The following is a 72,089-nucleotide window of genomic DNA, read 5'->3' as shown; positions in this document are numbered from 1 at the left end:
TGCCCAGGCCACTCTCTGCTCAAAAGCTCTGTCACAGCCCATCTCGGCATCCTGGAAATACTGGAGCAGTTTGATTTCTGGCTAAGTAATAACCTCCCTCAGTCAAAAGCTTTCCAGGGTGCTTTGTGTGCTGTCCATTTATTTTCTATAAGGCAGACGACTCCCCTCAACCTGAGATTGCTTTATCTCCCACTTTGCTCTCTCTCTGAAATAAATTGCAGGAAAAATCCATATACTCCTAGGAGAATCCAGGGGAGTGGATGTACAAAGGGTGCCTGGGGAAAATGAATATTGTGCTGATTCTATCTGAAAAATCATTACAAAGCTGCAGTCACAGAAAACCAGCTCCACCCCCCTCCTTTCATTTTAAGAAAACTGGAGCAGGAATGTTTCAGGCCATGTTTTATCTGGGAGTCTCCCTTCCCAGCTTGGGAACACAATGAGGATTGTGTCCCAGGTATGTCGGAGCTATTTTGCTACTGTTGGTGAATTTAGATGGGAAAAGTCAGGCACAAAAGGCTTAAGTGATTTGGTTCAATTAACTATAATTTATGAACCCTAATTCCCAGTTTACTAATCAGACTATCACACAATGGCCCTGATTTCAGAAATTGCTTAAATATGTGCCTCTGCTCTGCTCGATGTTAAACATGTGCATAAAAATAGGCAGATGGGCCATTTTGGAAGGAGAAATGTTTTCCAAATGAGATTTTGTATCAGTCAGATTTAGCCCTTGCGTTTCATTTACCTGCTTTTGGAGAAAGGAGGCAGAGCTGAAGACTGAAGGGCTCTGATGTTTTCAAAACTCTCTGCACAAAGTTTTCTATGACATGAGGGGCTGGAGGAGCTGCCAGTGGAGGTTCTCAGGGACAATGGGTCTCAATGAAGTGCTCAGGGTCAGAAAGGGAGAAAAAATCATCATTTCTGCAGGGTGAGAGGAGAAGAGACCATGGAAAGAACAGGAAAACCCTTAGCATCCCAAGTGGTCCTGAGGGATGGATGGAAAGGGAAGAGAGCTTCCTCCTCACCATCAGAGCTTCACCAAGCTCCAGCAAAGGAGGTCTGAGCTCACATCTGGTCTTTCATTGTCCCCTGCCCTTATTTTTCTCTCTGTTTTTCTTATGGAGATGCCCAGAGACTGCAGTTCCCAGCTCTCTCCAGCAGCAGCTGGGATGTCTGGGTCTCAATGAAGTGCTCAGGGTCAGAGGGAGAAAAAATCATCATTCCTGCAGGGTGAGAGGAGAAGACACCTTGGAAGGAGCAGGAAAACCCTCAGCAGCCTGAGTGGTTCTGATGGGATGGATGGAATGGGAAGGGAGCTTCCTCCACACCATCAGAACTTCACCAGCTCTAGCAGAGGAGGACTGAGCTCACATTTGGCCTTTCATTGTCCCCTGCTCTTGTTTTTCTCTCTGTTTTTCTTATGGAGATCTGCAGTTCCCAGCTCTCTCCAGCAGCCTGTTGGGATGACCTGCAGAGGAGATAATTTTATGGAGTGATTCCCTAACCCACGCCTTTTATTGAGGACATATTCCAACATCCCATCTGATCCCAGTTTAAAGCTCTTCCAAGAATTTATGTGTGGTTTAATAATCAAAAGCCCTCTTGATTCCAATTTATGCCTGACTTTTCAAACCTTCTGGCTGTTCAGAACTCCCTGACAGGAGAGGGTCGGGCTCTGCTCCCATGGGACAGGGACAGGAGGAGAGGAAATGGCCTCAGGCTGTGCCAGGGAGGTTCAGGTTGGACATCAGGAAGAATTTCCTCATGGAAAACATGGAAAGCATGGTCAGACATTGGCAGGGGCTGCCCAGGGAGGTTTGGAGTTCCCATCCCTGGAGGTGTCCAAGGAACACCTGGAGGTGGCACTCAGTGCTCTGGGCTGGCGACAAGGTGAAGATTGGTCATACGTTGGATTTGGTGATCTTGGAGGTCTTTTCCAACCCCAGTGATTCTGGGATTCATCCTGTGCAGTTCTGTTGACCTGGAGTTTTGAGGACACTGTTGGATCCATGAAAAGCTGTTATCTCTGCCTCTTGCTCTAGGTGATGTTTCATTCCCCTTCTCTTTTCCCCATGCTCAGCTAAAAACAACCCACACTCACTGGTGTTTCAAACTGCTCTCAGCGAGATAATTACCTATTAGAAATTCCACAATTATTTCATTATGTATTATTACAGAGAGAGAGAAAAAAATTAAAAACGCAATCCCATCATGCAGTTAATGGAAATTATTAAGTTCTACAAATAACTTCCATGAGAGTCGTTATTTGCTGAACATGGGCTGAGGAATCCCAGGCAATTACATAGGGAGCCACATCAGAGCAGAGTTGCTGTGAAAATGAGGATTTGTCACTTTGTAAGTGACACTCACCACAGATTAAAAACAAGTTGCAGGAGGAAGGTCGTCATCTGGAAAGTTCCTGCCCCAGGAATGGTGATGTTCCCATGGAGATCATCCATGTTTCCATGAGTCTCCACCATAGCTCACGATCAGAATAACTCCATGGATCTTCTGCAGAATATCTTCAGAAACACCTTCCACTATCTCAGGTTGCTCCAAGCCCCATCTAACCTGGTTTTGGACATTTCCAGGGATCCAGGGGCAGCCACAGCTTCTCTGGGCACCCTGTGCCAGGGCTCACCACCCTCACAGGGAAGAATTTCATCCCAATATCTCACCCCAAACCTGCCCTCTGCCAGTTGAAATGATTCTGGTTGTGTGGCAGATGCCACACAGAATGGCAGATGTGTGTCCCCTCCTCAGACCTTCAATGGCCTGGAGGAGAAAGCCCGAGGTGAGTTTTAGCTGCACATCTCCTGGCAAAAATGGGCACAACCAGAGCACAGACGTTTATAGGACATGTTGTGGTGCGTGGATCTTCTGAGAGAGAGAGACCCAAGATCCATCCACATCCCATTCTAGGAAAGGGAAAACACCACTGAATTTCAGGCCAACATAAAGCCTATTATTCCCCAAACGATCCCATTCCTTCTGCCCAGCCCTATTTCTGTGCCTACCCACCCTGGAAGCCATGAGAGCTCTTTCATCCATCATAACTCAAGGAGCAAAGAGCTGCCAAGGCCCTGGGGCTGCTGAGCTGCCATGTGAACAAGCCCTGCCCCATTCAGGGGAGCACAGGACACTGGCATTGTCTGCCACACATGGATGTCATAGGGTGAAGGACACAAAGCTGGCATTGTGCTGCCATTCCCGTGTCCCCAGATGACTGCTGCCAGCCCTGCTGCATTCCCATTATCAGGGAAACAGCCCCCAGGGCATCAGGGGGGCTTTACTGGGGGTCTGGGCTCACCTGAGTGTGGAATTGTGGTGGTTCCATGGTGGGAATCAATCCCTGCTCCAGGCACTTTCCTGAATTTGAGAGGTAGTATTTCACTTCACATCTGCAGCAGGAATACTGCAGGGTCTGTTCTGCTCTCCCAGTTTGGATTTGATCCTAGAAGTCTGTCCCAACCTTAATGATTCCATGCAGGACACAAAGAGCCTGAACCCAGGAGGTGGGTTATGATAAAAGGGACATTTCCTGCCTACAAAACCATGGACCACACTGCCCACAGCATCGCTCTCTGGGATTTGGGATCAGTGGGATGATGGTGGCCTGGATGGACAACCTGGAACACCCAGACTTCACCTGGAATGGGGAGGATGGGTGAGTCAAAGGGAACAGGGTGGGTGGGTGACTGTTCCACGTGTTGGATTTGCTGGAAAAACAATGCGCACCACAAAACCCCCAAACTTGCACTTTTTCCCCCACACTTCAAATTTAAAATGCAAAAGTACAATTTGGGGCAGAATGAGGTGCTTCCCCCACTTTTCTATGCCTGGTTTTATAAAAGCTGAGGGCTGGGGTTGCAGCTGGAGGAAATGAAGGTGGCATTTCCCATTCCTCTGGATCAGCTGGTTGGGATGGGCAGTGCCATTGCTCTGGTGGCCTCTCTGTCACTTCAGCGTGTCCTCTGGCACAGAATGTCTTGTCCTAGAGATGATCTCTCCAGTGGGGCTATTTTGCAACACTCAAACAGGGCCAAAGATCTTCCAGCCCTTTCCCAATTATCTCCCTGTGTTTATGCAGAAGAGAACCAGGCTGGTGGCTCAGTTGTTTTTTTTTTTTTTGTTTTTTTTGGTTTTTTTTGAGGCTGTGAAACCCCACTCAAACCCATTCACCAAACTGAACGGAAAGGGATTTTTTTGCCTTACCACTCAAATTTCACTTTTTAAATCCCCCACCTGACCCCAAAGAAAGCCTTCCTGCCCCTTCCTCCCATTCAAACATTCCCATTTCTGGGCTCTTCCCCCCTTTGTGATAGCACAAGCATTTTTAGCAGCAGGCTTTTCTTTGCCTGGGTTAAATTTAGTCCACCTCATTCCTCCAACGTCCTGCCTCTGCTATTTCATTCCTCAAAGACTTTCCTGTCTCAACCATCTGTAAGATAGTTTCACACAGATGGAAATTCCTTTCTTTTTAGCTTCTGGGGAATGCTGGTGTTGTAATGGCTGAAGATTTTCCTTGGGATGTGGGTTTTGAAAGGAATTAATGCAGCCAGGAGAGCACCTGTGTCTAAATGATGATGCTCCTGCTGCTCATCCACATTTCTGTCATGAGGCTCTTGTGGCACAACCTGCAGCTGCGAGGCAAACAAATAATAATAGTTATACCCAAGGAAAAAAACTATTACTCAGCCATCTAATATCTTGTTGAATTGTCTGTTTGAACACCTCAAACTGATCCCAAGTCTGGGCTATTCTTTGTTTCAGATGCTGATGGTAAGGAGTAGGTTCAGGGTGAGAGCTGCAATGTTCCCAAGTAATCCCAGTCTCGATTATCATGGAATCATAGAAGGGTTTGGGTTGGAAGGGACCTTAAAGGTCACCCAGATCCACCTCCTTGCCATGGGCAGGGACATCTTCCACTATAAGTTGGATATGGAAGATCCTGAAGGGATGGGGCAGAGCATTCTGTGCTGCAGTAGCTGCTGGTCCAGAGTTTGGAGTTGAAGGATGGAGCTGTTTCCTCCAAAACCACCCAGGAATGATCCTGCTGAGACCCCTCCCATGGCCAGGATGGATGGATGGCTGTAAGCAGTCTGGAAATCACTCCCAAATGGCCAAGAAACAGGTTCAGCTTTCACAGAATTCACAGAATGACCAGGTTGTGTCACAGACATATTTTATGAAAAATCCTTTTGGTAAGATCTTTTTCTCCTGAGAAGCTGAGAGGCCTCAGAAACGAAATGTAAACAACGATTATCTCCTGCTGTGGAATGCAACAGGTGGATCTGTAATTGGTCTCATGTGGGTGTTTTTAATTAATGGCAAATCACAGTCCAGATGTCTTGGACTCTCTGGTCAGTCACAAGATTTTATTATCATTCTTTTATTTTCCTTTCTAGCCTTCTGATGAAATCCTTTCTTCTATTCTTTTAGTATAGTTTTAATATCTGATTTTCTTTTAATATAATATATATCATAAAATAATAAATCAGCCTTCTGAAACATGGAGTCAAGATTCTCATCTCTTCCCTTGTTGGGGTTACATGCAAATTCCACAAGGCTGGAAGAGACCTTCAAAATCATCCAGTCCAACCCAGCCCCAACACCTCAACTAAACCCTGGCACATCCAGGCTTTGTTAAACACACCCAGGGATGGGGACTCCACCACCTCCCCAGGAAGAACATTCCAGAACTTTATCACTCTTTCTGTAAAGCACTTTTTTCCTAAAATCCAACCTATATTTCCCTTGGTGGAACTTAAAACTGTGTGCTCTGGTGGTGTCAGCGCTGCTGGAGAATGAGACCAACCCCTTTTACACCTGCACTGCCTGGGGCTCTCCCTCCATCACCCTGGGCTTGGTGGGGACAGGGGACAATCCTGTGTCCCACAGCACCAAATCAGGGCTGCTGAGGTGCAATACCCCACTCGTGGGTGGTCAGCAAACTCCTGCACTGCTGCTCTGGGCTCCAGCAATTCCGAAGCGCACCAGGTTTCAGTGCGGCTGGAGCTTTGAATAAACACGGAAACAACTTGTTCCCATGACTCCCCACAGCCCTGCAGGTATTTTTGGCTGTTTATGACCCTCTTGTTCCTATCTTCCCAATCCCTCCTCCTCTCTCTTCTCTTTTTAATAGACTAGGTAGACTCTGAAATCCTCAAGCATCCTTCTTCCCCGAGGGATATTTGGCCTCGGGCGAGGTACAAATTACAGGTTTAACAATAAGGGAGAGCACAATTAGCACTTGTGCCTCTCGGCTCTCGCTAATGAGCTGACACGGGAGCTGCGAAGGTTCAGCATTCGCTGCTCGGGAGGTTGTGCTGACCCTGGGGCAGAGATTACACGGACAATGCCTGGCTCAGGGAATGGGGAGGAATTACAGCATCCCGCTCCTTCCCTCCGGGCTCCCGAGCATCCAGAAAGCAGGAGAATCCTGTAAGGACAGAGAGCCTGAAAGGACACAGCCAATGCTTCCTCCTCGAGGAAAAACAGGATTTGGGTTGCAAAAGAGGTGAAGGGCTTGTTGCTGGAACCGTGGGGTTTTTATGGAAGAAGGACACTGGAAAAACACAGCCTTGAGGTATCCTGTGCTCTGTGTCCCTTCCTTTCATCTCCTTCTTGCATATTTTCTAGAAGGTTTTCCAGGATTCTTCCAGCCCCAGCAATCCTGTCTAGGACTCTGGAAAATTCCTGTGTATGATGAAACCAGCTGTCCATCTGAACTGGGGGGCTCAGCCTGGAGCAAAGGGGGATCAGGGGGCACCTTGTGGCTCTGCACAGCTCATGACAGAAGGGGACAGCCGGGGGAACAGGGACAGGAGGAGAAGAACAGCCTCAAATTGGGCCAGAGGAGGTTTAGATTGGATATTTGGGAAAATTTCTTCATGGAAAAGGTAGTCATGTCTTGGAGTCCCCATCCCTGGAAGGATTTAAAAGCTATGTGGATGTGGCACTTGGGGACATGGGCAGTGATGGCCTTGGCAGTGCTGGGGAATGCTTGGATGATCTTTGGGGATTTTTCCACCTGTAATGATTCAATAGCTGTATCTGCTGATGGCACCGTCTCTGTTCCTGCTGAGTGACACCAGCACCTCCTTGCTGGCCCACGTGTAGGACAGGAGGTGTCTACATGGCTTAAAACCTTCCAGTCAGTGCAGAAATCCCTCCTGGTCTTCCTCTAGGAATTTTTAGCCTATTTCTCTTCTTCCAAGCTGCCAAACCCTTCTTCATCATGGAGGGCAGGAGAGCAACTTCTGCCCAGGGAGGTTTGGAGTTCCCATCCCTGGAGGTGTCCAAGGAACACCTGGATGTGGCACTCAGTGCTATGGGCAGGTGACAAGGTGGGCATCGGTCACAGGTTGGATTTGGTGACCTTGGAGGCCTTTTCCAACCTCAGGGATTCTGGGATTCTATGCAAATCTGTCCCTCAGGAGAAATCCCACCTCCCTCCCCTCTGTGTGTTTCTGTTTTGCTCTGATCCACTTCTGCCACTCAGGCAGAAAAAACCCAATCATTTTTGGCATTATTTCTTCACCCTTGAAATGTGGGTGTGCTGGGTGAGAAGCTTGCAGGAGAAAACATGTGAAAAAATGGAGGGGAAGGTTCAGTCCAGGATCAGTGAGGGGTTAAAGCTGTGGGTAGAGCCAGCCCTTGCACCCCCTCCACCTCTGCACGGCGCTCGCCAGTTTTATCTCGGTTTCGCTTCTATTTGCTGTTGTTGTTTTTAATCATGAAATGACTATTTGTGCAATGCAAATAGCAGAGCCTGCTGTGAGCCACTTAGCAGAGCCCAGAAATGTCACTCTCCACATTCATCCAGCCTCTCCCATGCTGGGTTTTCAACAGCTGCGCTGGGGCGCCAGCCGCGCTCTTCCAGGAAAGCGCGATGTCACTCATCCCTCCCTGCACCACCCTCACTGTCCTCTCCCTGCTTGGGATCCAGGCTTCCACAGCCTTGCCCAGGAGGGAGAACAGGTTCTGTCCACTCCAGCCTTGCCCAGTTTTTTTTTTTTTTTTTTTTTTTTTTTTGTTATGATGCCTCAGGTTTTGGCTTTTATGTTTTTCAGATTCTGTGCTGCTTTAGGGTCTGGGCTTCATGAGGGGATGGTGAGCTCTGTGCACAGAGCAGGGAGACAAAACAATTCCTTCTTTAGCTGGGACAAATGATCCAAATCTCAGGCCCAAGAGCAGAAACACCGTGGGCTGAAGAGAGAAAAACAAGAAGGATGGGACTTCATAACCTAAAGTTGGAATTGGACAATTAACTCCAATATGCAAATGGAGCAGAACTTATAAAAGTGTGAGACCCAATGACTGGTCATCCATTTTTGAGACCATTTTGGTTCATCTTGGGTGCAGCCCTGGCTGGGCTCTTGTGCTGCCCAAGGTGGATCCATTGAGGCCTTCTAATAAATCCCTACTTTATTCTTTAGCTCTGTCAAACCTCTGTTCTAGGTCAGCCTTCTCAAGGCATCAGTTATTAACACTCAAACATTCAAATGTTGAGAGGGTTCCAACAGCTCCAAAGGGTTAATCCACGCTGGATGCTCAGGTTCACTTCCTGACCAGTCAAGGGTTGGACTTGATGCTCTTGGAGGTCTTTTCCAACCTTTGTGATTCCATGATTCTGCACCCAATGCAGGATGTGCCCTGGATCCATCCTGAGTGCATGGGATCGTTTTCTTTGCAGGACAAGCACAAAGTGTTACTCTTTGAGGAATTTGGGGGTTTCAAGCCAAATTTTTTTTCACAGCTGCGCTTTATGAGCACAAGATTCTGTCCTGACTTCCCTCATGGCATTTGAGATAAGTAGTTTGGGACCAGGGCAGAAGATGTTCCCACAGCACTTAGCCCATCTCAGAAATACTGGAAAACCTGTGTTCTCTCTGCTGACTGAAAATGTAAAAATCTTCACTTTTTGCCTGGTTCTATTCTTTAATCTGAGCACTTTTCCTTGCATTTGAACTAATATTTTCATTCAATTCCACGTTGCTTCTGCATCTGTAGCTCCAAAAGGAATTTAGGCAAAAGCACCACTTTGATATCAGCCTAAAGATTTTCCCCTCATGCCTCACACACAGCCTCTGACTGAGAAATCCCTAAATCACTGCTTGCCAACAGTCAGAGCAGAGGATAACAGGGGACTGCTGCTTCCTTACTCTCCCCACAAATTTAATCTGTGGCTGCAGAGGACAGGTGCCACCCCTGGGACTCTTGTGCTATCAGCAGGCTCTTGACTCACAATCCCAGACAGGCATTCCAGCCTGCTCAGAGCAGATAAATGCAATTTTAAAGCACCCTGGGCAGCATTCATTGTGGCAGCCCTGTGTGGTGGCGGTGTCAGGAGCACAGGAATTGCTTTGCCTTTTGTGGGCTGGAATGGCAGCAGCTCAGAGGTAAAATGGATCAAGTGGAAAACTCCCGTAGGATGAGAGGAATGGGACATCTGACATCCCTGCAGCATCCCTGCTGTGGCAGCCAGCATGGAAAGAGGTGGAGAGGGAAAGGAGGAAGGCTTGGGAAGGGCTGAGCTGGCAAAAAAACCCTGAAACCCTGTTGGGATGCAGAAGATTTGGGGCAAGGAAAGTGGAGGAGGTCAGGACTTGTGATGGGAAGGAGATGAGATGATCTTTAAGGTCCCTTCAAACAGAAACCATTGTAGGTTGGGCTCTTTCTCCAGGCAGCACTGACACAACCAGAGCACACAGCCTCGAGCTGCACAAAGGGAAATACAGGTTGGATAGTAGGAAAAAGTTTTTTACAGAAAAGTGATAAAGTTCTGGAATTTTCTGTCTGGGGAGGTGGTGGAGTCCCCATCCCTGGGTGTGTTTAACAAAGCCTGGATGTGGCACTGGGTGCCAGGGTTGAGTTGAGGTGCTGGGGCTGGGTTGGTCTGCATGGTCTTGAAAGTCTCTTCCAACCTGGTTACTCTGTGATACTGTGAATTCTGTGATTCTGAGAATTTGTGATTGATTCTGTGAATTCTGTGATTCTATGGAATCTGTGGACTCCATGATTGATTCTGTGTTGGAGAATTTTGCTCAGAAATGGCTTAAAAGGGAGCTGTGAGGAGCAAATTCTCACAGCCTGTTTCTGAAAACAGCTAGGTTCTCAGGGTTCTCAGACAGTTTTCTCATAACAGGTGAACATTCTATCTTTGTCTGTTTTGGGAAAGTAAATGTGAGTTTTGAGAACCACTCATATCACGGTGAGAACACAAACCACAAGTATTGAAAACAAAGGGAGGGGTTAGAGTTTGCTCTGTAGACTATGATGAGCTCGGATTTTGCAATATGTATGTGCTTAATTAACACTGTTATAAAAAGTGAATGTTTGAATCAATAAATCGAAGTCGATGCTGATCAATTAAGATGGGTTGTCTTCCTTCACTTCAATAATTCTGTGACCCTGTGATTCTATGAATTCTGTGAATTCTGTGATTGTGTGATTCTGTGACTGTGATTCTGTGATTATGTGGATTCTGTAATTGTGTGATTTCTGTGATTCTGTGGTTCTGTGATTGTGTGATTTCTGTGATTCTGTGTTTCTGTGTTTCTGTGAATTCTGTGTTTCTGTGATTCTGTGATAAAGAGAGCCCCAAAGCAGAGCCAGCCACACTGGATCCCACTCCACACGGAGATGTGACATTTCTCCTGCTCTGGCACAGGGAATGAAGTGGATGGAGCCAAAGGAATACCTGCAGAGGGGTGACAAACACCTGGGAGATGCTGCCCAGAGGGTCTGTGAGGTGCCAGGAGACCCTGGGGAGATCCAGAGTGGCAGAGCCAGGAAAGCCTTTGGAAAATGAGGATATTCCTCCTCACCCTGCTCCTGACACAGCCCTGGCTCCCTGGCTGGAGCAGAAGGCAGGAGACTCCTGCCAGCCCCTGTCTCTTTTGTACAGGTGCCAAACCAAGCCTCTCTTCCTTTTTTTGTGCCTTGCTTATGGCAGGAGGGCTGGAAATGCTGTAAAGCATGGAGGAATGTGCCAACAGAGCTGCTGCCAAGCAGCCCTGGCACTTGTGCTGGGCACAGGGTTGTATTTGCAGGGGGTTTGGGGGGAGATAAGAGGTTTTCCCTTATCAGTGGCCAGGTTTTTGGCAGGACAGCCTGGCTGGCTCATGTCCATGCCCCCTGCATGAGGAGCGCAGCTGCAGGAATACCCATACCAGTTTGGATATTTCTGCAGGGCTCCTCCTGCCTTGGTTTAATTTCTGAGCATCTTTCTCTGTGTTCTTGCTGTGATTTGAGTTTTATCATCCTGGCTTTGCCCTGGTGGGGATTTGGGGAAGGCCATGAGCTGATGTGATTGTCCTTTCTCCCTCTCATTAGAACCGCTTGGAAACATCTGGATGTCTTATGGGATGCTTGCGGAACAACTCATCACTGCAATCCCTGAATTTATTGCATCCCTGATTTTCCCACTCTTCTGCAAAATCCCCAGTGCCATCAGGCTGCACCTGCAGCATTGCAAGGGAGACTTTTTTCTGGTTTTTCACATCTCAGGCTGCTTTGAAAGCCCTGTACTCTGGGGAGTCCCCACTGCTCATCAGGATTAAGGCCACAGTCTCACAGAGGTGACCAAAAATTTGCACCGTGGATGTTGGAGTATTGTTCTTTATTATTATTCATGTTCCACTAAGTGGCATCATATCCCTTGTTTCTATTCCCTCTGTATCCAAATATTGAGAATTTTCTTCTTTCCATTCCCTCTGTATCCAAATATTGAGAATTTTCTATATCAAGCAGACAGAAAATAATGAGGGAGGAAAAATCTTTGCCAGCTGAAGGGGAATGTGTTTTTCGAGGATTTTTTTCCCCAGTTTCTGGCTGAACAAAGGAAAAACAACTGCCTTGGAAAAAAAAAATAGAAATATTTAATTTAACCTCTCCTTCTGGCTTGCTCCCTTTGCCTGGGGTTTGGAATGCTCAGGCTCCTGATCCTTCAGGTTCCCCCCTGTGCAGGGCTGGCTCTGTTCTGGGTCCAGCAGCCACTGTGCCATTTGTGTCCCTGCCCTGAGACCTTTCTAATTTGCAGAAAATGTTTTCAAAATGAAATTTTCACAGCCAGTTTTGGCAGGGGGAGCCTTTGGGGAGAGGGAAGGGGATTCCAGGGCTCCAAGATGTTTCCAGTGATGGGTCTGGTTTGAAATGAGTGACCCTGTGCTGGTCCCTGCCCCATCCAGAGAGCCAAGGAAACACTTCAGAGGTGCTGACAGGCATCACCCCCCCGGCTCATGTGGTTCTGGAGCAGAAATACATTCAAATTGCACCAGGGCAGGGTTAGGTTGGATATTAGGGATAATTTCTTCATGGAAAGGGGTGTCCAGACCTGGCACAGCTGCCCAGGGCAGTGGTGGTGATGCCTTAAGGAGCTGGAAGAGAGGCTGGAGGGAGTTAAGAGCAATAAAGTGGATATTTATTAATATTTATTTATTTATTTCCCTTCAAAGGCTGCACCCTGGCAGTACCAGAGCCACAGTCGTGGCTCTGCCTGGATGGCTCCAAGATGGAAGCAAAAGAGGGCTTGGTCACAAGGTCTCATATAAAATGGACTTTTATAGGTTTTAGTCCATTTGCATGTAGGAGTTAACTCTCCAGTTAATACCTTCAAATTATGAAGTTTCATCCTTCTTGCTTGCCCACCCTCCTCTTCTCAATTTGTTTATTCTTTGGGCATGGAGTTTGTCCTTGAGTCTCCAGCAGGAGCAGGATTGTTTTGTCTTCACCCCATGTGAAAAGATCCTAGTGACATTTAATATAAAGGTAAAGCTGCACAACAAAACAGAACAGAAAAACTGAAACCCCAAGTTATCAGAGGAGTCCCCATCCCTGGAGGGGTTTAAAAGCCATGTGGATGTGGCACTTGGGGACATGTCAGTGGTGGCCTTGGCAGTGCTGGGGGAATGGTTGGACTCAGTGATTTTAGAGGGATTTTCCAGCTTAAACAACTCTGTGATTCCATGATTTGGCTTGTCCATGCTCATCAGTTCTAAAAGAAATATACATAGCCAATTGCAGTGTCTTATTCAGTATTATTACACACAACTATGAGAGCACAGCTAGAATTTCTAGGTGCTTAATCAGGTTTTTATTTTTAATAACTAAAAGTAGTGCTCATTTCTAGTGAGTATAAAGTTGTGAGAAATACTTGCATTGCAATGTAAGCATCCCCTTTGCCTTTTCCATTACTGCCACCAGCATATCAAAGGAAACAACTTAATGTCACCTGTAAAGATCTCTGACTTATTGAAGTCTGTATTGCATGATACTAAGGCAGTGATGGCTTTAGCAATGCTGGGAGAATGGTTGGATGATTTTAGAGGGATTTGAAGATCAGGCTGGCATCAACAGAGCTGTGCTGAGCCCACCTTGGTTCCAGGACATGCAAAAAGACAAAAGTGCCCTGTTGGGTTGGACATCCTCATCCCAGAGCCAGGGCTTTGCTCATCCTGCAGAGCAAGGAGGAATTTCAGGCAGAAAAACCCTGCAGAGCTGTGAAAAACTTGAGATTCCCCCAGCTGTGGGCTCCCAAACCAGGCTGTGGATTGTGGTCCTGCAACTCCCACGTGCACAGTAATTTTAATTTAATACTTTCTTTTACTTTTACATCCTTCCAGACTCAGGGAATCTCTTGGCTTAAAAGCTGGGAGCTGTTTTTTTGGTGGTTTTTTTTATATAAAGACCTCAGCAGGAATTCAGAATTTAAGAGACAAGAGAGAATTGCTCACCCTTCAGACATTGGCAGCAAGCCACTCTTCCAGTGTATTTCCCTGGAAAGAGGGGAGGGATACATGGAAATAAATCAAACCCAGTGTTCTAAAACCCTCCAGATAAGCACCTTCACACCTAAAGCAGCTGTGGGATGGATTTTCAAGCCAGCAGCTTTCCTCACCTGGCAGATCCAAGCAGGGAAATCCAGAGCTGGAAAACCAGCACTGGGCTAAGCTTGAATGACTGAATCTGTGCAAATGTTCCATGAAAAGTGCAATTTTGTGGGTCGGGGTCACCTTGTTGTGCTGTTTGTACCACACCTGCTGGGCTGGGGTCAGTGTCTGAGGGATGCTGCTCATCATCTCTGTGTTTCCAGAAATCCCAGCTGGAGAAGGATTTGTGTCCTGGGGCTGAATTTGAAAGCAGGAAATGCAAAAAAAACAAAAAAAGGCAAAAACCAAACAACCAACAAAAAAGAGATGAGTAAGTGATGCTTCACAATGTGTTAATTTGGAGGTCTGCGTATTTTGAAGGGGTTTTTTATGGTGTTCATGAACAAAATAAAATTTGAAAGCTGGAATTTCTGCTTTCCCACCTGAGGCTATAAGGTCATATTGGATCATGGACTCATGGAATGGTTTTGATTGGAAGGGACCTCAAAGACTTCTAATTCCAGCCCCATCCATGGGCAGGGACACCTTCCACCATCCCAGGATGCTCCAAGCCCTGTCCAGCCTGGCCTTGGGCATTGCCAGGGATCCAGGGGCAGCCACAGCAAATCTGGGAATTCCAGCCCAGCCAGGAATTCCTTCCCAATATCCCACTCAAATCTCCCCTTTCCCAGTGGGAAGCTGTCACCCTGATTTTTTAAGATTTTCTAAGCCTTCTGATGTTTATTGTAACGAACTTTCTCACACATTTTATGTAAATAACTCATTGTTTTGCATTCTTTTATGGAGGAGGAGAAATTTGATGGACTGTTGGTTTGCCCAGTGTCATTGGAGAGGTGGCACTGTCACCCTCCAATCCACTGTCACTTTTGGAAATCTATAAATATTAGAGTCAAAAATTAAAAATTCTCTTTTTACCATCAGAAAGCTGCGTGTCCATGTTGTGTTATTTCGTGTCCTATAGCAGCAGGAAGCCATTCCCTGTGTCCTGTCCCTCCATCCCTTGTCCCCAGCCCCTCTCCAGCTCTCCTGGAGCCCCTTTAGGCCCTGGAAGGTCACAGCAAAATCTCCCCAGAGAGGTTTGGCCGCTCCAACCAAACATAGGCTGGTGGATCCAGCTCACCCCTCCTCACCAGGAGCTGCTGTGGTGCCAAGGAGCTTAAAGAACAGCAGAGGAAATAACAAATCAGACACCTCTGTCACCAGGTTGGCCCATCTTATGCATCACTGTCTTTGATGACCTTTCTCAAGAGCTTTCTCCTAATGAACAGTTATTTTCTGCCAAGTGAGGAGGGACACAGCGCCTGTGACGCTTCCCTTCAGTCATCATTTCCTTTGTTTGCCTTTGCTTTGTTTTGCCATTTCTTTCAGGTGAATTCTTGAACCAGAAATGAATCAACTTCTTCTTTTAATTTTTTTTTTTTTTTTTTGATCAAAAGCACGAGATGTCCCGCAGGGACTGGGCACATTCTGCTTTCTGAGCTCGGAGCTGGCACCACACCACGAGGAGGACGTGTCTGAGGAGCTCCTGATGGCACTGCATAGAGCTGTCCCCTGCCCCTGGCTCCAGTGTCACTCTGAGCCTTTGAAGCCTGCACAAGTATTTAATTGACATCACTGAGCTGGCCCCGTGTCACCGTGCTGGAGCTGTCAGAGCAAAGGGAAGGAACAATGGAAGTGACCTTTTTGTTTGGAGGATGTTGGAGCGGTGGGAAGAACGGCCAAAAATTAGAGAAAATGGGATTCCTGAGGCTTTTCCATGATACCCTGTGGCATGAGGTATGGAAGGGGCTCTAAGGATCATCTTGAGGGCAGGGACACTTTCCACTATCCCAGGTTGCTCCAAGCTGGCTTTGGACATTTCCAGGAATGTGACAGCCACAGCTTCTCTGGGAAACCTCTGCCAGGGCCTCCCCACCCTCCCAGGGAGGAATTCCTTCCTAATTTCTAATCTAAACAGCCAATACCTAATTTAATTTAAAGCCATTAATGTCTTCATATGCTGGATCCCAGAAGAAATGAGATGTGCTGGATGTCCAGTAAGGCTTTTAGTGCTGGGAAAATCTCCAAATGCAACTTTTGGGGTGAAAAGATTGTTGACCAAACCTTCAGTTCCTTGAGGTCTGTTTGCCAAAGGCAGAGAGTCCATGGGATCCATGTGGATCAAACATGAAATTCCAGACCTGGAACTAAGATGTGACCACCACCAGCAGAAGAGGCCAGCAGGAGTGTGGTGATTGATATAAGGGTGTCTTCTCAGTCTTGGAGATTTATATCACACCCAAGGTAGCTCAGCCACCTCAGAAGGCATGAAATCAGCAGGATGGCTTCTGTGGCAGTGTTGGAAACAGAAAAGTTTTAATAAAAGGCAAAATAACAAAACTCTTTACAGGAAAAACCAAGCCAGGTGCAAGAGGTTCTTGCTCCTGGTTCTGGTAAATTGCTCAGGTGGGACTTTTTGCCTTCTGTCCAATTGGCCATCCTTAAGTTTGAAGTGAAGTCCCCCAGATCCTATGAGGTGTCTTTTTTGCTAATTGAGGAGAGAAACTTCTGGACTTTTTTCCTTTATTTAGGAGACAAATGATAATTTTGTCACTCCATCAACAAGAAGCACATTCCCACAGATGACAAAGGCACCTCCAGCTTGCCCTGCCCATCTCACCCTGTGGTGTCTGCTGGTTTTTTGCTGGTTCCTGTCTCCTTTTCACCCTCCCAGACCCAGAGCAGCCAGGGCAGGCTGCAGGCACAGAAATGTTCCTTTTTACCCATCCCTGCTTTGTGTGGGAAGAGCAAATGATCTGTCCTTGCAGATTGGAAGGGAGGGAAGAAGTAAACAGGATTTTAAAGCAAGATCAGGCTTGAAAAGCAGCAAGCCTGGATTTTAAAGCATGATTGGGCTCAGAGGTGACTTTATCAGGAAAATGTGTCATGGACATGTTTTTTGAAAAATCCTTTTGACAGGATTTTTTCTCCTGAGAAGCCTCAGAGGAAAAGAAAAACAATAATTATCTGCTGCTGTGGAATGCAACAGGTGCATCTTTGATTGGTCCATGTGAGTTGTTTCTACTTGATGACCAATCACAATCCAGCTGTGTTGGGACTCTGGTCAGTCACAAGATTTTTTTATCATTCCATTTCTTTCCTTGCTGGCCTTCTGATGAAATAATTTCTTCTACTCTTTTAGTATGGTTTTAATATATCATTTTCTTTTAATATAATATATATCATAAAATAATAAATCACCCTACTAAAACATGGAGTCAAGATTCTCATCTCTTCCATCATTCTGGGACCCCTGTGAACGCCACCACAAAAATGGGTGATTTTCATCCCTGGCACAAGCAGGAGAAGAGAAAGCCAGGCAGGAGAAAGCTCTGAGAGAAGTAGCCAGACCTTCTGCAAGGGTTCAGAGGACGGATCCTCTTCCTCAGGAGCCTGGCCATCAGCAGGCTGTGCTTGGGCTGTGATCATGGAACCACCGTGGAATCACCATGGAATCATGGAATGGTTTGGGTTGGAAGGCACCTTAAAGCTGCCAAGGGCAGGGACTTTTTCCACTGTCCCAGGGTGAGCCAAGCCTCTCGGGTTGCTGTTGATAATTGCTGCCCCAGATGTGCAGGATGTCTTTTTCGGGCCCCACAACTGAAGAATGAGTCTGGACTCTTCACTTTTCGGTCTTGAGGTTGTTTATTAATTCTTATCTATAAAATTTTCTTTCTGCCCAGCCAAGATCTGCTCAACAAGGCAGCCACAGGCACTCTGTGTTGTCATTTTATAGTACAAACTACGTGTAACATATTTACACTTAATTCCCAGTACCTATCACCTGTGTTAGACAGTGCACTTCTACTCTAAACCAATCCCAAAGTGCCAACATCACTGCAGAAAATGGAGAACAAGAAGAACAAGAAAGAAAGGCTGGACATGCCCAGATTCCTCCATCTTGTCCCCATAACCCCCATACCAAAAATGGGGGGGTTGGGTATGGGGGTTATGGGGACAAGATGGAGGAATCTTGTCCCCATAAAAATCCTAAAATCTACATTTTCACCCTGTGATCGTTTTGTTATTACACCGTTCAAACCTGTGTGACTTCCACATCCTCATACAAAGCTGGCAACTTGCTCCAAGGGTCAAAATCAAATCCCCAGGTGATCTGGGCAGCATGCCAGGGTCTCTGAGCCCCCTGATGGGGTCCTCAGCAACTCTGGACACCCAGAGGGATGTGCTGAGTTCTGACACAAGTCCTGTCCAGCCTGGCCTTGGGCACTTCCAGGGATCCAGAGCAGCCTTAGCTTCTCTGGGAATTCCATTCCAGGGCCTCACCACCCTCAAAGAGGAGAATTCCTTCCCAAAATCCCATCTAACCCTGCTCTCTGGTGCTGGGAAGCATTCCCTTGTCCTGTCACTCCATCCTTTATCCAAAGAAGAATTTCTCCCTAATATCTAATACTGGATCATGCAGGATTTGTGGGCATCCATGGATGCTGTTTTCCAAGGGTTTTGCCCCATTTAGAAGGGCTGGGTGAGTTTCGGATGCTTCAGAGGAAATGTTTGATCTGATCCTGGCTGGCATCAGCTGTGGATCCAATGTTCCCAGCCCAGGACTGTTTTATTGGATTGATTATCCTTGCTGGTGTAACCAGCAGCTCTGCAATCATAACTCTTATTCTTTATGGGTCCCCACAGGCCCATTAAACCCCATTGTAATCTCTAGGATCCCTGGAGGATAAGAAAATTAATAGCAGTGCCTGTGCATCACAGTTACCACCAGGCAAAACTCAGACATTCCTTATTACTGGAAAGTTCAATTCTCTGGAAAACAGTGATTCAGAATTACCAAATCTTAAGAAAACAGGAATACTGAAATAAACCACCAGAACTTCTTTTTCTCAGCTATTTCAATACCTGCACCTTGAGCTGCTCTAAGGGAGACCAGGCTATTTTTCTTTTAATTTACTCTTAGTGTTGTGTTAAAAAAAACCCACCACAACCAGCTGCTACTCTAATTAACACCGAGTGAAACAGCTTCTTTAACCATCTAATTCAAAATGTCAAACAACTCCCAGCAGCAAGACACACCTCAAACAAGCAGATAAGATGTTTCATTAGAGCAGGAGCTGCTTGCAATATTGTGGAAAATTGATAGCAGGAGAAAAGAAAAGCAGAAAAATGAGGAGCTGCAGTGGGAGGCAGGCAGGAGAAATCCTAGGTGAACTTGGCACGCAGCTGTTGTCCCAGGCAGATTGTTAGGTGCAATTTTTTAAAAAATATTTTTATTATATTTTTTTTTCCTGGAAAATTGGTTGATTTCCAAGAGAAATTTTCAGTCTTGCCAAAACTTCATTTTTTTTCCTGAGAAACTGCAGTTGTGATAAACCTGCAGCATCCATAGAACCTGTGCTGGGAGGTTCATACACACCCCCAGGAAATCACACAATCCATTTTCTGCCCATTTTACAGCCAAAGAAAGAGCCCAGGAGTGACTGAGTCCCTTCTTCAGGGGGTTGGAGCCACAGATTGGTCTTTAAGGTCCCTTCTGAGCCAAACCATTCCATGGTTCTGTGATTAATCCATGTTTAATCACCTGCTTGTAGGAGCTGCAGCTCCTCCTGTGGAGCAGGAGCTTTGAAAATGTCCAGAGGACAACCTCTACTTTGAAAATATCTCAGGTTAAATCCATATAATCACAGTCAGGGATGAAAACAAGAATAATTAATGTAGGAAAATGGAAGAAATGGGAATAAATTCCTGAATTTAAAGGTGGTGAGGCACAGGGTGCCCAGAGAAGCTGTGGCTGCCCCTGTGGATCCCTGGAAGTGCCCAAGGCCAGGCTGGACAGAGCTTGGAGCACCTTGGGATGGTGGAAGGTGTCCCTGCCATGGCAGAGGTGGAATGAGATGATCTTTAATGTTCTTTCCAACCCAAGCCTTTCCAGAATTCTGTAAATGTGTGAAGCAGCATTGCTCCCCATGGAAAAGAAAATGAGTGGACAGAAAAGAAAGAAAAGAAAGAAAAGAAAGAAAGAAAATGGCTCCAAGGCACTCCTGAACTTGGCCCAGGACTGCACCTCCAAGGCTTGCAGGCAGCACCTGAGGTGAGAACCAGGACCTCAGCCTTTGAATGACACTTACAGCTGTGGAAAATGCCAGGGAAATATGGAATTTTAGATTTGTTTAGGCTGGAAACCCCTCTGAGATCATGCACCCCAACCATCACCCCAGCACTGCCAAGGCCAGCGCTGCCCCATGTCCCCAAGTGCCACATCCACAGGGCTTTTAAACCCCCCCAGGGAGGTTGTGCTAAGCTGGACTTGAACTTCTGCTCTGCTTTTGGGCCTTGGTGTCCAGTGAGGCTCCAGATGTGGAGTATGGACTTTTGGTAGGGGTCAGAAGCTCTCCCACAGACCCTGACCCCCTTCCTGCTATTTTCTTTTTTTCCTGGAGGGTTTCTGACAGAGAATTTTTAGGATTCCTGCTCTAATAAAAGGCAGGAGGGATCTGCACAGAGGTGTTGACTTGGCTGGAAGTGGTGGGAGAAGATGGGAAAGCAGCTGGAGAGCTCTCCCTGTGGGAAGGGAAGAGTTTTCCTCCTTCCTTCCCTCAGGTGGGGTTTTTAGAGCTCCCCAACGAAATAAAATTATGTGGACACTGGAATTCCAAGGTAAGAAGAAGGAGGAGAAGGAGGAGAAGAAGGAGAAGGAGAAGAAAGAAGAAGAAAAAAGAAAGAAGAAAGAAGAAAGAAGAAAGAAGAAAGAAGAAAAGAAAGAAGAAAGAAGAAAGAAGAAGAAAAGAAGAAGAAAGAAGGGAGAAGAAAAGAAGAAGAAGGAGAGGAAGAGGAAGAGGAGGAGAAGAAGAAGGAGAAGAAGAAGAAGAAAGAAGAAGAAGAAGAAGAAGAAGAAGAAGAAGAAGAAGAAAGAAGAAGAAGAAAGAAGAAAAGTTTACTTCCTGACTCCAATATTTATAGATTTTCAAAAGTGACAGTGGATTGGAGGACGCAATTGCCACCTTTCCAATGACACTGTACAAACCAACAGTCCATCAAATTTCTCCTCCTCTAGAGAGGAATGTAAATCCAATAATTATTTACATAAAAGTGTGTGAGAAACTCCATGACAAGAATGCAAACATCAAAAGGCTTAGAAGAACAGGGTGACACCCAGGTCTGACACAGACAGGTTTAATGGGATCACAGATTTTCCTGAGCTGGATGGGACCCACCAGGATCATTGATCCAGCTCCTGGTCCTGCACAGACCCCAACAATCCCACCCTGGGCATCCCTGGGAGTGGTGTCCAAACCCTCCTGGAGCTCTGGCAGCCTTGGGGCTGTGTCCATTCTCTGGGGAGCCTGGGGGCACCCCTGATATCCAAACCAAACCTCCCCTGACCCATCTCCAGCCCTTCCCTGGGTGCTATCCCTGTCCCAGAGCAGGGATTGGGGTTTGTGGGATCACCCTGGGCGGGCTCTGTGTCCCTCTGCTGAGCCAGCAGTGCTCACAACCCACCCTGGAGCCCCCCCAGTGCATCTCCATCCTCTCCTCTGCTCCCTGCTGTCCCCTGGGACGCTCGGGGACAGGGGGACAGCAGGGAGCACATGAAGAGAGGGCAGTGGTGCTGCTGCTCCCAGTGGAACCGAGCCTCCTCACATTGTTTGAGTAACAAACAGAGGAAATCTCTGTAATCTCTCTTCCCTGCCCCTCCTAGGGAGCTATCTCATGGCCTTTCCTGTGGAGTCCTCTGCCTGTGGGAACTGCTTCCCAAATGGATTATTCAAGCTTGGAGCAGTTCTTTCATATATTTTTTATCACAGAGTTCCCCTTTTGCACATCTGCCTTTCCTGGCAGGAGGAACAGAAACAGAGGGATCTCCAGGTTCCGTCTGAGTTGGGACACTCTGGCAGCTCCTCTCCAAAGCTCACTTCTGGATGCTCTGGTTATTTCTGAGCCAGAATTTCCCCCCTGATCCCCCTTTTCTCCAGGCTGAGCCCCTTTCCAGCCCCCTCAGCTGCTCCTGGTGCTCCAGCCCCTTCCCCAGCTCCTAAAACAGGGGATGCCACAGCCACCGAGCTTTGCAGGGCAGCTGGGGATGCTCCCTCCTCTCCATGCAAGCCCCTAATTAAATCCCTGCTAATTACATCCCTGTCTGCGTCCTCTCCTTGAGCAGATTCCCATCCTGCTGTGCCTGTGCTCCTCCTCACCCCAGCTGGCACAGAACTGCTTCTCTGGGTGGTTTTGGGGTAAAAAAGGTAATTTTAAGCTTTGGAGGTTTAGGATGACCCAGTTTGGCTGAAATATTTTTGATTTTGCCTGAAAACTTTTTGATTTGGCTGAAATATTTTTGATTTTGCCTGAAAACTTTTTGGTTTAGCTGAAAACATTTTTATTTTGGTTGAAAACTTTTTTGTTTTGGCTGAAAACTTTTTGAAAAAAGGCCTTTGGCTGAAAACTTTTTGATTTTGGTTGAAAACTTTTTGAAAAAAAGACCTTTGGCTGAAATCTTTTTGATTTTGGCTGAAAACTTTTTGAAAAAAGGTCTTTGGTTGAAAACTTGATTTTGGTTGAAAACTTTTTGATTTTGGCTGAAAGCTTTTTGAAAAAAAGGTCTTTGGCTGACTTTTTTTTTTTGATTTTGGCTGAAATTTTTTTGATTTGGCTGAAAACTTTTTGAAAAGAATGTCTTTGGCTGAAAACTTTTTGATTTAGGTTGAAAATGTTTTGATTTTGGTTGAAACCTTTTTGATTTTGGTTGAAAATTTTTTTATTTGGCTGAAAACATTTTGATTTTGGCTGAAAACTTTTTGAAAAAAAGGTCTTTGGCTGACTTTTTTTTTGATTTTGGCTGAAATTTCTTTGATTTGGCTGAAAACTTTTTGAAAATAATGTCTTTGGCTGAAAACTTTTTGATTTTGGTTGAAAATGTTTTGATTTTGGTTTAAACCTTTTTGGTTTTGGTTGAAAATTTTTTATTTGGCTGAAAACATTTGATTTTGGCTGAAACTTTTGAAAAAAAGTCTTTGGCTGACTTTTTTTTGATTTTGGCTGAAATTTCTTTGATTTGGCTGAAAACTTTTTGAAAATAATGTCTTTGGCTGAAAACTTTTTGATTTTGGTTGAAAACTTTTTGATTTTGGTTGAAACCTTTTTGGTTTTGGTTGAAAATTTTTTTATTTGGCTGAAAACATTTTGATTTTGGCTGAAAACTTTTTGATAAAAAGGTCTTTGGCTGAAAACGTTTTGATCTGGCTGAAAACTTTTTTATTTTGGGTGAATTTTTTTTTTTTTTATTTTAGCTGAAAACTTTTTGATTTGGCTGAAAATTTTTGATTTTGGTTGAAAACTTTTTGATTTTTCCCTTCCCTCTCACCCTTGCACCACTCCAGCACCTCTTTCCTCCAAGCAGGACAGTTTGGGTTCAGCCTCTCAGCAAAACAAATCTCATCAGAACCACCCAGGATGCTCCAGTTGTGGTCTTGGTGTCATCAAAGCTTCCCTGGAGCATCCCATGTGCCAGGATCACAATTTTTCCCTCAGTTTCTCAAAGATAAATATCCCCCATGTCTGTTTTTTCTCCCCTTCCATCATCCCCAAATTGTAATTTTCTTTTTTTTTAATCCAAGTTTTGTTTGATCCTCTCAGCACACGCTGTCTTATTAAACATATTAAATTCCACCCTTTTTAGCTCTCAGGCTTTTTGTCTTTTATGATAATTTCCAATTCTTCCCTCTGAGGAGTCTTAATCACTCTACCCACAGCAACCATCAGCTTCCTGCTCTTCCTTCAGTCTTAACAATTAATGAAAATAATTTTTTTTTTTTTTAAGAAAGGTGCCCAAAGTCTCCCATTTCAACTTAATTCCCATCCATTGGTTCCTCTCCCATCAAAACCTGGTTTTGTTCACCCCCTCATCCTCACAGATTCCAATCCAATCCTCTTTTGCTGGGATAAATCAGGTGCCAGGCACGATGCCAGCAGATAGATCAGACAGGAGACTTCTCAAAATTCCCTTTTCTAGGAAAACTCTGGTTTGTGGCAGCAAATCAGGGACGGAGAAAAGGCACAGAGGCAGCTCCTGCTGTCAGGAGCAATTCTCCTGAGCTCCAATTGATTTCCTACCAGGACAACTGGGGTTCCTCCCGCCTGATTTTTGAGGTTTGAATCCCTCATGCTCAGGAGCAATAGCAGGCCCAGGTGTGTCCCTCACTGATTTTATTGGTGTGATGCCACAGCTTTGTCTGTTCCCTGCAGGGTAAACAAGAAGAACTGCTCCAGGCTGAGCTCGGGATGGTTCCTTGGCATGGGAATGTTTTAAATGTGGCTTTGAAATGGAGAAAGTACTAAATCCCCAAAGTGTGTGTTGGCAGGACATGGAGTGGGAGATGGGCAGCACAGGAGTGAGATGGGGATGAATCCATAGGGATGAATCCCTCAGGAGCCCCTCTGCTCTAGAGCCAAGCTGGGAGAAGTTGGGAATGCTCACCTGGAGAGGGGAAAAATCCAGGGAATCCTCAGAAGGCCTGAAGGGGCCTGAAGGGGCTCCAGGAGAGTTGGAGAGGGACTGGGGACAAGGCCTGCAGGGACAGGAGCCAGGGAATGGCTCCCACTGGGAAAGAGCAAGGTTAGAATGGATATTGGGAAGGAATTTTGAATAGGAATTCTGAAATATGAATTTTATTCCGTGATAAAATCATGGAATGGTTTGGGTTGGAAAGGACCTTAAAGCTCATCTGGTGCCACCCCTGCCATGGGCAGGGACACCTTCCACTGTCCCAGAGTGCTCCAAGCCCATCCAGCCTGGCCTGGAACATTCCAGGGACCCAGCTGCTCTGGGCACCCCGTGCCAGGGCCTCAGCACCCTCCCAGGGAACAATTCCTTCCCAATATCTCACCTAAATATCTCCTCTTTTATTTACACCTTAGTGCTACAAAGCCAAATTTTGCTCCTGTCTTTCTAGACCAACCCCAGACTGACCCTAAGACCCTCCCTAAATGATAAATTTTCCCATAAAGCACCCAAAAAAGAGAAAAAAATATAAAATGTGCATGTGTCAGATGCAAGTAAAATACTCAGTGGGGAATTAAACCATTTACAGGGTCAGAATCCCCTTGTTATAGCTGAGATGAGAGGCAGGAAAGACTTGTTGATTTTTCAGAGCACTGAAAAATCTTTAATTGGCATTTTCTTCACGTGGACCTGTTGCTGACAGTCCCCAGGACAGAAGAACTTTGCTCCATCTCCCTTTTTTTTCCTACCATAAAATCTTTCAGGCACAGGCTGAGATTTATTTTGTCACCCCAGGTGGAAACGCTGGAGGCACGACCATGAATTTATATTTTCTATTTCCTTGCATATTTTCCTTCCAGAACTGGCCATTAATGAAGCCCCACTCCCAGGCAGCATTGTCTCACCAGCCTCATTTGTGTGCTGAGAGATAAGGGGATGGATTTGGCTGGCTGTCAGTTCATTAACAGGCTCCTGATGAATTGGTGCCACTCTCTGCAGGGTGTTCTCACCCTCCTGGGCACCTGCTGAACTCTGGGGGTGGAGGACAGAGAGTTCTGTGACAGCTCTGATGCAGAGCTGGGCTCTGTGCCCCCCTCCAGACTGAGCACTTGCTACTCCCAGATACCCCCAAGCAATGGATCTCTCTAAATTAAAATAAGAAAATCCAGGGCAGGGTGCCCCCCATGGCCTCCATGTTGTGCACATCCCCAAATTTTAATTTTTCAGAAAAGAAAATCACATTTTTTATTAATTTTTTTTTTCTCAAAACAAATGATAAAAATTTCCCAGGATTTGGCAGTGCAAGGCTGCTGTCAGAGGTGGATTTGGGGAAAATCACTTTCTGCTGCATGTTTTGGGGAATGAAAAGCCTTTTTCAGATGCAGCCCTCCCTTTTCTGAGCAGGGCTGCACCTGCTGAAGGATGAGTGAAAAGAAAACACGTGGCAGGGCAAGGAAATGTGAGCACATTCTCTGGATGTGCAAAGAATGAATCATCTGAGCTCAGGTGTGAAAATAAGCCAATAATCATTTGTGACTTTTTAACCAATTTTATTTCTTCAATTTTTTCCACTCTGTCTTATTCTCCCTTCTTTGCTTCTAGTCTAGAAGGAAAGAATCAGAGGAAATCCATATAATAATCATGAGACATTTTGGATTTTGGCAACATTCAGTGGCTCAGAGAGGTTGTGGGGTCCTCTTTAGGCTCATTCCAACCCAAAATATCCCACGATTCTGTGACTTCCATAACATCTGTAGAATGCTCCAACTATTCATGAGAAGTTCCAGTGGCAGCCTGAGAAGGTTCCTGAGAAGGTTTTATGAAAAGAATTGGAGAAATTTCTTTAATTTTTGTGCTCTGCAGAGCATCCCATGATGCTGTGCAGATGATTGGCCTCAGGGATCTCAGAAAAGCCCCTAAAACACAAACTCATGTCCTGAATGTGTTTATTTCCAAACCATCAACCCAGAAGAAGATGCTGGGATGGTGGGGGATGCTGCCAGGGAAGCAGGGGCTGGAAGGATTTGGGGACTGGCCTGTTGATTCTTGGCTCCCAGTTGGATGCTGTGACCAAAGAAAGCTCTCAGGGTTCTTTGTGTGTGCTGTGGGGCTGCTCAGGTGGGAAGGTGACCTCAGATAACCCAGCCTTGCTTCAGGAAATGGAGACTGAAAATAAAATTTTTGGATACATCATAATTTTATTTAAAAAATGGTTCCTCCTGATTTATCACAGAAATGGCCTCCAAAGCCTTTTTTTTTTTCACCCTGTGCAGATCCAGGCCAGATCTCCCTGGAGCTGTGAGTTGTGTTGTATTAACTGGGAATTACAAATGCAATGAAATGCAGGGTCCATTCTTTTTTGTTGATGCAACATTCACCTCATGTTGCTAAAACAGAATTTTAAAGGAGCCCCAAGGGGACTGAGACAACCAAACCCTTGGGATTTCAGCACAGGGTGAGTCTGGGCCTCATTCTCATGGGAAATAGGTGGCTCCTCTTTAATCTGTTTTGCCTTCAAAGCCAGAGAAAACAAAACATCTCATCTCGTGGGGAAGGGAAACATTTGTGCAGGTCTCCCTCTTTTTAGATAATAATCCTCAGCCATTTCTGGTTTGTTGTTTACTTTTCTTTCTTCTTTAATTGAAGCCCCGCTGTAAAGGATTAAAAACAAACTATTTTGTAAAAGGGCTGCACATGGTCCCAAGTAAATCTGTGTGAGCTTTCCCCAGTCCTCAGAGCTCTGGAGTTTGATCTGTGCCTTTCTGCACTCTTTGGCTTTAATTAAAAATTGCTCCTTTGCCTGCATCTGCATCTGCATCCCTGCACTTCCCTGTACTCCCTGCCAGGTTTGGAAATGCACCAGCTCTGATGGAGAACCTGCAGAAGAAGCAGGATGGGGACAGCAGCATCCCTTGAGGTGCACCATGCTGGTGGCCTCCCATCAGCTGAACATCTCCCTGTCAGCAGCCTCGGCCTCTCTGCTCCCATTCCACATCTGTCAGCACCTCCTGAAGCACAGGGAAAGGGGAAATCAGGGAATGAAGCACAAAGACCAGCAGGGAGGGAGAGGTGAGGGGCAGGGAGGATGTTTCCACACTTGGCTGGGAAGATGTGGGGTTTAAAGATGGGATAAGCCAACAAAAAGGGGGTTAACATGATTCAGAGCTGGTCAGCAGCTCTCTGTAGTCCAGGCTCCTCCTCAGCTGTGGCACGTAGAGGTGAATCCTGGTTGTGGAATCTTCTCCTGCCCTGTCATCCTCCTGGACAGACTGAGGAGCCTTGGGAAGCCTATCTGTACTGCACAGCCAAGGGCAAGGATAAATGAGGCTGCAGTGTTGGGATTTCAGTCAGGAGGCCCCTGGAAGTGTGTGCAAAGAGTGCATTTGTCTTCAAATCCACTGTGGAAGGGCTCATCCCACTCCAACATGGCACAGAACCTCCCTGGTGGATATCAGGTGCTTTCTCTCGGTTCAGATTCACTGTACATCTAATAAGAGCTTGCAATGAGTTTTTAACTGCTCTGGAGAAGCCAACCCAGGCACCAGAGAGAGCAGAAAAAGGCAATCTCTGCTGATGGCAAGGAAGGGAAGAGCGGCCTTTACCGGACAAGGACGTGCTGTGGGGCAGAGCAATTTGGCAGTGATCCTCCCCTGGTTCTGATTATTGGGGTATCAATAACAGCCCTAATGACCCTCTGGTTCCAGATACAATGTGCAAGGCTGTTTACAGCCTCTGCTGAGAGCCTCTTACTTTTACTCTCGTTGGCAAATCATTGTTTACGTCTCGCGTTTCGAAACGCAGCTGGGCTCCAGCCTTCCCTCACCCACCGGCGGAGCCGAGCGGATCCGTGCCCCATGTGCTGCTCTTTAGCAACACAAACAGCACAGCCAGATCCCACTGAGCAGGGTTTGCTCACTCCCCAAACACGCAGGGCTTGGCTCTGAGCTGGCTCCTTCCCGCCGGCTCCGCGCGCGCCGCCGGAGAGGCACGGCGGGGATGGAGGGTGGCTGAGCACCTCTGGGATATCCTGGGACAGCCTGGGACAAGGGTGGGCTCCATTCTCCTGGCAGGGTCAGGGATGGGCTGTGGTTCATCTTCTTGGCGTGGCCAGGTCACTTTTTTTCCCAGGGTTTTTGAGGGCTGGGTTGACAGCCAGGCTTGATGAGCTTGGAGGTCTTTTCCGGCCTAAACGATTCTACAGAATCATGGAGTGATTGAGCTTGGAAAAGATGTCCAAGCTCATCAAATCCAACCTTTGACTGATCAACTTGACCTTGCCAACCTTGTCAACCAGCCCAGCGTCACAGACACATTTTATGAAAAATCCTTTCCTTAGGATTTTTTCTCCTGAGAAGCTGCGAGGCCTCAGGAACAAAATGTAAACAATGATTATCTGCTGCTGTGGAATGCAACAGGTGCATCTGGGATTGGTCTCATGTGGTTGTTTCTAATTAATGGCCAATCACAGTCAGCTGGCTTGGACTCTCTGTCCAAGACACAAACTTTTGTTATCATTCTTTCTTTTTCTATTCTTAGCTAGCCTTCTGATGAAATCCTTTCTTCTATTCTTTTAGTATAGTTTTAATATAATATATATCATAAAATAATAAATCAAGCCTTCTGAAACATGGAGCCAGATCCTTGTCTCTTCCCTCATCCTAAGACCCCTGAGAACACCATCACGGCCCAGAGCACTGAGTGCCATGTGCAGTCATTCCCTGGACACCTCCAGGGATGGGGAGGCCGCCACCTCCTTGGGCATTTCCAACGCCTGACCACCCCATCCATGAAGAAATTCCTCCTGATGTCCAACCTGAGCCTCCCCTGGCACAGCCTGAGGCCATCTCCTCTTGTCCTGTGCAAGCACTCTCATCCCTCTATATTGCTTTGTTGTCAGCCACGGGAAGAAAGGACACAGCGTCCAAAAAGCTGAAAAATTGTAGCAGAAGCAATTGAGTGAGGGGTAAATGCTGAATTTCAGCCAAATGGGCAATAAGGAATTGCTCAGTGAGAAGGTTTGAGAAAGAGTGGCTGGACCTGTATTTTGAGCAGAAGCAAAGAGGAAAAAGAAGAAATTTAGAAGAAGGAAGGGCAGAGCACTAAGTCAGCCCAAAGCTTGTCAGTTCATCCTGTAGAGGTGGGAAATCTGAGATCACAGAATCATAGGATGGTTTTGGAAAAGACCTTAAAGACCATCTCATTCCAACCTCCTGCTATGGACAGGGACACCTTCCACTATCCCTGGTTGTCTGGAGGTCAAATGGACAGAATAAATCCAAAAGAACTGGTCATGTTTGCCACTCTGCCACCTTGAGCCCTTAAATCTAGAGGAAAGATCAGCCCCCTATCTCCAGTAACCCCTCAATGCTCAGGGGAAACCTCATTCACTGAATTTACTCAAAGGAATTTCCACTTCTGTCCTGAACCATCTCAGGACCTGCTTTCATGCATGCCAGTGCTACTTCATAGGACAGGTTAAAAATTTCCCTTTTTCAGAGCAGACAGCACTTTTAAACAGATTTATGTTGCATTTTTTCATGTTTGAGCAAACAAAACACATGATGGAAGGATTGCTGCCTGTTGGCCACACTGGGGCTGTGTTTGGAGGGCTGGGGCTGCCCTGAGCTCTGCTCCTCCTCGCTGGGAAGCAGGCAGGGCTCAGAATACCTGGGAGAAATCACTAATTTTTGCTTCCCACTCTGGTGCCGCATCCAGGTTGCTGATGGAGCAGGGAGCAGGGGCTGACTTGTGCTTCCCAGGAGCCCCAGAGAGCTCCTGACCACCTCTGGTTCTCTGTTACATAAAGGAGACACCCCCGTGCCAGATGTGCTGCATCTCATTCCCCTTCAGCAGAATCCGTGGGCTCTCCAAACCATGCCATGTTTATGTAGACTCCCCAGCACCAATTTTGCAATCTTTCCCATTCTCTCCAGCCAACACACATCCAATTAAACTGTCCAGTTACCATGGTTTCCTCCTCACCAACCTGGGGAGTTTGGATGTGGGGTTTGTGGAGAAGAAAAAGTGTTTTCTTGGTAAGGAAATGTGCTCATTGGGCTGATGGGATTAAAATTTTCTGTTCTGCCCACTTTGTGTTCAGGGGGTTTGATGGTGTTATTGTGAGGGGGTTCTTTGGGTACTGAAATCCATGGAAAGGGAAGAGCTTGTGAATGGTTTACCATGACAAATGCATTGTTTTCAGAGTCAATTTAAGCAGCAAGAGAGGAGGACTGGAGCTGGGGAATGTTTGCTGGAGTATCTGAACGTGCTGTTGGAAATAGTTTGTTGTTGGTAAAAGCTGGGTTTAATTGTAGTCCCTTAAAACCCCTGAATGTCATATAAAGAGAATAAAAAAAGCTTTACAACGAAACATGCCTTTCAGGGCAGAGCTGGAAATGAATGTAGAGCCTAGAAACAGACTGGGGTTGCCTGGACTGGATTACTAAACTCTGACGGTTGTCATGCAGCACATTCACCACCCTGCTTTTCAGGATCCTTCCCACAGCAGAGGAAGCTGGACTCAAACCGCTGTCTCCATGAAATGCTTTCAGAATCAAACAAGGAAAAAAAAAAGATGAAGATTCATTGAATGATCTGTAGAGAGCGGGAATTCATCACATGTAATGACCACCAAGTAAAGGTGACTGGCAAGGTCTTGGAGGAATTTCATCCTGACATCTTTGGCTTCCTCTGTTTTCTTTCTCCTCTCCATGGTCAAGGGAGATGAACTGAAATTGAAAGATGAGGGACAGAGAGAAAGTAACAGGGTGGTATTAGAGGACACCTATTCTACCAAAAAAACCCAACCTTCAATACCCACCAAAAAAACCCCAAACCAACCCAACCAACAAACCAAACCAAACCAAACCAAACCAAACCAAACCAAACCAAACCAAAAGAAACCGACAATCAATCAAACAAACCACCCAAAATCCAACCAACCAAAACCTCAACAAACAAACAAACAAACAAACAAAAACCAAACAAAAAGCCCCCCACCTAAACCAACTCAAGAGTTGCTGGCCATTTTATAATGCCATAAAAACCAGGATGGAAAATGGGTTAAAAACCTGTCAGATGATCATCTCATTGGTTTAATCTCCTCCACACATTTTGGCCTGCTCTGTGCCACATCCTGCTCTCCATAACAAACCTGGAAGCTTTGCAGGGACCAGCAAGAGTCAGGGGCTGGCACCTGTGGGGAATATGGAGAAAAATGTCCTATTTTGCAGTAAAGGGCAGAGTGTGATCACAGGCCTGGCTTCTCCCTGTGCCTCCAGGGCCATAGAGGAGGCCTTGGCCCTGTTTAATTTGTTACTCAAGCTTGGCCCTGCCTCATGTGCTGTTTTATAGAGCCTGGTTGGGCTGAGAGGGCGTGTTTGGTGTGAATAACAGAGAAGGAGGAGAGTTATGGAAGGTAACAGACTGTCTGCACCAACACTTGTGGTGTGAACTGTGAGGGAATAAATTCTGGGTGAGGTTTGGAAGGTGGCTGTTTAACACCATGGGTGTGAGGGGGTGAACAGGCTGCTGATCTGAGGGGTGGGAGACAAGAACTGGGTGCTGAGCTTAGGGAAAAACTAAAATTACAGCCAGAGGTCAACGAATAAGAGGGATGCTGCAGAGGTCAAGGGAAAGAATAATGGAATGGTTTGGATTGGAGAGGACCTTAAAAACAATCCATTATCCCAGGTTGTTTCATGCCTGGCCTGCAACATTTCCAGGGATCCAGGGGCAGCCACAGCTTCCCAGCTTAGGGAAAAATTAAAATTACAGCCAGAAGTCTGCACCTTAGCACATAAACCCAGGAATAAGAGGGATGCTGCAGAGGTCAAGGGAAAGAATAATGGAATGGTTTGGATTGGAGAGGACCTTAAAGACAATCCATTATCCCAGGTTGTTCCAAGCCTGGCCTGCAGCATTTCCAGGGATAGCCACAGCTTCTCTGGGCAACCTGAGGCTCTCAGAGCACATCAGAGGCTGCCTTGCTCCAGTCAGAGCATGAGGACTGGAACTGGGAGCTCTCCCATTTCCCCCAGCTCCCTGGTGAGCGTGGCCCGGGCAGTCTGAGCTCATGAGATCATTTGCTTCCCCGAGGTCAGCACGGAACAACATTTCACCACTGGTGCAAACCCCAAAGCCAAGCCAAGCCGCTGAAGCCATAATTATGTCTTTATTGTGCAGGGCTGGGCTCTGTGGGCTGGCAGGGAGCCTTTCATTCTGCAGGGCCTGGGGCATTCATCCTGCATTACACATTGTGGGCTGGGGCTGGGGGTGCTGCTGGATTCACAGCTCCATTCACGGCGCTCCCTTGGCCACGGCGCTCTCAGGGCCATGGGGATGGAGAGCCCAAAAAGAAGGATTTTGTTTTGAGCATCTCCCAGGAAAGATGCTCCTGGCCACCAGCACAGGGAGTGATGTAAAAGGGCTTTGTGTGGCTTGTCAGCAGGAAGGCTCCAGCTGGGACTGGGAATGGCACGCACGAGGTGGGTGCATGTTGGGGATGAGGCAGGAGAGGAGGAGGAGGGGAGCAAAGGTGGGTGGGGAAGGGTGAGAATGGGGTGTGACTTGTGATAAAGAGGTTTTGGAAGTGCTGAGGAAGGTGGAAGGCTGGGGAGAATTGGATTGGCAGGATTAAGGCCACGTGGGGGGAATGATGGCAGTGGCAGAGAGATCCTGGAATCCCAGAATCCTGTGATCATTAAGATTAGAAAAATCCCTCCAAAAGTCATCGAGTCCCACCTGTGCCTGATCCCCATCTTGTCACCAGAGCAGAGCACTAAGTGCCACATCCAGGCACTCCTTGGACGCCTCCAAGGATGAGGAATCCACCTCCTTGGGCATGAGAGCTTTCCTTGGACACCTCTAAGGATGGGAACTCCGCCCTGGGCATAGGAACTTTCCATTCCAATGCCCTACAACCCTTTCCATGAATAAATCTTGCTGAATTGGGTATGGGGTGTGAGTCAGGGCTCACTGAACAGATGATTGCAGTGCTGGAGAATGGCAGAGCAGCCAAGGGCTCAGGAGGGTGGTGGCAGATGTCATTGATGTGCCAGGTGTGACCAAGAGGGACAAATGTGGTGGAGATGGCAGGAGAGAGAGAGAGGGGATGAGCTCTTGAGGACTGGTGAAAGGCAGAGCAGAAGGAAGTTTAATTATTAAAGGATAAGGAATGAGAGAGAAGAGTTGAGTCAAGATCTGGAGGGGATAAGAGGAAGGGTGAGAGGAGAAGGGTTTGAGAGCTGAGGTGTTGTTGAGGTGTCAAAAATACAGATTTCAGGAGCGGGACCACCTTTCACTCAGGGATCTGTGATTTCCACTGACCAAAAGGGAAAATCCAGGATCTGATGGAGCTGATTTGGCAGCTCCTGCCTGTCATGTTTCTGATCAGGAGGCTGCAGGATGGTTATGGTGGTTGGACCACAAGGTGCTGGGCTCGACCAGCAAGGCAGGGATGAGAAATGGACACAGGGATATGCACAGTTTGAACTGTGGGGCTGTGGACACATCTCCCTGTGCCTTGGAAATGCAAGGGGAGTGTTGAAGTAGGCTAAGAACAGCCTGTCAGCCCAATCCTCAGACACCAGTGGCCATGCGGAGAGGAACACCACACAAACCACAGCAGAAATTCAGGGTGAGCGAGGTCTCTGCTAATAATCAGACATTATCATGCCATTGCTGCAAAATGTGTTTCTTTCCCACAGCACAGCCTGTCCTGGCCTCTTTCCTTGGGAGGAGAAACTGAGCTGACTCTGAAGGAGCAGGAGAATCCATGAAATTTCATGAAAATTCCCCAGGCTCCTCATCCACCTTGGCCATGCTTGGACTTGGTGTCACAAACCAGGGTGAGTTCCTAAGGGAGATCTGGCTCTGCAGGGATGGGATGAGATGCAGGGCACTGCAGTTCATCCTCCAGAGGGGTTTTTTAGGGAAAACACTTAAAATGTGCTCCAAAGGACACCTGGGGCATTTCTACACCATAGACAGAATGAGCAGGGAAAAACTCACCATGGGAAGATGCTGGAGATACCAAGACTGCTTAAGATGAAGGAGTAATGGGAAGTTTGTTGGGTCCAAAATGGTAAATTATATTTAGGCACTACCAGACCAGTTTACCCAGCAGGCTGGGACTCAGAGGCTCTGCCAAACTTGAATAAATTGGTTCACCTCATGTCACCTCAGCAGAAAGGGGACGTTGCAGGCTCCTTCAGCAGGACTGTCAGCATTTCTGTGTCCTGCTGTGCACCACAAGTGCTGACAGCAGCTGTGGAGAGCAGCAAACCCCTGGATGCAGTGAAAGGTGCCACAGCTGAATCAAATGAAAGCACTTTTAGGCCTCAGAGTTATTTCAGGCCATACCTGATTCATGGAACCCCCCTGTGAAATACTCAAAATGACCCAGTTTGAAGCAAAAGCCGGGGGGAGATTCCCTGGAGAAAGGACCCATGCTGGTCTGCAGAAGATACCCAGCTCCTCCTGCCTCTCCTAGAGGGAGGATAAAGGATGCTACATCCTGATTGCTCCAGGCAATCCCATGTCACCCAATCAGCAGGAAAACACCTTTCCCTCCCCAGCTCTGCCTGTCCTGGTGTGACAGGGAGGCTTCTCTGGTGAAGGAAATGCTTTGTGCAACATAAATGCATTTTGTCACATCAGGGACAGAGCCTTTCTGAGTGTCTTGGCTCTTGCACATTCAGAAAAAAGAGAAATTAGCAACCTGAGTTGCCATGGTAAGTAATACAGCAGCACCCATGCTCAATGCCACTCTGCAAATACTTTAATATTGAATGACTGTAATTTTGCTTTAGAGTCTGGAAAATAGATCCTGAGACCAACTGAACAGGAGCTGATGAAAATAATTTTGCAGTGGTCTCTTAACACAGCCAGGAAGGCAGAGGCCAGAAAAATAAGAAACCTTATAGTCAGAGTTTTTTAAAGCATCTCAAAGCAGCAATTGGAGGGTGGATGTGCTATCAATGCACTTGTGGGGATGTGGGTTTGGTGGTGCTGAATGGCAGGAATGCCTTCAGTGTACATCCCTGTTATTTATGGAGTAGTGACAGTGGCTTTAGAGCAGCACATGGCAGAGGAGAAGTCCCAGCTCTCCAGCACAGGGTTTTAAATAGCTCTGAGGAGCAATGCAGCTTCAGGGGAAGTGCTGAATGTGGTGGGGAGCTTTGGAAAAACAAACCAATCCAGGACCCTCTTCCCTTCCGTGATGTTTCCTCCCTGATTTCTCCTCCATTCCCCTCTCCCAGCAGCTGTGGTGACTGGAGAACATAAATTATCCTCTCTGTGGCAGGACAGAACACAACTTCACACCCCCAGAACTTGATCCTTGCCTGGTGCGCTGTCAGTCCAGGCTCCTTCCCAGGGGAGATGCTCCATGATTCAATTGCAATGGAGCAGAGGAAGAGCTCAACAGACTTGGCTGAACAGACTCAGCAGGGCTGGGCTCTGCCACTGCTCTCCTGTTTCTCCTTGCCCAGGGGACACCTCTCAGTGCTGTCTTTTTTGGGTGAGGAGCTCATCCCAAATCCAGAGATGCTGTTCCTCTCTGGGTTTGTCATCTCCCACCATGTGCATGGGGTGGAACAGGCTGAGGTGACCTTGCAGCTGAAACCTCAGAGGTTCTCCCAGACTTCTCAGAGCTGCAGTTTTTTATCATGGAGTCACGTGGGAGTTGGGTTGAAGTTTGATCCTGTCACCCTCTGTGCTGTGAGTGGCTCCAGCATCACTCAGATAATCTATTCTGGATAAAGAGGGGGACCATAAATGCCCTGAAAGGAAAGTCCTCAGCCTTTATCCAAGATACTGGTCTTGGTACTTGGTCTTTATCCAAGATATTGATCGGCCAAACGGTTTTCTGAAGTGGAGGATTGTGGATTTTACATATTCACTGAGGAAAGAGAAATAAAAACACGCAGTAAGACTCCTCAGAGTTTTTAATTTGGGACACTGAAGAAGTACCAACCCCAAAGCCCATCTGGATTATATTCAGTTTCTTGCCGTGTTGCTGATATCAGCAGCTCTCAAGAGGAGAAAGGATTAGAGGGTGCTGGATTTTTGTCTCCTGAGGGTCTGAGAAGTGTGGAAGGCTGTGGTAAGCAAGGTGTGGAAGTGCATTTGATTGCATTTTTCCTTCTTTAAAAAATCCCAATCCAACAAAACAGGCGCAACTGAGTGTATATTGTATAAAAGGTATATATTGGATAAAAAGTGTATATTGGATAAAAAGTTGTATAAAAAGTAATAGAAAAGTTGTGCACTAATATCTCAAAAAAAAAAAAAAAAAGAAAAAGAAAAAGAAAAAAAAGAAGAGAAAAAATAAAATAAAACAAAATAAAAAAGAAAATGTCTCTTCCAGAAACAATCTGTATCTTCTCCTGGATTCTGGTGTGGAGGAAAGATGACAAAATAACAAATCCCTTGTCCTGACAAAACACCAGTGGTAGGTCTCAGAACAGCATGTGAGGCACCAGTTCCTCCAGGAGGTTTCTCATTCATTCACAGCCTGGAATACATGGTGTGCTCCAACCACTGGGCAGGCTTGTGCTGTCAAGTTTTCATTCCTCCCTGTGGTTTTGGCAGCAGAGGAAGCTGGAAATTGGGATTACTTGATATTCCTCTGCCCAGCTCCACATCATCCTGCTCTTTTCCCACACAAAAATCTCCTTTTGACAGAGCTCCACCACACACCAGAGACATCAGCCTTTCTCCAGGGCTTCAGGTGGGCAAGACAAACCTTGGGGGTGGCTGGAGCACTTGGACCTTGTCTCTAAATCTTGGGTGGTGGCTTGGACAGTAATGGGAGAACAAACTTTAATTTTTCAGGGTATTTTGCTGAATTTCTCTCTAACACAGCCTGGCCCTGTGAAGGTTTCAGCACTGGCCTTGCTTGGCACATCATGGGGTTCATCTTTCAGTGAGTCAAGCTCTGTCTCCAGAGATGGCTGGGATGGATTTTCGACACTCCAGGATGGTTTTCTGTGATGTGAGTGCCCATCAGAGCTGGTCTGTGGTACCCTTCCCTCAGGGGAGATGCCCCAAGCAGGGCATTGGGGTATAACTGAGCATCTGGGACAGGAAGGGTGAGGAAAGGGAGCAAAGAAAAAATTTCCACTCATTCATTGGACTTGATAACCTTAAAGATCTTTTCCAAACTAAGCTGTTCCATGATTCTATGATCCTTCTCAGGCACATCTCCCACCTGCATCCTGCTGAGGTGGAAGCTGCTGCAGGCTCAGCACAGGCCCCAGGACTGCTGTTTCCACCCCTTTTCTCCCAAAATTGGGCAGCCATGACTCCATACCCTTGGCAAGTCCCAGATTTGTGGAGGAGAGGGATTTCACACAGGTTTGGAGAGGGGGAGCTGTAGTTTCACCCTTCCTTGTGTCTCCTCTCTCAGTCTCTGTCATCACTGACAATGTGTTTGATTGGCCTTCATGATGTTCATGTCCCACAGAGAGGGATTTCTCTTCCTCCCTTCCTTAGAAGTGGTTTGTGAAAAAGATGAAGACAGAGTTTTTGTGACAGGACAAGGAGTTGTTGGCTGTCCCTGGATCCCTGGAAGTGTCCAAGGCCAGGTTGGACAGGGCTTGGAGCCACCTGGGACAGCGAAAGGTGTCCCATGGCAGGGAGGTTGGATCCCATAACTTCTAACATCCCTTCCAACCCAAACCATTCCACGATTCCTCCTCTCTGAGAGCAGCAGAATTTGCTCTCTGACTTGGGGGCTGCACACAACACATCTCTACAAAAATTTCTCAAGTTGCCAAGACCTTCTCTCCTTCTCCTGGAGCCTTTGTCACCCTTACCCTGCTTGCTTCAAAGCCATCCCTGCAAGGCCACATCTGTCAACAAGAGGAGGCTGTCAGGGCTGCTGATAAGAGCCCAGCACACCCAGTTCCAGGGGACATTTGCTGTGGGGTTGGTTTTTAGGGCAGGTTTTCATTATGTGGAAAGCGTGTATCCAAGCTGTCCTGCAGGGTGGCGTGGTGCCTGTATTTACAGCGCTGGCAGCTTTCAATAGCAATCTATTTTTAATGAATCCAAGCTGGAACGTGGTGCCTAAAGCCCTGATTTAAGGCAGATTTCTAAAGGGAAGATTTACGCAAATTTGCTTGATTGGAAATTAATTACTGCAACAGTCGAGTTCAGCTCAAATAATCTCGCAGAGACGGCTGCAGGAGTCTGATAATTCATGCTGGAGAGAAGACATCAATTTACATTCCTTACATTTCCATCTGGAAGATTTCCTAATTCTAGAGCATCACAGACAAAGCCAAGGGTGAGGGGGACTGGTGGCAAACTGGATCTGCTGAGGGGCACTCGGTGATCTTGGAGCTCTTTTCCAGCTTAAAAATTCTTTGATTCTGGGTCATTTCCCAAAACGCTCCCAGGAGAGCCATTGTGCCACTGAGTTATGGCAAGCTGGGTTTCAAAAGAGGTGAAATATTCCAGACCCTGTTGGTTCTCCAGCTCTGCTGGATGCTCCTGTGAAGGGGCTTTTTGGGGGTCCAGGTGTGAGAGGGAAAACATTTGTTGGTCTGGGTGAGGGAAAGGCTTTGATTTGCAAATACGGCTTTTTTTTTTTTTTAATTATTCATCTTATTTTGCTGTGAGGAGCTCTTATCAGATTTGGGAAGGCTCTGTTGGGCTTTGGTCCTGCTTGCATTTCACAGATCCTCTCTGATTTCCTAAGCCAGCAGATAAATTTGGGGAATGGGAGCGGAACTGAGCCACGTCTGGGTTTCAACAGGTGATGGGGACATGAAATGTTTGAAGTCACCCCTCATTGCAGCAGTGCCTTTAGCCATATAAGTTGATTATTTCCTATTTATTTGTACTCCAATCCTTAAAGTAGATTAGGAAAGCAGAAGTTTGGTGTGCTCCCATCAGAGAGATGGGAGCCCTCTGCACACTTGGTATTTCATTTATTTATGGCTGGGCTGAGACATGGGATTTTCTCTTCTCCCTCTGCATGATGAGCTTAATGAATCACAGAATTATAGAATGAATTACATAATGGTTTGGGTTGGAAGGGACCCTAAAGATCATCTCATTCCAACCCCTGCCATGGGCAGACACCCTCCACTAGCTCAGGTTGCCCCAAGGCCCATCCAGCTTGGCCTTGGACACTTCCAGGGATCATGGAGCAGGCACAGCTTCTCTGGAGGGCCTCACCACCCTCACAGGGAACAATTCCTCCCCAGTATCCCATCCATCCCTGCCCTCTGGCAGTGGGAGCCATTCCCTGTGTCCTGTCCCTCCATCCCTTGTCCCCAGTCCCTCTCCAGCTCTCCTGGAGACCCTTTAGGCTCTGGAAGGGGCTCTGAGCTCTCCCTGGAGCCTTCCCCTCTCCAGGCTGGACATTCCCAGCTGTCCCAGCCTGGCTGCAGGCTCCTAATCCACTTGCTGACTCTCTGGCCTCTCTCCATCTCCTCACCATCACCATGGACTCTCAGAATGTCACAGACTGTTCACCCCTAACATCAGCTCTGGGACAGGTTTGGTTGCCAGTGAGCATCCTCAGAAAGCCTGAGGGACACGTTAGCTCCATGCCTGACCTGGAAAGCCTCAACTTAGATTTTTCTGAGGGTCCAAATCTGCCCTTATTCATTTGAGCATTGTCCAGGCTGATCCTGAGGCAGGAGGGAGCAAGGAATGGGGAGAAGAGGATCAGGTTGGGAAAGGCGGCGGTGCCTTGGCAGGGTGTTACCACATTTCTCTTCCCAGAGAAAAGCAAGGCACAATTCTTCCCAAGAATATTTCTTGGGTTTCACATTCTCTGAACATCAGAGAAAGGGAAAAAACAATTATTATCATTTGCTGTGCCTGTGTTTGTGTAAAAGTAGAATGCAATATGGAGATTGTTTACCCACAGTGATGGTGTTTTGTTTCCTTGCCCTGTCAGGGCCAGGTGTGTGTGTGTTTCAGGACTGTTGGGTGACAAGGATTTGGTTCCCAAGGATTTCTGAGATTCACATTCTTTGAACCCCAGAGAAAGGGAAAACACAATTCTTATAATTTGCTGTGCCTGTGTTTGTGCCAAAGTAGAATGCAATATGGAGATTGTTTACCCAGAGTGATGGTGTTTTGTTTCCTTGGCCCATCAGGGCCAGGTGTGTGTGTGAAATTCAGTGTAGTTGTGTGGAGAGTTGAGTGCTTGGCAGATTCAGTTTAGATGTAATGTATCATAGTGTAATATAATATAGAATAATATAGTATAATGAAGTAATTAATTACTCTTCTGATATCAATGGAGTCAGATGCATCATTCTCTCCCTCACGTTGGAGTTGCCTTTGATTTACAATATAATATAATATAGAATAAAAGAGTATAATAAAGTAATCAATTGGCCTTCTGATAAGATGGAGTCAGATGCATCATTCCTCTCCCCTTGTTGGGGATCCCTGCAAATACTCTAGTGGGGTACCTGCCCTCAGCCCAGCCCAGGCTGGAATTCCAGTTGGGAATGATTAACAAAGCTCAGTTCTACTCCTTCCCCCAAGGCTCGGCTCTCCTCCTTCCCCTGTCGCTCCTGGGCTGTGCTCTGTGGAAACCCAGGGCACTGGGAATATTTCTCTGTCTGCTCTGGGCTGCCCTGATCCCCAGGGCAGCACTGACTTCGACCCTCATTCATGGAGAAAGTTTCCCAGACTTCAAGACAGACTGGAATCCACAAAAGTGTGAAATAGATTATAGAGAGTAGTGTAGCTGTATCACTTAGGTGAGAAATTTAGGTTTTGGGATTTTTAGTGTGTTGTAAGTGGAAGCAAGATGGAGGGTACAGGGTGTCATCCTGGGTTTCCTCTTCATGCTTCTTCTTCCTCCTTCATAGGTTTGGGTGTCATCTTACAATTAGGTGGTAAAATCTGCACTGAGTGCTTTTATGGGTTGGTTATTGGGTTAAAAGGAGAAATAATCTAGGCGTCAGTTCCTAATTGGATGGTTTAGTCTTAAATTACCTTGTAATGAGATTGTTGCCATTTTGTGGTGCTTTTCCAGCATGCAGAGCCTGGTGTGGACAGCGTACAAAACTCTAGATAAGATAATAATAAACAAGAACCTGAAGACTGAAAAAATCCAGTGTGTCTCTCTTTCCTGACACCAAACCACTCCAGGAGGGTCTCCCCCAACCGGGGAAGGCCCAGAAGTCAGAGAATTGGCAACAAGCACCCCAACAGTGCTCAGGATTTCTCTTGTTCTCCCAGCTCCTGTGACACACAGGGAGGCTCTGGCTCCATCACTTTGGTTGTTTCCTCAGCCTCTCTGCTGCCTCACACACTCCAAGTCCCTTTTCTCCAGGAAGCAGACCTGAGATGGGAAGGATGCTCTGAATCCCTGCAGTGCTGAAGGCTGTTTCCCCCTTTGAAGCTGGATTGTTTTCCCAGCCTTTTCCAGTTTGCTGTTGATGTGTGTGACATCTCTTCTCCCCCAAAAGCACTTCAGGAATTCCTCAGATCCCTTCCTTAGCCAGAGGAGAGAGCAGAACTTGTTGTTCCTTGTCCTCTCAAAACTCAGTCAAGAAAATGCCCCCAGCTGAGCTGTCACACCCTGGAACTCAGAATGAACCTCATGGGTGGTTATTGAGGTTCTTCTCCCTGTTTGCCCACAGCTTTGTGGCCATTGTGGCTGCAGACTGTGGGCTGGGAGCTGCTGGAACACCTGGCAGCTCCTTGAGGGATTTCTCTGAGGAAGAGATGCTGGGTTTGATGCCAGAAATCCATCTTGCTGAAATGGTTGGCATCCCACTGAGGTCCAGCTCTAGCCCAGTGCGGTGTGATTAATGCATGAAAAAGCTGTTTGCAAACAAGGACATTAAAATAGTAACTCATCCTGGACTGAAATGCCATCTCGCCCATTCTCTGACACGGGACAATAGGAAAAATACAGGAATGTTGTTGTGATGCTTTCCTAAATGCAGGCTGAGAAAGCTGGGGCTGTTCAGCCTGGAGAAGAGGGTGCTCTGGGGAGACCTTCCAGCACCTTCCAGGGCCTAAAGGGGGCTTACAAGAAGTTTGGAGGGAGAGTTTGGACAAGGGATGGAGTGACAGGATACAGGGAATGGCCTTAAGCTGCCAGAGGGCAGGGAGAGATGGGATTTGGGAAGAAATTGTTCCATGTGAGGGTGCTGAGCCCTGGCACAGGGTGCGCAGAGCAGCTGTGGCTGCCCCTGGATCCTTGCAAGTGTCCAAGGCCAGGCTGGACAGGGCTTGGAGCACCCTGGGATAGTGGAAAGTGTCCCTGCCATGCAGGGGGTGGGATGAGATATTTAAGGTCCCTCTAACCCAAACAATTCAGTATTTCTAAACCATTTGTTTAGGATCTTTCCAAACCTGAGTTGTGCGCATGTTTAATATCCTCAGTCACATTTTTCTTCCCTGAATTCTCCCATCACAATTGGAGCACATGCAAGGCTCAGATATTTACCTGGAGCCCCAAATTCTGCCCCTACCTCACACCAGGTTACCTCAGTGATGCTTCCAAGTCCTGGGGATGCTGAGCTCTGACCCACCACAGTGCTGAGCAGCTGGAAGGATCCAGACTTTTCTGGAAGGTTCAATCAATGGCAGCTCAAATTCAGCTTCTGGGAACTGCCAAGTGGCTTTGAAACACCTTGGGGGGCAAGCAGATGGAGAACACCACGAAGCACAAGCTGCATTTCCTAAGGAGACCTGGATAGGAATAAATAATGGTGATTTTAGCAAGGAGGAGTAGACAAGCATTTTGTTTTCCTACCACAGGATGCCATGGGTACAACAAGTAACACAGAACATTAAATTTGCTTCCAGAAAGTGGCTGACAGCATCCCTTTCTGCTAATTAAAGTAATTCTAGGTAGCTTTTTCTTGCTTGAAATGAGGCAGGGTAATTTAATCATATTTAGGTCACTCTCAGTGCACACACTGCATTTAGCAGTGCAGGCTTTATTTTTTTTTTTTGACTGATGTGGTTGTCTCTGCCTGCACTCATGAATATCTACAGATTTTTCTTTGTAGATATTCAAGCATCCCAAAAATGAGAGATGAAAGATGAAATCTTGAGAATTGCTGCTGGTTGTTCTCATCAAGGAGCAGAGGCTCCCCTTTGAGCTCAAGGAAGGGAAGGGTGGCCTACATTTTGTGTGGGAGATAGATTGCAAATAGTTTTGCAGAGACACAAAGATGGTGTTTTCTCTTTGGTTGTTCACCATGCTCTAATTAGTCCAGCATTAATGGGAATTAAGTGTCCTATTTAGCTGGAGTAAGTGCCCATCAGCTGCAGTTGATATTTCTGAGCACAACAGGGGCCCTGGCACCTCGGAGGGATTCTCTCCTTGCTGGGAAATCCAGAATTCCATGCAGGCACCACAGGATTTCATGGGATTTCACCTTCTCAGGGAAGCTGGAAGGGGCCAGAAGAGGACAGATTTCTGCTGAAATTGGATTCACATCAGAATTTCACAAAGGAAAGGAATCATGCAGTGCTTGGGAGACAAGGATAAAAAGCAAGCAGACCCTGACCTGGTGTGAAAAAAGCATTTCCTACACCTCAGAAATTCTTGGCCAGCATCAAGCAGAGAGCCCATCCAGAAGGATGTCAAAATGTTGTTGTCCCAAGCTCCATTGAGCACAGTGCCCTGTCCCCAAGAGGGAAGGAGGGGATGATTAGATAAAAAGAGAAAAAAAAAAAAAAAAGAGGATAAGCACAATGGTCCATTCCCTGCAGCCATCAGCAGCTTAGAGCTCCAGGGCCAGACATGACAGCTGGAACATCAAATTTATTGCAAGAGGAAGAGGTATCCTCCAGAAATGTCATCATCACCCCAAAAGCCTGTGGATGAGGTTCCCTGTGAGCTGTGGCTGCCCCTGGATCCCTGGAAGTGACCAAGGCCAGGTTGGATGGGGATTGGAGCAACCAGGTCCTGGCAGGGGGTTGGAACAAGATGGTCCCTTCCAACCCAAAACCATTCCAGGATTTTATGATAATTCCTTGATTTCCAAGGCACTGAGCTCCAGCAGATCCCATTCAGGTGAGAACAGCACCCACCCGTGTCTGTCTGCTCAGTGCTGCACTTTTTGTGTCTGGGGGTTGAATTAAACCAGAACCTTCCCACCTTGCCATGGACTCACAGCTTGGCTGGGTGGCTCAGGTGACAGCCTGTCATTTGAGGAATTTACTGCTGGCCTGTAACACAATCAGGGTGGCACTAAATTTTGGAAATACCACTAAAAGTTGTTCTTTTCTGAGCCTTCTGCACCATTCAAGAGCAAGGGATTATGTTTTTTTCCATTCCATGCCAGGTCCCCTCAGGGCGCATGATGATTTTCTGGGGCTTTGGTACCTCAGGGGAATCTTCTGCCCAGCTAAAAACCTTTCAGTGAGAAGTAAAATGCTTTTTCCAAGAAATGGGGGGAAAAAAAGAAAAGACTTGTCAATGTCTTTAGTCTGGTTTTGTTCCTTGTATTATTGTAAAAACTCAGAAGTACCAGTGGACGACCCAGACAGATCTGTGCTAATTTATGGGATGGAGGGACAGCCCTGGTCCCAAATTGCCCTACAATTGATGTGCCAGACAAGAGACCCTCAAATGGTTTTCCAGGAAGGTTCCTGGCTGCTTCCACTGATAACCAGACACCTTTGCTGGTGGCTGTCACAGGTTTTTCATCCAATTCATAGGGCTGGCAAACACAAAGCCCATGGCAGTGCCTCATATTTCTGCCTGTCTGTCCTGCTGGGAGATTGATCCTGTGGGTTCAAACCCTCTGGAGCTGCAATCACCTCATGAACATCCCTGTGTTGCCAAGGCAACCTCAGCATTCACTCCAGGGATCTGGACACACGTGGCTTTGTCTTCAGGCTCTGAAACACCTCCTAAAGCTACCTCCAATCTACTTTTCCCAGGGATTGTCTTTGGAAAAGGCAAATTTCTGCACTCAGATGGGAAAGTGCTTAATGTATAGAATGATTTAACTCTTGTCCCGGCCTGTTGGAGTTTTCTGAGCTTTAATTCCTCAGTGACACGGGAAGGGCCAGAGTGTGCCAGAACCAGTGGCCAGCCTTACTCCTGACCCTGCTTTTGACATTAATCATTCCCAGCTGCTTCAAAGAAAGATGGAAGAAATGCTCCACTTGATAAATTATGCAATTTTCCCACAGGAGAAGTTTCATCCTAATGGGCTGTTGGTAGCTTGTTTGTGCTCTGCAGCATGAGAATTGATATCCCTTTTCAGACCAATCTAGCAAAGCTGTAGATGCTCCAAAACAGAGATAAATTCCATTTTCTTTCTCTTTTTTTACTGAAAAAAAATTTTTTTTGCAATCTTTCTAACCTCTGAGCTTGCACAATCGCTCTTGGTGATGAGTTCCACAGCTTAATTAGGCATTGTAATCACACAGTTTAAATTGATGAGGTGCTCTGGTTGCCTTTGAACTGAGTTGGATGGGTTTGAGGTTTTTTTCTAGACATGATGAAAACAGTGGAGAACGGGATTCCCAGCCTGCCCATCCATCATTTTGTGTCTTCTTCATGTCACCTCTTCTCCCTCTCTGCTCTGTGCATCCCCAAAGGCAGGGAAAAGCCTTTCTCTATGTCCTGAGCTAAAATCCTTTTGAAACATGGCAAGAAAAATCCACCTTTCTCCATGGATGAAGACAAAGTGTTTTCTTCCAGCTTTTTCCTTTGAAAGAGGGAGGAGAGAGAGGGAAATGACATTCAGACTTCATCATCTCATTTTATTTTGACTTCTGGGCTAAACTGAGTCAAAACAAGATGAAGCAAGATGCTGTGAAGTTAAAATAATGATTTTTTTTTTAAATCCCAATAGTTGATGAGATAAAAAAAAGGAGACAGATTTCAAACATCCACCTTCAAATTAATTTTATTTTTATAGAGATTTTAAATGTTTGGAGGAACAAATATCCTGTTGCTCAGGAAGCCCAGACTAAAAACCCCAAATATTCCTATGAGGAGATAGGATGAATTATGTTGTGGTTAAGAAAACTTATTGGGGCTCAGGGAACGTGGATTTATTTTCTGTCAGGCTTACAAATACCCTCAGTAGCTCTGAACAAGCCACTGGGAAATAAATCTTAGCAGGGATTTAAAGATCCCAGTCCTGAGCGCTTCATTACCCATTTTTGAGGTGTTTACTGCCTGCAGTGGGACTGAATTCCCAGAGAGAAGGGAATGTGGGCCAGGGAAAACATCCATATGGGAGCAGCAGATTTTGAGTCTAGCAGCTTTTCTCATTCAACATTCCTCTTTCCTGAAAAAACCTCATCCTTCCAGTCTCCTCACAACACACCAGGCAGGGAAAAGGGAGAGATTTGAGAGGCTGGGAGAGAATTTTTAGAGGGGAGAAGGGGTTGTGATACAAGAAATTTTGGGGGTATCTTTGCTTTAAATTAGATTAATTTAATTTAGATAAATTAATTAATTTAGATTAATTTAATTTAGATAAATTAGATTAATTTATTTTCAGTTTATTTGTTCTCTTTGCTTTAGATTAATTGTTTTTTAGTTTATTTGGTCTCTTTGCTTTAGATTAATTTATTTTTAGCTTATTTGGTCTTTGTCGTCTTTTTTTCTGTGATTCCTGCAGGTAAAATCATGCAATAATCATGGTTTGGGTTGGAGGGGACCTTAAAGATCATTCAGTGTCACCCACACCTTCCACTATCCCAGTTTGCTCCAAGCCCTGTCCAACCTGGCCTTGGGCACTTCCAGGGATGGGGCAGTCACAGGGTAACCCAAATTTCCAGCTGAAAAAATGACAAATTGGTCTTTCTTGCACAACTGCAGGATTTTCCCTGCACTGATGCAGGTGGAAAATGGGTCCCACCTCCCCTCAGATGCTTTGCAGAGTAGAGGGGAGGTTGTGCTCAGCTGCAGGATGGACACAACAGCCCTTCAGGAATTACAGGTGGGCTCTGAATACTGCCACTAGTTTTTTCTTTTGTGCTGATGGATTTTTCATATCAAAAAAACACCCTTGGGCACAAAGATGACCCATAAAGCCGGTAAGCAAAGCGAAATCAAACTGCTCTTCCACTCTGATGTGGCTCTTTCCTGCTCCCACAGAGGTTTGGCATGGCCAGGACCTGCTGGCACATCTGGGAGAGTGTCCCAAGCCTTGTCCCACCGGCCAAGAGCAAACCAATATTCCATTTTGAGGCAGCAGATCTCAGCTGGAGCTTGGAGATTGAGACCTGAGTTGAGGGTTGAGGCAGAGCTTTGGGAGCGGGGAATATTTCTTCTGAAAGAGCTCTATGTCCTGGGCTGCGGGATCCAGCTCTGGGACCTCAACCTGCAGGAGGAGCTGGAGCTGCTGGAGCAAATCCAGAGGAATCCATGGAAATGCTCCAGGGCTGGAGCCAGGCTGGGAGAGTTGGGAATGTTCACCTGGAGCGGAAAGGGCTCCAGGGAGAGCTCAGAGCCCCTTGCAGGGCCTAAAGGGGGTCCAGGAGAGCTGGAGAGGGACTGGGGACAAGGGATGGAGGGACAGGACACAGGGAATGGCTGCCACTGCCAGACGGCAGGGATGGACGGGATATTTTAAGAAATGCTTCCCTGTGAGGGTGGGGAGGCACAAAAGGATGGTTTTGTGGGTTGGTGTTGAACAACAACTTCTTCTAGGCACTTTCTGAATGTCAGAAAGGGGAGATGCCCCCACAGACAGCAGGGGAGCCCCAATTAGAAGGGACAGCAAAGTAAAGAAATTTCCTTTCAATTTAAATTGCCTCTGCTCTCCTCAAGCCCAGTCACTGGGAGGGCAGGGAATCACCTCCTCTCTCCTGGGGGTTTCCTACCAGAGATCAAGGGTGATAAAGGGACTGGGGCACCTCTCCTGTGGGGATGGGCTGAGGGAGCTGAGGCTGCTCAGCCTGGAGAGGAGAAGGTTGTGGGGAGAGCTCACAGCACATTCCAGGCTCTGAAAGGAGCACAGGGAATCCAGAGAGTGACTCCTCATCAGGAGCTGCAGAGACAAGCCAAGAGGAATGGGTTCAAACTGAAAGAGTGGGGATTTAGATTAGAAATGTGGAAGAAATTCTCCTTGTGAGGGTGGTGAGGCCCTGAGGCCCACAGAGAAGCTGTGGCTGCCCCTGGATCCCTGGAATGCCCAAGGCCAGGTTGGACAGGGCTTGGAGCCACCTGGGCTAGGGAAAGTGTCCCTGGCCATGGCAGAGGGAGGAATGAGATGATCTTTAGGGTCCTTTCCCACCCAAACCATGCTGCCATTGCAGGATTGTCTGCCTCCAGACGTGCAATGCACAGCAGAGCTGTGGGACAGGGCCCTGCCAGCAGACAGAGCTGGGGCTGTTCCCTCTCACTCCAGGGTCATTTAATTTGAAACTTGGTGCTCTGTCAGGGCCCAGAGCCACTGACCCCCAGGGGATGGTGAGCCCCATCTGTTTCCTGAGCTCCTCCATGCCAAGGAACAGGCTCAGGAGGCTGTTTTGAATCTTGCCCCTTTTCTTGTGGGATTGCGTCGGGGCAGAAGCGAATCCAGAGATGCTCTTTGATGCTGCCCTTGGATCCTGCACTGCCAATGTGCTGAGGGCACAGTGACACCAAAATAAATCAAATATTTCTCAGGAATGGGGTGGGGACATCAGCAAAACCTCTGCCTTATGCAATTGCTGCCAGCATTACAGCAGATTTAAAGCAGCTGCTGTTGGTTTTCCCTCTTCCCTTTTATAGACCAGTTGTTTGTCTGTTTGCTCAGGGTTGGAGGAGAGGGGAGATGTAGGGAGCACAGAGATGGTTGAGTGAGGGGATGGTGCCTAAATCTTCCAAACAGAGCAGAAAATGGATTGGCAGTGTGAAGTTTGGCCCACCTGACATGGACAGGAGTGGTTTTGTCATCCCAGGAAAGGAGGGTGAGCTTGGGATATATCCAAATATATCAGAAAATGGATGGGCACTGTGAAGCTTGACCGATCTGACAAGGACAGCAGAGGTTTTTTCATCCCAGGAAAGGAAGGGGAGCTTGGGATGTGCACGGAGGGCCATAAATGGGGATTGGTAGGGTTGAGCCAAAAGGGATGTTCCTGGAAACACCAGATGGAGAGGAAAAAGGTATTGCCATCCAGGCACCAACTTCCAGCAGCTGAGGGGTAGGATGAAAGGGTTGGAAAAAAGGCCTTCCTCAAGCAAAAGGAAAGAGGAGTCTGATTGTTTTTTATTTTTAATTTTTTATTAAAAAGTGGAATTATGATATTTGGATACAGCCTTGGTGGGGGATTCAGGGGATAAGACTGGCCCTAGGGAGGTGCTGGGGTGGTGACCATGGGTGGCAGAGGGGACTGACCCCACTGAGGTTGGGGCTGGCTTTGCTGGGCCTGGCCTGGGCGGTGAAAAACTCCTTTAGAATCAAGGGGAAGGATGGGATGGTGCAAGAACCATGGGCCCCTCACAACAAGACATGGAAGGGCTGGAGAGTGGCCAGGGAAGGGAACAGAGCTGGGGAAGGGCCTGGAGCCCCAGGAGAGGCTGAGGGAGCTGGGAAGGGGCTCAGCCTGGAGCAAAGGGGGATCAGGGGGGACCTTGTGGCTCTGCAAAACTCCTGACAGGAGGGGACAGCTGGGGGGGTCGGGCTCTGCTCCCAGGGAACAGGGACAGGAGGAGAGGGAACGGCCTCAGGCTGGGCCAGAGGAGGTTTAGATTGGATATTTGGGAAAATCTCTTCATGGAAAGGGGATCCAGCCCTGGCACAGCTGCTCAGGGCAGTTTGGAGTCCCCATCCCTGGAGGGATTTAAAAGCCACGTGGATGTGGCACTTGGGGACATGGTCAGTGGTGACCTTGGCAGTGCTGAGGGAATGGTTGGACTGGATGATCTCAGTGGGATTTTCCACCCAAAATAATTCTGTGATTCCATGAGGCTCCTGCAGCAGGGAGGGAGGATGTGATGCACTTGTGTAGGAAGAGGAGAGGGGTGAGGGAAGGAGGGAAGAGAACGGAAGAGATGCAGGTGGCACAGGAAAATCTCCAAGGGAGCACTGGAGCCTCCTCTCTTCCCTGCAAGCAGGAATTCCCCAATTTCAGACACAGCAAGGCTTTCTTTTTACTGCTTTGAGCAGCCTGCTGGAAACTCTACAGGATGAGAGAAATCCCCAATTCCCAAAGCACAGAAGTGCCTACACGTGCAGAGCACCTGGCTGTGGGTTTGTCCAGTGGGAAAACTGGGATGCATTTTCCAGCTCACCCCAGAAAAAATCCACCTCTAACACACAGCACTGTAGGAACAGCCCAGGCTGTAGCTTTAAATCTCAGCCATTTAGAGGAGTGATTGGATATCTCTGACCCAGGCCCTTTCCCAATCCAACATACTCCCTTCAGCCACATATTGCTGCCTTTATTGAGCCCAAATGCTCATCAGTTTCTTTCTATTCAAATAAAATACCAAAAACATGCTCATCCAAGGGTCAGCATGGCTTAATATACAACCAGGATTTCAGCAAAGCCCAGGAGCAATCAAGTCATCACTCTAGTGGAAACAGTGCAGCCAGATCTGCACAAAGCAGCCTTTTCCATCATTCCAAGAAACAGTCCCTCAGCTGTCTCCAGCAATCCTATTGTGAATAGATGTCTTTTGCCACTTTCCCAGAACATCCATAAATGCAGGGGGTTTCAAATCTGGAGAGGACAGTGCTGTTAAACCAAGATTTAGAGTCTCAGTGGAGGCAAAGGAATTCCCTGCCATCCTTCCCTCTGCCTTCAGCCAGGCTGGAATGAGCTCCAGCCCTGCCAGTGATCCTCGTGGTATGAGACAATGGAGATCTTTTTGAGTTTCTTTTCATAGGATCATAGAATCCTTTGGGTTAGAAAAGACCTGTAGGATGATGGAGTCCATCCTGCCAAGGCCACCTCTAAACCATGGCCCCAAGTGCCACATCCACACATGTTTTATATCCCTCCAGGGGCTGTGACTCGATTTCCCCCAACAGCCATTTCCAGGGCTGGACAACCTCTTCCATGAAGAAATTTCCCCTAATATCCAATCTAAACATCCCCTGGCACAACGTGAGGATATTTAACCTCTTCTCCTGTCCCTGTTCCCTGGGAGCAGAGCCCAACATCCCCCCTTCAGCTGCACCCTCCTGTCAGGGAGTTGTAGACACATAATTGGTGCAGTTTAAGAGCTTCTTGTCTTGATAGGGATTCTCAGAGTCTAATCCATGATGAATTTTGGACGGTGGCAGTGAAAGACTTCAAAGGTTTTGGCCATTTATTTCCTTTCCACTCCCCTCATGCCCAGCTGTCCCTTTGCAGGGAGTGGGTAAGGGATATATCCATGGAAAACACCTCCCAGCACATCATCTCACATTTTCTGAGGCTGTGTTTTATCTGTATCTGTATTTTATCTGGGTTTTTCAGCTCTTTGGGCTGGTAGCCCCATGTATGTGAGGTCTCTGGGTTTGCACATTGTTCCAAGCAACCAACACCTCATTTCTGTGTTTCCAACCTCACCATTCTCCTGCCTCTCTGGATGCTGAAAAACCAACAAACACCTGCAGCGTTGGCATTTTGCTTCACTCTTTGAGCTCTCCAGTGGGAAGGTGAAAAGGAAGAGGAAACTGGAGAAACTGGGTTTCTCACCAGCCTGGGATTTGTTTTCACAGGACAAAAGCTTTGTGAACAGAACTTGTGCCCTTTGGGTGCTGAATTTTCACCCATCTTTCACACATCCTTTTTTTCTCATAACCACTAGACTTAGCTTTAGATAAGCTTTAAACTAGACTGGTTTAGCTTTGTCCACTACCTTGCACCTCAACGAAAATTTCCCATTCTCTAAGGTGAAAGAGCCATGTTGTATTCCCAAAAAACCTCTCCTTTCTCTTAAAGGAGACTCTCAACCAAAGAACTGGGTGAAGCAAAACACTTTAATATTCAGAATATTAATTATTTCTAATTTATTTTTATCATTATTTCAGTCCTGTTTTGGTCCTGACTTTACAGTTGTCATTTTAAGAATGTATGGCAAAAAAAAAAAAAAATGAGGCTGAGAACCCTTTAGTGCATATCAGCAACAGCAAGTGCAACAAAAGGTAGAAAATCTTATAAAAACTTACAATAAATCATATACATCTGAGTTAATTAGAAAAGGAATTTAAGGAATTTAAACATGCCTACCCTTTTTTTTTTCCCAAGTGTGTAGGGTTGTTTTCTCACTCAGATGAAGTTTTATATCCAGGGATGTAGAGAATATTTTGGCAAAGCCAAGTGACCTCTCCAGAGCTCTTAGTGGGATGCATGACTTTGGCCATTGTTTTGTTCTTCTTTTATTCAGAATTTCTTTCCTTTATACCAGTGAAAGCTTTGGGGGAGGGAAGCTGAAAAAGGAGGCTTTAATTCAAGCCAGAGAGGGAAGTAGCAGGCTGAGGGTTGTGCAAGAGGTGAGGCAGTTCCACCTGAGCATTAAAGGGCTCAGAAAAACCCACAAAGATGAAAGAGGATTTGAAACCAGAGCCTGGAGTGCTTTTTTTGCCTTGCAATAATACTGTGAGAATTTTAAGGAGTTCTGATATAAATAAAGAATTGGACTTCCCACATTTCACTGGGACTATTTAATTATTATAAATAAAAAAGAGGTGGACTGAAACAATGCAGTCATTTATTCATTATTATTTATTTTCAGCAGTTATTCTTTAAAGACAGTGTCTACATCTAAAAAATATTTTTATTTTTTGCCTTGCAATAATACTGTGAGAATTTTAAGGAGTTCTGATATAAATAAAGAATTGGACTTTCCACATTTCACTTGAACTAATTATTAAAAATAAAAGGAGATGGACTAAAACAATGCAGGTATTTATTCAGTTATTTATTTTCAGCAGTTATTCTTTAAAGACAGTGTCCACATCTAGAAAATAATTTTACTTTTTGCCCTGCAATAATACAGTAAGAATTTTAAGGAGTTCTGATATAAATAAAGAATTGGCCTTTCTGCATTTCACTTGGACTATTTAATTATTATAAATAAAAAGAGGTGGACTGAAACAATGCAGTCATTTATTCAGTTATTTATTTTCAGCAGTTATTCTTTAATGACAGTGTCCACATCTAGAAAATAATTTTACTTTTTGCCCTGCAATAATACAGTAAGAATTTTAAGGAGTTCTGATATAAATAAAGAATTGGACTTCCCACATTTCACTGGGACTATTTAATTATTATAAATAAAAAAGAGGTGGACTGAAACAATGCAGTCATTTATTCATTATTATTTATTTTCAGCAGTTATTCTTTAAAGACAGTGTCTACATCTAAAAAATATTTTTATTTTTTGCCTTGCAATAATACTGTGAGAATTTTAAGGAGTTCTGATATAAATAAAGAATTGGACTTTCCACATTTCACTTGAACTAATTATTAAAAATAAAAGGAGATGGACTAAAACAATGCAGGTATTTATTCAGTTATTTATTTTCAGCAGTTATTCTTTAAAGACAGTGTCCACATCTAGAAAATAATTTTACTTTTTGCCCTGCAATAATACAGTAAGAATTTTAAGGAGTTCTGATATAAATAAAGAATTGGCCTTTCTACATTTCACTTGGACTATTTAATTATTATAAATAAAAAGAGGTGGACTGAAACAATGCAGTCATTTATTCAGTTATTTATTTTCAGCAGTTATTCTTTAAAGACAGTGTCCACATCTAGAAAATATTTTTATTTTTAAATATTTTTATTTTAAAATACTTTCCATATCCTTGAGGTGAATTTCTGGCTTGGTCAAACATTCCTTGACCACATACAAACTCTTCCTCTGATCTTTTAGTTCACTTGTAGCACACCTAAGGGTGGAACTGAGTGTGAGTGAGAAGCAAATCCAGGGTGAAGAGGTGGAAAGCTCAGCTTTTGAGTGACATTCTCTGTCACAGAGCCCAGCACAGCCCCAGAGGACACCTGGTGCCATTTTCATGTCCTTCTTGTGGTTGAAAAATTCAAATTAAATTGAGGAAGCCCTGTGGCCACAGAGAAAAGGATTTGAGGAGAAATCGACATCCAGGATGGCTGAGGACAATGGGGAGGCACCAAATGACACTGAAAGCACAAGAATTTTTTTCACAATGGTATTGAGCCATTATGAGACTGAAATGGGGGGGGAAAAAATGGTGTTGATAGTGATGAGGACAGAAAAATTCCCTAAATATTTCTGCTGTGGCAATGGGAACAGCCAGATGATGGAATCCCAGCCTGGATGGTGAAGCGGGGCTGGGGCAGCAACCATTAATTCTTGACTCACACAGCTCTAACTGCACCCTAGAGTTTTCAAAGAACATCCTGAGGAGGTCTCTGGAACAGAAATGATGTTTTTTATTTTATTTTATTATTGGCTTGGGTGGTTCTGAATGATGAGAACTGGGCTAAAGTCATAACTGTGTTTTCCAAGAGGTAAATGGGATATCCTAGGAAAGTGTATGTCCCTTGCTCTGGCATTAATCCCAGGCTAAAAAATACATAATCTCACACAGGACGCAATAAATTAAAGGAAAATAATTAATAGAGGAAGGAAATTAAAGGAGGGTAACAAAAGTAAGACAAAGTAGTAATGCTGTCAAGTGAATTTGGTACCTTAGAAAAATAATATTATGAAGTTTTCCAGAATTGTAACGGGCTTGATCTTAAAGATCTCATCAAAAAGTCACAGAAAGTGGTGCTTTAAGTTAGTCCTGGGTTTGGTTTGAGTAACAATGGTGAGCAAGGCATGAGGAAGACATTAAATAGCCCTCAAAGCAGCTAATTAATGGGATTCAGAGTGTAATTGTAAAGGCAGTAATTAAAGTAGTGACCATGTTCCCACTGGGGTAGGGCTGAAAGCATTTCCATGCTCTTTAACTTTTGAATTAATGCCCTGAAGACAACACACACTGGCTGCTGATAAAACCTTCCAGGTGACCCAGAGATCAGGGAAGTCATAAACGATCGAGGAAGGAATTATTGTGCAAGGCAGAAAAAAGTTGATTCATTCTCTGACACGCGATGAGGATGGAGCTGAGCATGGCCAAGTGTGAGGGAAGACAGCAAAAATCCATGGCAAGGGCTCTGGGAATTTGGGGTGTGGTGGGAACCATCTGGATCTGGGCTCCCACCACTGTGTGAGGACCAGAGGATGGAGGTGAATGTGGTATGGAAACATAAAGGATGGAAGGAGCAGGCTCAGTCCTGAAAGCAGCACTGGAGTGTCGCATTCACATTTTCTGAAAATCCCTTCACCCAGGATTCTTCTCCTGGGAAGCTGAGAAGCCTCAGAGAAAAAGGAAAACAATTTTTATTTCATTTGCTTCTCCTGTGTTGTGCTCATGTGGAATGTGTTTGGAGATTGTTTACCCACAGGTGATTGTTCCATTGGATTCTGCTGTGAGCTGTTTTCACTCTTTGGCCAATCAGGGCCAAGCTGTGTGGGGACTCTGGAAAGAGTCAGGAGTTTTCATTATTATCTTTTTAGCCTTCTGTAAGTATCCTTTCTGTATTATTTAGTATATTTTAGTATAGTATTCTTTAATATAATACAGTATCTTAAAATAATAAATGAGCCTTCTGAGAACATGGAGTCAGATTCTCAATTCCTTCCTTCCTTTGTCTGGGCACCCCAAAAATGCAATATTGGAGGGTGGTTTGAAGTTCAGGGAGACACAACTTGTGGAAAGTGCTGGCAGCTGGAAAGGGCTGGAAGAGGCCTGGGATGATTTGTGGAAGGAAAAATGCCTTACAGACAGTTTGGTTTCTTGTGCTCTGAGCTCACAGCTCCAAGCTCAAAGGCAGGAGCACTCTGGGAATTCCACTGGGAATTTTGGAAGCTGTAGGTGCAAAGGGCAGTGAAATCCTACCCTGGTGAACAGGGGAGTGTGGAGCTCTGCTTGGCAGTGCCTGCTGGCCCCAGGACCAAGGACATGGGCACAGGGCTGCCACATCCTCCAGACATGAGTTCCCAGGGGTGCTGAGTTTGCTGCTTGCAGACCCAGACCCAGCATGGCCATGTGAGAGAGCTGAGCCCATTATTGGAGCTCCTGGGATGGCAAACTGGGCTGCTCCATCTCTGTGACTGCAGAATCACAGAATAATTTAGGTTGGAAAAGATCTCTGAGACCATTGAACCCAACCTTTGATCCATCATCATCACCCTGTCAGCAGCCCAGAGCAGTGGGTGTCATTTCAGTCCTTCGCTGGACACCTTCAGGGATGGGGACATCCCTGGGCAGCCCCTTCCAATGGATAACAACCCTTCCATGAGGAAACTCCTCCTGATGTCCCACCTGAAGCCACCCTGGCACAGCTGGAGGATGTTTCCTCTTGTCCTGTCACTGTTCCCTGGGAGCTGAGTACCCCCAGATCCTGTCAGGGAGTTGAGGAGAGGAAATCCACACTGCACTTTATTGAGTGATGCAGGGAGATCTTTCTGTGTCCTTCTGGCAGCCACAGCTCATGTTCACCAGACCCTAAACTTGTCCTTTTTTATCAGTCCTACCCTGCTGACCTTTGCAGGTCACTCTGTTCCTCTGTGATGGAAGAAATCATCAAACAATTGAAGAAAAACTCCTTTTTAAACTCTCCCCTCACAGCCTGAGGGCAACTTCTGTCATCCTTTCACTTTCTCCCATCTGATGTTTACCTTGAGAGGAATTGTAGCTCCAACATCTTAGTGGACAATTCTTTTGGGATTGGGAAAGGTCAGGTGCCCCTTGACAGAAGTTTGGTGCATTATCTTGTTTTCCAAAACCTTGGCCCTGAGCTCTGTGGTCACCATGAAACCTTGTCCAAATCTTTACAAATAAGATCTGAAAGGCAATAAGAGTCCAACGTGAGCTTTAATGCAAAATGAGAGGGAAAAAAAAGGAGTCTTTCCTGCTTTTATCCTGTCCCTGATTTTCTTTTCCTTTTAAAAATAATTTCACTTCAGTTTCAAGATGCCTTTTTTTTTCCTGAATGAAAATTAACCTTTTGCCTGATTTGTGAGACAGTATCAGGAAATACACAAGCTGCCCACATGTTCTTTGCTACTTCCCTTAAATCAATAAAATGGTAATTGTTAATGCTGGACAAGAGAATTAAATTAAGAAGACCAAATCCCTGTATGGAAGAGACCTTTTCAATTCACCCTGTTAGCCTTTGTGAGGAGACCCAGAGCTTGTGCTTGTCCAGAGCATCTCTTACAGAAAGACATTTAGCTCTGAACTCCAGAAGTGAAGTAGGAGAGAACTCCACCGCCCTTGGAGGATTTCACTTGCTCTGTGAAAAAAAAAAAAAAAGAGATTTCACTTCCTATTCCACTTCATCTGGCTTTAATTACTGTGGAGAGAACACCAAAGTGCCCCCATAATCCAGAGAATCCCCCTTGCTCATGCCCTGTGCTGACATCTCTGCTGTGCTGGCTCTTGCCAACTCACTGGAGGTGAGTGGAAAAATCAGAATCATGAAGGGCTGGAAGAAGCCTTAAAGACATCTAATTCCACCTCCTGCCATGGGCAGGGACACCTTCCACTATCCCAGGATGCTCCAAGCCCTGTCCAACCTGGCCTTGGGCATTGCAGGGACCCAGGGGCAGCCACAGCTGCTCTGGGAACCTGTGCCAGGGCCTGCCCACCCTCACAGGGAGAATTTCTTCCATATTTCTAATCTAAATTCCCTCTCTCTCAGTTTGAAGCCATTTCTCTTGGCTTGTCTCTCCAGGGGCAGCCACAGCTGCTCTGGGCACCCTGTGACAGGGCCTCACCACCCTCACAGGAGAATTTCTTCCACATTTCTAATCTGAATTACCTCTTTTCATAAGGAATCATCCCCTGGGGGTCAATGGGCCCTGCCAGAGCACCAAGTTTCAAATTAAATGACCCTGGAGTGAGAGGGAACAGCCCCAGCTCTGTCTGCTGGCAGGGCCCTGTCCCACAGCTCTGCTGTGCATTGCACGTCTGGAGGCAGAGAATCCTGCAATGGCAGCGTGGCCTGGGTGGGAAAGGAACCTAAAGATCATCTCATCCCATGGCAGGGACACCTTCCACTATCCCAGGGTGCTCCAAGCCCTGTCCAACCTGGCCTTGGGCATTCCATGGACCCAGGGGCAGCCACAGCTTCTCTGGGCACCCTGTGCCAGGGCCTGCCCACCCTCACAGGGAGAATTTCTTCCACATTTCTTATCTAAATTCCCTCAGTTTTTAGTTTGAACCCATTCCCCTTGTCTTGTCTCTGTAGTTCCTGATGAAGAGTCACTCTCTGGATTCCCTGTGCTCCTTTCAGAGCCTGGAATGTGCTGTGAGCTCTCCCCACAACCTTCTCCTCTCCAGGCTGAGCAGCCTCAGCTCCCTCAGCCCATCCCCACAGGAGAGGTGCCCCAGTCCCTTTATCACCCTTGATCTCTGGTAGGAAACCCCCAGGAGAGAGGAGGTGATTCCCTGCCCTCCCAGTGACTGGGCTTGAGAAGAGCAGAGGCAATTTAATTGGAAATGAAATTTCTTTACTTTGCTGTCCCTTCTAATTGGGGCACCCCTGCTGTCTGTGGGGGCATCTCCCCTTTCTGGCAGTGGGAAGCCATTCCCGGTGTTCTGTCCCTCCATCCCTTGTCCCCAGTCCCTCTCCAGCTCTCCTGGAGCCCCTTCAGGCCCTGCAAGGGGCTCTGAGCTCTCCCTGGAGCCCTTTCCTCTCTAGGTGAGCACCCCCAGCTCTCCCAGCCTGGCTCCAGCCCTGGAGCATTTCCATGGATTCCTCTGGAGTTGCTCCAGCAGCTCCAGGTCCTGCTGCTGTTGGGGATCCCAGAACTGGACCCACACCCCAGGACACAGAGTTCTTTCAGGAGAAATATTCCCTGATTCCAAAGCTCTGCCTCAATCATCAAGTCAGGTCTCAATCTCCAAGCTCCAGCTGAGATCTGCTGCCTGAAAATGGAATGCCACGTTGATTGATTGTGCCAAGCAAAGAAAAACTGCCTCATGCTGTGCCAAGGAAACAAAACCCCCCTGATCCTGAGGCCACCTCAGATGGAAAATTGGAAAATCAGAAAATAAAAAAATTGGAAAATCAGAAAATGGTGAGTGCCATCAGGAATAACCCTGGGCTGAGGAAACCTCCCAACAGAGACAAGCTGCACTGCCAGGCAATCAGTCTGATCACCAGGGTGAACTGAGTGCTGCTCCTGAAATTCTGTTCCCTGCACTCCCAGCTCTGTTTAGGGGCAGCTCCAGAGCTGAGGCTGAGCTCAGGCTCCCTCACAGAGCTTTCCTGTGTGAGGACACACGAGGTGACAGCGCTGTTCTGTGCTGGTGGCATTTCCAAACTCTCCCACACTCAGGCAATTTAACCTAGATACAGGCTGGGCAATGACTGCATGGAGAGCAGGTCATCAGGGCTTGTTGCTTCAGTTCAGATTCAAAACACAACCCAAAAGGCAGCACAGCATTGACTGCCACATTGATTGATTGTGTCAAGCAAAGAAAAACTTGTTTCTTCTTATTTATTTTATTTTTTTTCCCTAAGAAAACACTTTCACTCTGCCATGGTGTACCTGAGTGACCCTCATATCACTGAGCAGGGAAATTTCATTCTCTTGAGGGCACACCCTCATCCAAAGCTCATCAAACCTGTGAGTGTCACTGTCATATTTTCTGAAAAATCCCTTTGCCAGGATTTCTTCTCCTGGGAAGCTGAGAAGCCTCAGAGAAAAAATGAAAATAATAATTATCTGATTGCTTCTCCTGTGTTTTGCTGCTTTGGAATGGGGTCTGGAGATTGTTTCATCCAACAGGTGGTTGTTTGATTGGTTTAATGTGAATTGTTTTTAATTAATAACCAATCACAGTCAGGCTCTGTCAGGACTCTAGAAGCAGTCACGAGTTTTCATTATCATTCTTTGTAACCTTCTGTCCGTATCTTTTCTCTTATCTTTAGTATAGTTTTAGTATATAATAATAAATCAGCCTTCTGAGAACATGGAGTCAGATTCTCAATTCCTCCTTCGTCCTGGGGACCCCAGAAATTCCACATGTCAGGGCCAGGAGATGTTAGACCTGGCTGTGCCAAACCCTTGAGCACATCTTGGATTTGTCCCCTGATTTCTCCCATCCCTGCCAGGACAACACCTGCTTTTATTTGCTTTTCACATTGATAGATATGATTTCACAAATCAATAGGAAAGATAAGATCACAGAGGCAGTCTTAATAAGAACCAAAAAGCAGTGGGGAGAAATGGAATGTGATTATTGTTCTCAAGGAGATTAATGCAGCATCAAACAGAAATGCTGGGGATTCCTAAACCTTCTGTAACTCTTTTTGTGGTCACTGCTGTCTGGGACATCACAACAAGCTCCTGCCATCAACATCTGAAGGATTTCCAGCTGGCTCCTCAGACTTTTCTCAAGTAGGACTGCAGATTCAAATAGGTTTGACAAATTCTTCTGTATTCTTATTTTTATTTTTTTTTCCCCTAGGGATGAAATGATTTCTTTTAATAACATTTTAATCAACCCACTGCAGGATAACATTCATACAGCACAGAGAGGGATTCAGGCATGCAGAGCCCAGAGCGTCAGAGTTGGGGTTGGAAATTCCACTCCAGCAAGGGGCAGGTGTGGTGAGACAAATTGCACGTGACTTTTAGAAAAATTTCCTCCATTTTTGTCTGCAAATCTACCCTGTGAGCATTCTCTGGGATAATATCTTTAAATTTTCAAGTGCCTTCTGCATTACTGATATTTCCAACAGCCCCAGTGAGTTTGGCGACAGAGATAGCACAGGGCTGCTCCCACCAGCATTTACTGACTGCTGCCTCTTTGTCTTCTCTGAAATGAAATTCCATATTATCTACTGAAATTTGGGCTTAGCCCTCACTGGGAGAAGGGGAAGATCTTAAAAGGTAAAAGAAGATCTTAAAATTCAAAAAGAAACAGCTGAAACGGATCAGTTTGGGCTCTGCTGAAAGGGCTCAGCAGCTGATGGCTGAAGTAACTTCTCTATCACAGAAAAGAAGAAATAAATTCTTAGCTGTGGAGAAAAAGTAAAATTTTTTGTAGAATCATTGAATTTTCTGAGTTGGAAGGGACCCACAAGGATCATAAAGTACAAATCCTGGCTCTGCACAGGACAACATCAAAACCCCCACCATGAGAGGGTTACACCCTCCTGTGCACATTGTCAGGAACATTTTTATGGTGATTTCCTCTCTGTAATTCTTTTTTTCCTACTGTGAGCAGCTTTGGAACGATATACTTAAATCTAATAATGAAATTAGAAAAGGAGTTCTCATTAAAAGCTGCTGACAAATGTACACAGAGCCTTATACAACAGTCTCTGGCCCTGCCAGGGGAGGCTGGTGTGAGGAGATGTCCCCACTGGCACGTTCAGCCAGCAGGGACTTCCATGAAAATGTTTATTTGGCTTCCTAGAACACAAACAAGTTGGTTTTGCTCTTGGGAGAAGGTGTGAGCTCCCATAAGGAGCTGAAAGCTGGGTGTCTTCACTCCCAGCCTCCACCAGGCTGTGAACTGGGACAAATGTTGTCAAAATCTTGGCAAAGTGTGCTGAAAGGTGATGAAAGGAAGACTTTGGGAGTCACAGATGTTCCTCTGTCATTTCCTGCGTCTCCAAACCACATGGAGATTGTTCCCCTGCTCCAAAGTCAGGACTTGTGTCTTCTGTGCTCCTCACCAGTCTCAGCCTCGTTGCTTTTCCTTCCCTCCTGCTGCTTTTTTTTGCCAAGGTGGATATTCAGTTCCCTAAAAAAACCCACCTTACCTTGTCAAATCCACCTGCACAATCCCAGCTCTTCAGCACCAAAGTCATCGTGGCCCCTTGATGTTGGTAAAGCTGGGTCTCAACACTCACCTGGTTGTCCCATGAAGGGACAGACTGATCTGACACTGTGGGGACACACTGAGCTGCTCTTCCAGACATTCTGGGCTTCCTCCCAAATATTCTTCCTCAGCTCTCACCCAACTGGGCTGGTACTGGTGGAGCAACCAACCCACCCCATGTCTGCTGGTTGACCCAGCCGTGAATTCAGGTGGCTCTAAGTGGGACCAGCGTGAGGAAAAAAGCCCTCAGGCCTGGTCTGATGTGATCCCACGTCCATCTGTTGTTGCTGCAGGCCACCCCAGCGTGCATTTCCATGGCAAACTGCCTTTTGAAATAATTCCCAGCAGAGCGAGGACGCTGCCAAACGCCAGCGCTGTGACCGAGCGGCGTCACTGCAGCTGGAGATCCTCTGGAGTTTTATGGGTTCACAGAGAATGCACAGCACAAAACGCTGCAGAATTTCTAGGAAAACGCCTCTGCTGACAATTCACAAGAAAGAAATGTTTCCTCTGGTGCAGGGCACTCAGCATGCCCCAGTTTTCACCACCCAAAGCAAGGCCAGTTTGAGAGCACCACACTCCTCTCTCATTTCCAGCCTTGGGACCTTTTTGCTACCAAATCTGGTGGGGTTAAATGTCACCCTCAGGGTGTCCTGAAGGCCACTCTGGGTGACCCAAGTGGGGTTGAGCAGCTGCTGGATGCTCTGCAGCCATACATCAATATCAAACTGTGTGACGATGTTCACAGGGGTCTCAGGTTGAGGGAAGAGATGAGGATCTGACTCCATGTTTCAGAAGGCTTGATTTATTATTTTATTATATATATTACATTAAAACTATACTAAAAGAATAGAAGAAAGGATTTAATCAGAAGGCTGGCTAAGAATAGAACAGGAAAAAATGATAACAAAAGTTTGTGGCTCAGACTCTCTGAGCCAGCTGAGCTGTGATTGGCCATTAATTAGAAACAACCAACATGGGCCAATCAAAGATCCACCTGTTACATTCCACAGCAACAGATAATCATTGTTTACATTTTGTTCCTGAGGCCTCAGCTTCTCAGCAGGAAAAATCCTAGGGAAAGGATTTTTCATAGAGATTATGTCTGTGACAAAACTGTGTCATGATGTCCTCTAAAGCAATGACACCAAGGTGGCTGCAAGTGTCCTCTGGCATTTGACCCAGCTCCAAATCCCTCCAGAGTCTGGCTCCTAGCTCAAAAGCCAAATTTCCCCAAGATGCCATGCACAGACCCACTGTTCCCATCCACATCTTGCTCCTCCTTTGTGGACAAAGACAGCTCAAGATAATGTACAACCAACTTTCAGTGAGTCTGCAGCTCACAAGTCCGCCTTTAAAAACACATTTTACAGCCCCATCATCCTTGATTTCCAGGAACTCATGAATAGAAAAGATATATTGTTCTTGGTAACTAAATAGTATCATTAAAACCATTATGAATCTTGCAGAAATCATTCCTGTCTACCTAATTTAATCTTGGAACAATGACTATTATTAACTTGTCTTGTGCTGTTGCCATTTGAGATGATGGCCCTGGATGCACGGGGAGCTATTACAGGATCCAGTTTTTTGTAAATGTTCATTGCTCTTAAGTGCCTGAGTGCCTCTCCTTCAGGGAGCTCCCTGGATTTATCCCTTCCAGGGCACTGTGGTGAAGCTGAAGAGGGAAACGAGGAGCTCAGGGAACAACAGAAAGCTTAACTCCTGTTCTTATCACACAGATAAGAGTCTCATGGCTGAGTTCTCATGCTGAGATCCATTGGAAGTTCTTATGATTGCCAGGGACATTGCTCCATGTGGCTTCCAGAGGGTCTATAAAAGGCTTGATGTCCTCAGCAATGTGGTCACTCCCAATTGTCTGCAAAGAATGTTGTGTTTCTGAAGCCTCCAAGGTTCAGCCAATGTTGGCTCCAGACCCTCAGGCTCTGTCTCACAAGTGCTGAGCTGCAGAGGAGAGAAAAGGAGATTCTGTCTGGTTCCCACACCTCACCTCAAAAATGTGGCACCTCCAGCAGGCAGCACTCCCTGAGGCTGTGACTGTTTGACCTCTCCCTCCACACAGCTTGATGGAATAGGCCTCATTTCCTTAGGAAACTGCCTTCCACGGGAAAAAAATAAAAATCCTCTACCTGTTTCCCTCATTCCCTGGTAATAAAAAATCAGTGAATGACTTCCCTGGTCACAGAACTAAGATGAACCAAGCAGTTCCAATGGAGTCCCTCAAATAAGAAGAATAATAAATATAAAATTTGCTGCACTTTGGGGTGAAATCCATGCAAATATCAGCTTTAACAGAACACGATTCATGTGCCTGCAGAGATCAAGGTTGGACTGGGGCTGGGGTAAATTCCTTTTCTCCCCAGGGGCACAGCTGGAGATGCCACAGCTCCATCCAGGGAGAACTTTTCACCACCTTGACTTGCTCCCTGCCCCAGCTGTGCTGGAGCCTCTCTGCCAGTGGTGTTGTATTAATTAGAAATAATAAAACACCATTACAATTGAAAATTATCATTAAAAATAATAAAAACCAGTGAATGATCTCCCTGATCACAGAACTGAGATGAACCAAACAATTCCATTGGAGTCCCTCAAATAAGAATAATAATAAATATAAAGTTTGTTGCACTTTGGGGTGAAATCCATGCAAATATCAGCTTTAACAGAATGTGTTTCATGTGACTGAAGAGATCAAGGTGGGACTGGGGTAAATTCCTTTTCTCCCCAGGAGCACAGCTGGGGATGCCACAGCTCCATCCAGGGAGAAGGGACACAACTTTTCACCACCTTGGCTTCCCCCCTGCCCCAGATGTGCTGGAGCCTCTCTGCCAGTGGAGTTGTATTAAATAAAAATAATAAAACACCATTAAAATTAAAAATAATTTAAAAAACCAGTGAATTATTTCCCTGATCACAGAACTAAGATGAACCAAACAATTCCATTGGAGTCCCTCAAATAAGAAGAATAATAAATTCAAAATTTGCTGCACTTTGGGGTGAAATCCATGCAAATATCAGCTTTAACAGAACATGTTTCATGTGCCTGCAGAGAGCAGGGTGGGACTGGGGCTGGGGTTTCCCTCTGTCCTGCTGAAGGTGCTGAAATTGCCTTCACCCAATTCTCATTTCTCTGCTGCAAAGATGTTTATTCTCCTCATTGCAGGGGCAAATAATAGCAGTTCCCAGGCATCTCCAGCAGGAAGCAACGATGCTGTTGGTGTAGAAAATGAAAAACAGGAAACATCAGAGTACTTTTCTAACACAACAGGGTGTGATGTGAGGGTGTAGATGTTATTCCTGTCCCACTCCTCCCTGGTGTCACCTTTTGCCCTTTTCTCCAATTCCAGAGCCACAAGACCACTGATTTTCCCAAGTTCCACAAGGACAGACACCTGAGCAGGGGTGAGAGACCTCAGGAACCTCCTACACATCCCATGGGATGCCCATGTGGACAGCAACCTCAACCGACCTCAAACCTATAGGAAAGCAGTGATTGACAGAACTATTTGATTTCAATCTGATTTTATGTCAGGGCTGCTGAGATTTGTGGTGGCATCATCAGAGAGTCTCTTGAAGGAACATTCCCATGAAGTTATTGGTCTTACTGCAAGAAAAACCCCAAATAGGGACTGAAAGTGAGAGCAGCCAGAGGAAATCCCCCTTGATGGGTGACCTGATCTCTGATTTGAGCCCAACCACCCCACTGCAAACGAGCAGCACATCCCCTCAGCTGTCAGGGCCAGCGTGCCCCAGAGCTGAGCTCATTTCCATGCTGGGTGGAAACGATTTTCTCAGTGGAATTCTTGCATTTTGTTAATTAGGAGTTGTTCTGCCAAGCCAAGGGGTCGGAGGATGTGGCCTCCCCATCCCTGCTCAGCCAGGGAGGTGCCAGCTGAGGGATCAGCTCCTGCAGGGACATGGAATCACCTGCACGAAGCAAAACTGGAATGATAAAATCCTTACATTGAGGAGAGAATGAAAAAAAACCCAAATAATTTTCCTTCTAGTGGAAGGCTCTGCTGTCTGTAGCTGAGCAGAACAGAGTGAAGAGAAGTTAAAACCCAGTTGTGGTGAAGCTTTGCAACTGGCAAGGAAGTTTTTGGAATATTTTTTCAGAGCCAGGATAAGGAGCAGGTGATGGACATTTGTAACACATCCTTGTAACAAATCCTTAGATGGATAATCCATCCATATTTGCATGGATTTCACCCCAAAGTGCAGCAAATTTTATATTTATTATTCTTCTTATCTGGGGGACTCCAATGAAAGTGTTTGGTTCATCTCAATTCTGTGATCAGGGAAATCATTCACTGTTTTTTAAAATTATTTTTAATTATTGTTTTTTAATTAAAATTATTTTTTAATCCCATAACACAGGAGTCCTGTGTCATTTAATGTCACCCAAATAGATGCTTGGGTGTGTATTTTTCCCCCTCCCCTCTCCTCAAAACATGGGATTAAAGCCTCTGCCTGAGATATGGAGTCTGTAATGATAATGGCAAATTAATTTTAATATGATTCCTTGAAATTTCCTATTTTATTTATCAAGAAGAATATTAGGGCAAGAATTAATTCTTGGGAGGTATCAGGAGTGTGGGTCTTTGTCAGACACCCTCATTACAACCCACATGAGCATCTCTTGGGGATAACACTGAAAAAAACCAAGGAAATAAGAACTAAAAGCAAACCTAACCACAGGTTTTAAGCTCTCCTTATTAGGGAGTCCCCAAAATACCTCACAGCCAGAACTCCCAGTCCCCAAAACACCTCAGAGCCACCACTCCCAGTCCTTTTGGAGGCTGTTCACCTCAGTTATCACTCCCTGTGGCTTTTCTCAGCATCTCCAATCCATGGGGGAAGAATTTCTGACAAAACCCCCTCCATTTTTCTGCCCAAATGAACCCATTTTCCCCATCACCACCTGTGCAACCGCTTCCCACCCCAGTCCCACCCTGCTCCAGGGGTGTTCCCAAAATCCAGGAGGACTTCAGGAAGCAGCAGCTGAACATCACCCCCAGAACAGCAAACTGAATATCCCCAGCTGCTCCTCAGGGATCCTCTTCCCTGTCTGCAGGGGTAACACTGCCTAAACACTAAATAAATGAATAATTTAATATCAACCACCTCAGGATGGTCGTGTTGGACCACTGAGCTTCAACCCAGGCAGCTGAGGAGCTTCCCAAAGTGGAAATGAGCTTATGGGAAATGGCTGAGGGTAAAGGGGAGGGTGGGTGGAGAGATTGTTTTGTTTTCCTCCCCACCCTCAATAAAGGCCCTGACCTCTTTACTCTGTGCCTTCTTCTCTGGGGTGGAGAAGAGCTGGGGTTTTTTTTTTTCCCAGGATTTGTGGTGATGAATGGGTTGACCCCAATGGGAGCCAGCAGAAAAAGAGGAGAGGGAGAGAAGGCTGCATCCTCCCCTCCACCCCCTGAACCCTGTGAAGATGAAGAATGAACCAAAAGAGGTTCTGCCTCATGGAGGTGGGCCGGCTGTCCAGCAAGGTAAGTTCTGATTCTTGTCTGTGGCTGATTAATTTTGTTTTCTGCTGATTATTTTTGTCTCTCTGTGGCTGTTTGAAGTGAAGGTGAGAACTGCTGAGCAGCTTGGTTAAAGGCTTCTGTTTGGGTTTTATGAATTCTTTTTGATTTTCAAGGAGATGAAATTTTAAAAATCTGCTCTTGAGGAGGCCTGGTTGCCTTTTCTATGCAAAAGCAACACTCAGGGTGCTGACTGTGGAGACCTTGCTGTAAAGGGAGGAGAAAAGCTGTGGGATGCTGTGAAACAATGGAAGGGACAGAGGTGAGACACATTTATTCCCCTGGAACCCAGAGGTTGAGGTAGGGGATGTGTATTTCTTTAAAACTCTTCCACTATCAAGTTGCTGCTAAAAAGACCCACCCCACCCTGTTGTGCATCCTGCAACCAACTTGTTTTATTATTTTTAATTATTATTTTTAATTGTAAAGGTGTTTTATTATTTTTAATTAATACAATACCACTGGCAGAGAGGCTCCAGGACAGATGGGGCAGGGGGCAAGCCAAGGTGGTGAAAGGTTGTGTCCCTTCCCCCTGGAGCTGTGCCCCTGGGGAGAAAAGGAATTTACACCAGTCCCACCTTGATCTCTGCAGGCACATGAAACATGTTCTGTTAAAGCCGATATTTGCATGGATTTCACCCCGAATGCAGCAAATTTTATATTTATTCTTCTTCTTGTTTGAGAGACTCCAATGGAATTGTTTGGGTCATCTTAGTTCTGTGATCAGGGAAATAATTTACTGTTTTTAAATTATTTTTAATTGAAATGGTGTTTTATTATTTTTAATCAATACAACACCACTGGCAGAGAGGCTCCAGCACATCTGGGGCAGGGGGGAATCCAAGATGGTGAAAGGTTGTGTCCCTTCCCCCTGGATGGAGCTGTGGCATCCCCAGCTGTGCTCCTGGGGAGAAAAGGAATTTACCCCAGTCTCACCTTGATCTCTGCAGGCACATGAAACACATTCTGTTAAAGCTGATATTTGCATGGATTGCACAAGGCCTGTACATCACCTGCTTTTTCTTCAGCTCCTACTCCTGATTGGCCTCTATCACCTACCCCAAAAAAGCCAAACCCCAAATCTTCCATTTTTTAACCCACTGACCCATCTTAGCTGTATTTAATGGCAGTAGATGGCCCAAAGGCATTTGGGTATCACCACATCCCGATGATTCACTCCAATTACTTCTGTAAACAATATTTCTGGGAAAGTGAAACCCCCAAAACCCCATCAGGGAAGGAAGTGAAGCTGGAATCTCAATGATTTCCTGGATTTCTAACCCAGGGAAGGATTTTTGCCTGGCAAAAGCAAAGGTGGGTGTTGGAAACCTCCTTGTCTGTGTTAGCAAATGAGTGGGATGGGATGAACTCCAGGTTACCAAGGGATTCTCCTGGTCTGGAAAGGGACAGAACTGTAATTCAGAGGGCAGGAAAGGATCCCATCCCATGAAACCTGGGCCTGGGACTATTCTTATTTACTCCCTGGTGCTCACTGGACACTTCTGGTGTTGTCCCTTGGGCTGGTGTGAGATAGAGTGATATTGGTTGGGGGAAAATGGGGCAGGGTGGGTTTTTTTAATAGGATAAGAGTGAGAGACCCTTTTTAGTGTCTGGTCTGGGCAATCTGTGGCCTGTCTGGAGGGAGGTGTTCTCATGAGACCTCAAACTGCTGGTTCTTTGGAAAAACAAGCCACGTCCTCCTGTTTGTCATTAAAAGTGAGTTCACAAATCGTTTTCATTCTTGTTTTATTTGTTAAAGTGGGGAATTCCCAAGGAGGGAGATGGGTTTCTGTGGAAAGAAGGTTGCAACCAGCACCAGAGTGGGAATGGAGGGGTCGGGAGTGATGGCTCAGCAGCTCCAGAGCTGTGTGGATTTCTTCTCAGTGAGCGAGGAGTCTCCAGCCACGCACCTGGTGTGTGCACAGGATGGGAATTGGGCCTGCTGTGGGAATTCCATGGTAGAACAGCTTGGGGATCCCTCCAGGCATCTCCCCCTGAGTCCTCCTCGTGCCTGGGATTTTCTCATCTCCCTATTCAGGCTCTTCCTAAAAAGTTCTGTGCAGTTGGAACTCATGGATGGATGTTCCCAGAACAAAAAAGAAAATTACATCAGCTGTTCCCATCACTGGAATTAAGGCCAAAGCCTCCAGATGTCAGGAATTGTTTGTTTTTTTGTGTTTGTTTGGTTTTTTAAAATCTTTGTGTGACTATAGGAGCTCTTCCTTCATTTGCAGCTAATGAATAGAACAAAACACAGAAATCTGCACTGGGTTAGAGAGAAATGGATGTGTTTTGAAAGATGTAATGCCTGCTGGTGTGTGTTGGACTATGCAACAAGTATCTAGTCTTTTTTGCATCCTTTGAAATTTGTTTCTAGTTCCCTTTCTCTCTCAACAATGTGTGTCTTACTCTACACCATTTCTAAATCAACATTTCTTATCTAAAAGTTTACATAGAAATACACACTATGTAAACCTTCTATAAAACTTGAAAATTTTCTATAAACTCATTTTCCACAGGTGGGGGCATGTGGGGGTTTGGGGCTGCATTCATCAAGGCAAGGGGTGGGTTAATAACACATGGGACCAACCCAAAATAGGATATTGCAGACCAACCCAAAATAGGATATTTCAGGTGGAATACCTGAAGTCAGGTGGAATTTGCTGATGGTGCCTGGCCTCCTGTGGCCCCAAAAATGACAGTCTGAGCCCCTCAGCTGAGGCCTCGTCAGGACCCACTGCTCCAATTTAATTAAACACCTCAATTGTGTCAATTCAACTAAGCAACAAGCTTGATTGGTGGACCGAGAAGACAATTGGAGCTAGTTTGGGACTTGATCAGCGCCATGTAAATCAGCAGCAATTGGTCCTCAATGGGCATTTCCCAGAGGGACAATAAAGTTGCAGAGGATATTTCAGGTGGAATACCTGTAACAGGATTTCTCAGCATCTTTGCTGATGGTGCCTGGCCTCCAAAAATGAGTGGGAAATGTCTGAGCCCCTCAGCTGAGGGCTGGTCAGGACCCACTGCTCCAATTTAATTAAACACCTCAATTGTTTCAGTTCAATTAAGCAATGAGCTTGATTGATGGACCAAGAAGACAATTGGAGGCAGTTTGGGACTTAATCAGGGACTTGATCACAACACTCCTGGAAAAATAAATAAATAAAATAAATGGAGCCATCCCAGTCAGGGCTTCTTAATCTTTGGCCATTTTGGTCACAGTTATCTCCCACTGTTCTTTAGATAATGGGTGGGGGGAAAAATCACTTTAATACTGTGGGAATGGCCATGGAAATGTTACAAAGAAAGAGCAGGTGGAGGGGAAGAGGAGCTGCTGTTGGAGCCCCTTCCCGCAATCACTGCAGGGTTTCAAAGGCTTTGGAGGGAAGCTGAAGACTCCATTTCCCAAGAGAACCAAAAAGGCAATTGGAGCCAGTTTGGGACTTGATCAGCGCCACATTAAATCAGCAGCAATTGATCCTCAATGGGCATTTCCCAGAGGGACAAACAATAAAATTGCAGAGCCTTCAGCCTCCTGCACCTGACTCTGATTTCAGCCAGCACTTCTCCTAAGAAAGAGGGATCTGAGACAAGGATCCAGCCTTTGTCACCTCAGAAGGAGGTAGGGATGTAATTTGTGTGGTGGCCAAAGCACCTGAAGTATTTCCTAGGATGTCATATTTCATGGGAAATGTCTTTAATTAGGTCTGGGGATTTCCACACTTCCCTGCCAGACTGGGAGTGGGCTACACCAGTAAAGAACATCTCATTTGTCAACTTAATAAGGAAAAAAAATTAAGATTTTTTTTTAAAAATTACCTAGACAGACCTTCTGTACTCATAATTGGTAATGAGAGAATCCCCAAAACTTGTAGCTTAAGGATACCATGAACATTTTAAGGATCTTTTTGAGGAGAGGTGCTGACTGAAATCGGAGCCAGGTGTAGAAGGAGGCTGAAGGCTCTGGAACTTTATTGTCCCTCTGGGGAATGCCCATTGAGGACCAATTGCTGCTGATTTAATGTGGTGCTGATCAAGTCCCAAACTGGCTCCAATTGCCTTTTTGGTTCTCTTGGGAAATGGAGTCTTCAGCTTCCCTCCAAAGCCTTTGAAACCCTGCAGTGATTGGGGAGCTCCCTCAACAGCAGTTCCTCTTTCCCTCCACCTGTTTTTTGGTAACATTTCCATGGCCATTCTCACTGTATTAAAGTGATTTTTCCCCCACCATTATCAAAAGAACATAATGGCCAAGGATAAAGAATCCCTGACTGCGATGGCTCCATTTATTTTATTTATTTATTTTTTCACGAGTGTTGTTGCAGCATTAAAGCCTGGAGTGTTTGACATCTAGAACAATGCA

The sequence above is a fragment of the Zonotrichia leucophrys genome, chromosome 4 (genome assembly GCF_028769735.1).
Source record: "Zonotrichia leucophrys gambelii isolate GWCS_2022_RI chromosome 4, RI_Zleu_2.0, whole genome shotgun sequence".
In the NCBI taxonomy this organism is placed as follows: Eukaryota; Metazoa; Chordata; class Aves; order Passeriformes; family Passerellidae; genus Zonotrichia; species Zonotrichia leucophrys.
This window is presented reverse-complemented; position numbering follows the sequence as displayed.